Genomic DNA, 71,798 nt, shown 5'->3' with positions numbered 1-71,798 from the left:
CATTATCAGGGTTTTTTGTATATATATTTGAAACGGCCAACATCAAAGAAGCACCTCTTCTAAGAGCTGGTCAAAATACAAAATAAAGCTGTGCTGTCTGGTGACATTAAACTTCCTGCTAGGTGGTGTGTATAATGAAAGAAAAAATGCTCTTTCTTTGAGTTTTCTTTAACGAACACAGACTCTGCTAGGTTGATAGTGGCCCAAGGGCTATAAGTTAGTTAACTGATACAAGAGCTAGAGACTCACATCATTCAAAAAAATAGAGCCTAAAAGTTAATTTAACAGTTATAAATGAACATGGTAATTTTTTAAATCATGAGAACTTTTGCATTAAATATAATCTTCAATGCTCATTAAAAGAGTACAATAAAGTAATTAAAGCCATTCCAATTCAATTTAAAACAATGACACAACAACTGGTGGTGCATTCAAATGTTTTGGAAATGAGATCACTCTGTGTAGAAGGAGTCAATTTAGGTAGTAAACAATTATCTAATAAATTCATTAGAAATGTTTTTAACACACAGTACTATCCTTACCAGCTAAAAAGAAAATATGTTCTGTGTGATTACAATGACATTGAGGCAAGAAAAATAAGGAAGAGATATTTATCTTATCCAATCCCTCACAAAGCGAAAGAGGTGACATTTAAAATATTAAATGATATCTATCCATCTAACCAATTCCTACATGTAAGATTTAATTGGGACAAACAATTTATGTGGATTTTGTGAGAGTGACATTGAAACAGTAAAGCATTTTTTCTTTGAATGTGATCATGTTGGAGAATTTTAGTCTTCATTTCAAAACTGGTTGTTAACCAAACAAATAACAGTGCATCCTTTGAACTGGATGTCTATTAAGGTTGGAGTACAGTTAAAGGAGATGAACTTGGACTTCTTGGTGAACAATCTAATTTCACTTGGGAAACATTTTATTCACAGATGTAAATACCTCAAGATGAAACCCCACATCAATGGTTGGGAGACTGAACTCAAGTTATACAAGAAATCCTTGTACTTCATGACAAACAAAAAAGCTCAGAGACTATTTTCTTTAATGAACTTATTTGCCCTTCTAGAATGAGACCCTCACATTGTTATTTCTTGTTTCTTTTCTTCTTTTGTTTTATTGTATTGGCTTCTCTTCATATCTTACAAGCTGATTCAACATCTTCAATTATTGTATCACAGAATGTTCCTTAAATGTTTGTAATGTTATAATACTGGAATAAAAATAAATAAATACAAAAAGTTGTAGATGATGATTTTGTGCCCTCTGCTGGATAGAGATGAACTACATAATGTGTGTCATGCACAGCATGCTGTATGTACTGTTGTCACTTTCTTGCTACAGTTATTTGGAAATGTCCCAGACTTTTATTATCAGGAAGAAACTCCATCTGCTCTGAATTTACCCACCAGTTTACGGATCCTGTCCAGCACCAGGTCAATGATCTCTTTGCCGATGGTGTAGTGTCCACGGGCGTAGTTGTTAGCAGCGTCCTCCTTGCCAGTGATCAGCTGCTCAGGATGAAACAGCTGGCGGTAGGTCCCAGTTCTCACCTCATCTGAAGAGGCAGGTTCGATCATAAATTATTCAAGGGTCTGACAAAACAAAATCAAGCAGTAACAATGAAGTTTATATTTAATTAAGAGTTTACCAATGACAGTGGGCTCCAGGTCCACAAAAACAGCTCTGGGGACGTGCTTTCCAGCTCCAGTCTCACTGAAGAAGGTGCTGAAGGAATCGTCTCCTCCTCCAATGGTCTTGTCACTGGGCATCTGTCCATCAGGCTGGATCCCATGCTCCAAGCAGTAAAGCTCCCAGCAGGCATTGCCAATCTGGACACCAGCCTGACCCACGTGCACTGAGATACACTCACGCTGGAGGAAAAACAGGAAGTTTGTAAGTTCTGGCCAGTTCATACTAATCAGAAACTAATCAGAAACTTTTGACCACATATGAAAAACAGCTAAAGAGCTACTGTAAGGTGAGATCCAGAGGTGGGGAAACAAACATTTGTAAAGAACATGATGATCAAATAGCCTGATAAATACAGCACATTCATTAATTTACACTCAAAGTTAACAGAGGGAGACTTACACAACATGTCAGGTCACACTTAAGGACCTCAAGACAGTGCAGTGTCTTGAGCCCCCCCCCCCCCCCCCCCCCCCCATGTTAAAAAATAAATAAATAAATAGGGGAGACAGTCAATTTGTATGGCCCAATATCAAATGTTCCTCAGGGGGTTTCTATAATCAGTACAGCAACTCAGCATCCTTTATCCTTAGACCCTAGCTTTGAATAATGAAAAACTTCCTAAACCTCAAGCAGAAGAACAGAGGAGCCATCAGACATGCAATATATGTGTGTACAGAACAAACCAAGAGAGCAAAATTACAGAAATACAGCTTAGACAAACAGGATGACAAATAATAGGTGGATTGATAACATCCATCTGTGAATGTTTCTAGAAATATTAAAGTTTTAATTTACAAATTATCATCACTGATATGAACTTTGAAACAATAGTGTGTATTAACAGTTAACCCATCTTACATTAGTTAACTCAGCTAAATTAACACTAAAGTTTTCAGTAGGGTAATGTTTTTAGTGAAACTCAGATTTTAAACCGTCTTTCTGTGTGAATGCTTTGGGGTCTGTTCAAGACATTTGCTAAATACACTGTAATGTACCTCAAACTGAAGAAGTGACAACAGAGCAGGCGCTAACTCCCGCCAGTGGATCTCCAACCGTTATTTGAGTACCGCCATTTTGTGTAAGTTCACAGACAATATATCAACTGACAGAGACAATGAAAAAAACATAACTAATCTATACTTCATTTATAAATTCACCAAATATGATCATGAAACTGCTAACGTTATTTGTCAGGCCCTAATATTTGACTTTTCTTTCAGCTAACCCAATGTAGCATTAAGATAACCTAGCTTTGAACACACATTTTTCAGCAAATAAAATCATACCAGTTCAGTAAATTAATGATTAATTAATTCATAATAATGTGGGCCACCAACAATCTTTAAATCTGGATAAATCAATAACTTTTACATGACTACTACTCACCATGTTTCTCGAGGCTTTGTGAAGATGAAGGAGGCGTTGCTTGTTGGTGAATTGATGTAATGGCGGCTGGCTACCTCCTTGGCTTTAATAACGTTTATGCCAGGCTGAGGTTTTTATACTATGGAGATTTTTATATACTCGCGCTGCGTCTGGAAAGATGAATCTGATTGGTTGGCAGCCACGATAGAACTTTTCCTATTGGTTAAATTTAAAACAGTCTCTTTCCACTATAACCGCTGTCTGTTGCTATGGCAACCCTTCTTCTTGCAAAGTTTCAAATTCGGTTGTGAAAAGTCAGGATGGGACACACACACACACACACACACACACACACACACACACACACTAGATAATAGTTTTAGAAAGTTGCCTCCTCAACTTTCTAAAACTGGCATTGAAAAATAAAGGGGATGCGAGGGATTGAACATAAAAAGGAAGAGTGACCCCATTCGGAAATCGAGAAAAGAGGAGACGTAATATTATATAGATCATGGGATGACAGCTATGACAAATAGACGAGGTTTTCAAAGACCCACATTGCAGTCAGAGTGTTGGAGCGAAAACTATGTCTGCGGTGTCTGGATAAATTATTACATTCCAGCAGATGGCGACAAAGCAGTATTGATGGATTCTAAGGTTACCCGTAAAAAATAGAAGAAGAAGAAACGCAAACCTAGCGTTCTTTTGTGGTCGGAACCTTTGTTCGCGGGACGGTTTACGCTGGTGCACACACGGTGAACCTTCACTCCTCAAACAGGTTTATTGTTTTGATTTAGTAAATTGCTTTTTTCACGTGAATTTTAGTGATTGGTTCGACGGAAAAACATTTTTTGAAAAACAGCAGCACTCTTGAGGATTTACTCAAACCCGTGCAGACAATGGAAATAATGACCGTGTCGGCGAAAAAACGGCGCTGTTGACAAAGATGCTTTCTCCGAGATAAGCTAATGTTAGCTGTGTGGCTAACGCAGCTACGTATCTTTGGTAACAACATGACGGTGATGAGGAGCTGCGGTGTGTAGGAGCGACTGACCACACACCGGATCGCGCCGATTTCCTTTACATTGTCAATCACTGATTCAAAGGATTGCTTCGCCTGAGTCCCCGGATAGACGTAAAACTGTTTTCCCAATCAAACGAACCACAGGGGGTACCTTCAACCAGCTGGTTGTCTTTGAAGAGGTAAGTGAGTGTGTTAGAAAATCAGCTAGCTTACGTCACCGAGAGTGATACTTTTTCCAGATGCAGTTGATTGTGTGTTTGTGATGTCTTCATAGTTTGCTTCTATAGCTTTTTTTTTAAATTAGACCTCATCTATTCATCTGTCATTACAGCGTTGGATATCTACACTGCTTGCTTTTCAATGGGTGAGGAAAAACCGGACACGCTGGACTTTGTGAAGGATTTCCAGGAGTATCTGAGCCAGCAGACTCAACATGTCAACATGATATCAGGCTCAGTCAGCGGCGTCAAAGAGGCGGACGAGCTGCCAGCCGGTAACATTTCCATGTTTACAGCTCCTCTGTGTGAATTCAGCAGTTTAGTACCATTTGATCACGTTAATATTTCAGGCATGACAGATGCATTTCCTAGGATGACCTTACGTCTGACATCAGATAATTAACATTTGACGACTGTTGTAGTGATCCATAATTGCTGTAGTTATCTGTGGGGCTGAAAGGATTAGTCGGTAAATTGGCTAGAAAATGAATCTTCAACTATTTTAACCTATTCATTGGTTTAAGTCATTTCAACCATAATTCTCTCTCTCTAGTTCCTAAAATGTCTGGGGGATAGGGAAGTAACAATTGGTATTACCAATAACAGAAACAGGCAAAACCAAGCATTTATTTAACAAAGCAGAATCACAATAAAACAAAAACTCTTCAATAAACAACAAAGTATGGACCTAACTAAAAAATAAGCAAGTCAATAAGATAACTTTAACTGACAAAACCACTACTAGTCACTAATGCAAGATACCAACAACTGCACTGTGGACCACTAGCCCAGAGAAAGGGAAAGCTAGAGCCTTTATACTGGGACTGATTACAAACAGAGCTCAGCTGTGGTGATCAGCTGAGGGAGGAGGGCAGTACCTGTCAAGCGAAACAAAACACAAAGCAAACACTATGGCACGTAACAGTTAGTATTAGTTATGAGTTTTATTTAAATGTAAACATCTTCAGCATCAATGTCCTGCTAGTGTTGCATTGTGACACTTTATTAGCAGTAAGTGGTGTAAACAATTGAATTCATCATTGATTCTATAGTGAAGTAAAGTCCGATTTTGTATGGAATGTCATGTTTTGTTTTCTTAGCATAAATAAATTACCTCTGTAAATGTCCCTGTATGCAGACTGCAGTCAGAATGGGCTGGATCACCCTGCAGTGGATATGTCACTGGAGGACAGCTCAGGGATCCTGGTGGATGGCTTTGAGAGGACCTATGATGGCAAGCTCAAGTGCCGCTACTGCAACTATGCCACCAGAGGCACAGCCCGACTCATTGAGCATATCCGAATTCACACAGGTAAGTGTTAATAGTTGGCTTTCAGGTTATTTTTCCACTGGGTTTTATAATTAAACCTTTTTTTCTGCAATCAAACAGGAGAGAAACCTCACCGCTGCCACCTCTGCCCATTTGCTTCCGCCTATGAACGCCACCTCGAGGCCCACATGAGATCACACACAGGCGAGAAGCCTTACAAGTGCGAGCTGTGCTCCTTCCGCTGCAGTGACCGTAGCAACCTGTCACACCATCGCCGCCGACGCCACAAACTTCTGCCGATGAAAGGTGCTCGCTCACTTTCCCATAAGAAGATGCTGAGTGTCTTGCAGAAGAAGGCCAGCTCACTGGGCTATGGCCGCAGAGTCCTCATCAACTTCAGCCCCCCTTCTATGGTGGTACACAAGGCTGACAATGTGAATGACTACTCCCATGAGCTACCCCATTTACGTCAGGAGACCTATGATAATCCGAGTCAGGCAGGCGAGGACGGGATCTCAACAAATCCAAATCACCATCACCATGATTTGATCATGGATAACCCCCTGAACCAGCTGTCCACTCTGGCAGGCCAGTTGGCCAGCCTCCCTTCAGAGTCCCAGGCTCAGACTCAACCTCCCATGTCTCCTGGAGCAGAGTCTATTGTTGATGAGAAGCCTTTTCTCATCCAGCAACCCCACCTCGCCACAGCTCCTGTGGCAGTCACAGCCAGCATGGCCCATGCCTCCTCCTCTTCCCCAGTCACCCCAGAGCCCCGAGCTCCTCCACACAGCAACTGCAGCCCTGGAAGGGGACCTTGCAGCGAGCACAGCGGGCGTACCAGTACCCCTAGTATCTCCAACAGCCAACCCAGTACACCAGCCCCAGGCCTGTCTGCCCCAATCCAGGACCCCCACATGCTGCATCACTGCCAGCACTGTGACATCTACTTCCCTGACAACATCCTCTACACCATCCACATGGGCTGCCATGGTTACGAGAACCCATTCCAGTGCAACATCTGCGGCCACAAGTGCAAGAGCAAGTACGACTTTGCCTGCCACTTTGCCCGCGGGCAGCACAAGTAAGGCAGATGAATGAGGAAAAGAACTTTGAACGGACAGCTTTGTTTTATTAATTCCATAGTAATTTTATTTATTGGTCTTTTACTTGGCCTTGATGTAGCCTAGCCTTTTGAAAGTTGTACTTATACAGGAAAATGTCAACATTCAGATGGTTTCATTTTGTATAATTAATGGTGCCCATTCAAGTGTATTATAAAGGGATGATCAGTGTTTTCCACAGGTTGAGAATTTACTTTTGGTGGTGGAGGGAGTCACTTTCATTTGCTAACAGAAAAACACCTCCCAAACATGGAAATTAGCAGGACTAATATTTGTAGACTCAGTTAATGTAGTACTCAGTCTGCTTTATCCTTTAGTTTTTACAAATCCATTCCTTCAGGAATGCAATGCTGTGCAAAGTTGGAGCGTCTCACAAGCACGTGAGCTCAACTGATAAGCAGACTGTTCAAATCTGTCTGCTTTTTTCAAATGCAATACCATGCAGCACTGACATAACTCTGACAATAATAAACCCAAGCAAGATGTTTATTTCAAACTAGTGGCTGCTGAAAAGCTCTCATGTGGCTTAGGAGGTAGGGCACATTGTCCACTAATAGCAGGTTTCCTACTCCTGTCCATATGATGAAGTGAATTTGAGCACTTTTCCTTTCAGTGACTTTTGATGCACAGAACACAGGTGTAATACTTTTTGGATGAAGTTGATAAGAGTCAAACTAAGGACACACTACAGCTTTTGAGAAAATCATACACATCCATTTGCTAAATGTAATAATTTTATTGACACCCTTGAACATCACCTGATGGAGGACCGTAGCTCACCTGTACCTGCCAAAGAAGTTAAGGGGTGAGGAACCGCTCCCACAGCAAAATGGCGTTCACACTCAATAGCATTAAAAAATACAAAATGCAAAATCAAAGAAACACATCTATATGAGTGGGCCACCCAAATAGATTCTCAACACTCCTGTAGCTATATCTAAAGATTGCTCTGATGATACTAACACAGGAGTGACACTGTTGGCCTAGAGTGATCTTACTTGAGCCTTGTTGAAATTATTTCAGTGCTTTGGTGCATTAGAACTATTTCTTTGCAGTGCCTGACATATTCACTTTCTTGTGTGTCCAAGATCAAGAGGACTGTTACTTTGAAGATTAACAGATATTATTACAATATCCTATTCTTCTTCTTTGCCCAGAACCATGGGAAGAAGGTTTGGCCAATGTAGTTTTCTATGGTAGCCATGGTTTTTGCCAAAATTCTGCTCCATGAATGCTGCTATGTAACTTTGGAATCAATGCCGGCTGTGGCATCCACAGTAAAACCTGGCCAAACTTTGTATCAGTGGTTTTAGGTCAGCCAGCTAACAGGTTAACTAGATTTTGTTGAAGTCGTATTATTTTTGTAGTTCCTCCACGCAGTGCCCTTCCGTTACCAGTCATGGCAACTTCGCTCATTTTGTTAAATTATGTTGTAATATCACATTCTGATATTTTGATATTGTATGAAGTCACTTTGATATCCAGTATCTTCATGTTTAGGACAGAATCACAATGTCTCGTGACATGTGAAAACTTTTTCAGAAATTGCCACGTAGCACAGGGGATGACAGCCTTTGTGATAACACACACTGAGATTCCCCATTGATCATATGGATCCCAGTGCTTTTCTGAATATTTACTGTGTATTGTATTCTGAGTGGTTGAATAGATGTTCAGTGTAAAAGAAAAAAAAAGAAACAAAACCATGTTGCAGAAGACTGCTACTTTGGCAAGATTGTTCTATGTCTTGGGTACTGTTGTCTGTTGCTTAGCAACATGTGTGAAGAACATAGTTACTGTTTTTAGGACCACCTCTTTGTCACCATGCTTACCAGTAATAGGGGCATCCAGTAATGACTGCCTTATGTTCTCTCAGTGTGTCGTAGGTTCATAGGTAATGGTGAATGTTGAAGCCTTATTTCTGGCGATCACTCTCTCCCTCTGGGACGGCAAATCATTTTATTGTGAGATGGATTAATCTAACTAATTTATAAGTAAAGTGTTTTCTAACAGAGCTGTGCTGTCTTTTGTTTTCATTTTCTCAATCTGCTTTGCATTCATAACAAATATTTATCATGGGATATTAATACTTGGAGTTCATTTACAAGTATGATATAATTAAATACACAAACACAGATTGTCTTTTGATTATGCTTTTAATCAGGTAATCAGATAAAGAAAAAATAGGTGGTGAGTATAACTCTGTCAGAGTGAAGAGAGCAAGAGCTGTAATGATTAGTTAAAATGATTGAAGCAGCTCATTGTAGTATGAAGTTAAACTTTGTCCTCCTTATTAAGTCCTTCCTTTTTCTCAGGACCTAGACATGACAAGAAATAATAATATGATGATTATCATTATACAATAAACACACATTAATCCACTATTGGTATCAAAACTACCAGTAGGGTGCAAATGTGAACAGACCTTTCATTTTGATGGGACCCAGGACCAGAGTCTCGCTGTCGTGTTCTGACCATGGTTCTGACCCCACGTCTCTGGCCTTTCGTCTGTTACAGCGGTGGCGGCAGATAGAATTGTAGTCAGAAGCTGGGCATATCAGGACCTTGCACTGGATGTACACATTCTCTGTGGCTCGGAGGAACCTGAAGGCCTTAAATCTGAAACGGGCGTATGCACGGGTGCCAGTGCTGTAGGTGTAGTAGGTACTGTCCACAGGACATCTGAAGGTGCAATAGAAACAGTGTGACTGCAGAATACATATCCTATGAATATGTAAACAACACAGATCACAGAATCAACAGATAACACTCAGCATATTTCAGTTTACCCGTTACGGACTAGGTCGTAGGATCTGGTCTGGAAATCATGAGGCGATGGTGAGGCCACACAGGTGTCAAGGTAGACAACCAGGGTGTTGTCGCCCCTCCTCAGGTCCACTTGGACATACATGTACTGGTTTAGACTCACTATGTATGGGACTTGAGTCACCTGATAGAAAAGAATGCAAACTCAAACTTTCAGTATGTCTACAGTAACTGTAATGCGCATGTACATATACTACAAAGTAGTATCAATATTAATTAATTTATTAATAGGAATCATTTTACCACCTGAAGAAAAAAGTTTTCACACCTTGTAGTAGAAGTTGCTGGATGTGTAGAAGCTCATGCTGGTGTTGAACCTGCCTGTGCCTGTAATGCTGGTGTTATCAATGTGATGGACAACATACAAAATCTGCGATATCGAGTCTTGCTCCATTCGACAGGTAACATTCAGCCTAAAGTGAGATTGGCGTGTGATCTCTCCGGAATTGGAGGTGTCGGCACGGAGACTGTTGGTGTACATAACTCTGCCATTCTCAAACTGTTCAAAGTAGAAGATATTGAAATAAATGTCAAGATTTCTATAACATCTGCATCCAAATCACTACTTTTAAAGTAATTTATGTGAGAATTCTTAGAAAGTTTTCAGAAGGTGGTGAGTCGTCTACCTTTCTAACGGTGCCACAAGTGTTGATGGGGAAACTGAAGACCACCTGGTATGAGGAAACCTGGGGTCTGCAGTATGGGTCATTCAGGTACAGACTGTGGCCATCATAGCCAAGGGAGTTCAGGTAGGACCTCTGAATCACAATGTTCATGTTGTCTGAGGAACAGTCCACTTTACCTGGTAAAGCACCGTGTTCACAACATATTTACAACAAATCCTATTGATATTCCTTTCACACCACCAAGAGGTTTAAATTTGTAGTTTTAAGAGAAAAGCTTTAAAACTATTGGATGGATTACAATGAAATGCGGTACAGATTTTGCATCCAGTGCCACCATGTAATACTGTGATTAATGACTAAATACTGAAAATACATGAAAAGCCAACATTCCCATTAGTCTCAGCTGTACTTTGTGTTTAGTGGTAATTAGAAAATGTTGGCATGCTATCAAACTAAACTAGGATGGCGACAATGGTAAACATCTTTTGCTACACATTAATATGGTAATTTATAGTATTTTGGTTGATTTACGGATATACTGCTATGATGGTGTTTAAAATGATACTGCAGTGATTGTTTTGCACTTCTAAAGTGGAAGGAATCACAACAGACAGATTAAAAATATCCTAACTTTTAGTCCCTAGTATATGACTAATACTGTTTTAGTACATTACGCCAAAACTGTTACATCCTACATTTCCCACAATGCAACCAGTAGCATCTTTTTGTTAGATAATCCCCATCCCCACCTGGTAAATTCACAAGTCACAGTAGCAACAACATTTTAACACACATATAACCACAACAATATCAAAACTAGACGTCTTAAATCCGCCACAGTTTTACCTGAGCTTGGTTTCAGAGAGCTCATGAACTGAGCATTGAATCCTCGGCCAACCACACCTCTGTCAGACCGGAAGACCACAGTCATGTAGTTTGAGGAGGAGTAGAAAGAGCTCATACTGTTGTTGCACACTTTTCCCAGTAAATTTGAATGGACAGAAGGCCCGTCATGGACTGAAATGTAGTCGCAGTTGCAGCAGTTTTCTAATCTGTTTTTTAAAGAGATGATAAAAGCCATAAATCACTGACCTATTGAAGTAAAACTTAAAAAAACAACTTTAGAGGCTAATTCTGTAATTGGTAGATATTTTCCCATTCTTCAGATATAGTACACGATAATGCTGCTTATTTATAATAATAATCTCCAACAATAGTCTATTCTTCACTCACTGCAAAAATGTGAATGCCAGGTAGATTCTTTGGTCAACTGAACCACTGAGCTGCCAGACACAGTAGGCATTGTCGTGATAGTAACTGGGATAGTTGGGGCTAGAGAAGGTACCAGAGCCAAACAGGGAGCCTCCACATGGCATTTCTGAAGGTGCACAAAATTACATGAGAATCACTGCAATTAACTATATTTGCTGAAGGCTCATTTTGTACATTTAGGATCCACAGGAGGATTCAAAAACATTTCAGTAATTTGTAATATGGTGTATTCTTTTATATTTAAGTTGTAGAGAAGGCTTCCATACCTGTTCTGAATGGGTCACGTGTGGTTTGAATATGTCCAGTAGGGTGGTAGCAGTAAGCTAGATGACAGGGTGAGGAGAATAAGTTGATCACTATCTCTTTGTACTGTGTAAAAGATTTTTTCTTATATACCTACAGTTTATTCTGCAAGTGTGATTAACAAATATTATCACGTGTCCATGTAAGAACTGATGAATTTGACAGACATCAGCAAGAGAGGGATGCAGAACCTGTAAATGCTGTTGATTTGTTAGGATTCGACACTTACAGTAGTAGTCATGGCAACAGTTTCCATTGTATTCACAAGAATATGAGCAGGAGCAGCTTCCCATGTGACTGCCGCAGCTGTATCGACATGAGGGTTGTCCTGAGAGACACCGGAGGATATGAAAACATTTCAGTAATTTGTGATATGGTTTATTCTTTTATATTTAGGTTGTTGAAAGGGTTTCCATACCTGTTGTGAGTGCTGGGGATTCACTAGTGTGGTAGCAGTAAGCTAGATGACAGGGAGAGGAGAATAAATTGATCACTATCTCTTTGTACTGTGTAAAAGATTTTTTCTGATATGCCTACTGTTTATTCCACAGGTGTGATTAACAAATATTATCACGTGTCCATGTAAGAACTGATGAATTTGACAGACATCAACAAGAGAGGGATGCAGAACCTGTAAATGCTGTTGATTTGTTAGGATTCGACACTTACAGTAGTAGTCATGGCAACAGTTTCCATTGTATCGACAAGAATATGAGCAGGAGCAGCTTCCCATGTGACTGCCGCAGCTGTGTCGACATGAGGGTTGTTCTGAGAGACACAAAGGGATCAAGTCTTATCAAACTATTTACAATTACTACAATCATTCTCACATCCTTGCCGATACAGTTATTTAAATACCTGTGTTGGAAACTGAAGTTGTGGATGAACAGTAATCTGAAAAAAAAGATAATAGAACAGAAATCAATTTCACTCCTTTTCCTTAAAACATGACAGTCAACGGTGATGACATTATAATGAAGATGTTAAAGCTTGAGGATTGCTGGATACTTACAGTTGAAGTCATGACAACAGTTGCCATAGTACTGACAAGAATATGAGCAGGAGCAGCTTCCCATATTGTAGCCGCAGCTGTGTCGACATGAGGGTTGCTCTGGGAGACACATGGGGATTAAGTCTTACCAAACTATTTACAATTATTACAATCATTCTCACATCCTTGTTGATACAAATATTTGAATACCTGTGGTGTATTCTGTTGTGGGGTCTGGATACCAAGCTGTGGATGAGCAGTAATCTAAAAGAAAAATAAGAGTAACAGAGGTGAATTTAACTCCTTTTTCATAAAACATGATGGTTTACCAGTGAAGACATTATACTGAAGCTGTTGAAGCTTTCACACCTTTAAATATAATGCATTCCAGTACATTATCACCCACAATGACCTCAATAATAAACAGGCTCTGTGAAAGTAGACTTTATGGCAGAGCTGTTGTTACATTAGATTGAATCAGTGTTCCTAACAAAGTGCTCAGTGGTCATCAACCGTTTTACCGCTACAGCCTGGTTTTACCTTCAAAATCTGGACAACAGTTTCCTCTCATTTGGCAGAGTGAAGTACATGAGCAGTCTCGGACATTGTTGCCACAGTTGTGTCTGCAGGAACCTTCAGTTACAGAATGAAAGATATAAAACAATTCCCATCACTAAAAACACAGAGTTTAGGTTGATCTCATCTGGGTTCTCTTGGTTTTCATTGCAATTCAAATTCTAGTAATATTTAAAATGGTGACACTGCATATTGTGTAAAATAACATCTTGGTCATAATCACAGAGACTTACCCACAAGACTGTAGTTGGCAATAAATCCTGGGCTGCTAATAATGCTATCACTCCTAAAGCTCACAGTCAAATAGGTACCAGAGGAGTGGAAGGTGGTTCCGTTACCATCACACACCTTCCCAAGGAGCCTGCTACTCGTACTGGAGCCATCATAGACGTAAACAGCATCATAAATGCATGATGCGTCATCCTCCAGGCTGTGATAAAAGCAAAAGAAGAACAGAGGTTTGAACATAAAGCCACAGGCAATGTAGAAGTAGTCAACAAACCACATACATTATTCTTGGTAGACTTACTCTAGAACAGGGAAATCCAGCTGCACAATTTGACTACCTGAACTGCTTGGTCTGATGTACCATGTGCAGTCGGCACCGTTTGGGTACGTGGCTGGATAGTTGGGGCTGGAAAAACTACCTCTCTGGCTATACAGGTAGCCACCACAGTTTGTATAAGCTAAAGAAACATGGGATCATGAGATTTAGATGAAATTACTCATAAAGAATGGAAACATAATAAATGATCAGACTATACAGATGACAAGATACATTCATGAAAAATACAATCATACAAGTGTTAATAAATAAATAAACAAATCAGCCTATTAAACATTAGCTGATACAGAGTTAAACCAAGCAGAGGCTAATTGCATTTGTTGATTTTAATTATATTTTTAAATTGTTAGTTTCAATCTATAAATTACTTTTATACAGTATGCGAAAATAAACTTGAAGTATAGTCAACAAAATACTCACAAGTCTGGAAAGGCAGCATTGCAAATCATAGCATTTGATATACTGTTAATGCACCTTTATTGATAATTTGACACTTTACATATGTATATATATATATTTGACGCATTTTATAGTTTGCAGTCCTGTGCAAAAATGTCAGCTATGTTGGATATGGGGTATTATTACTATTATTGTGTTTTTGGTCTTTTAGAAAATTTGTCAATGAAGCGTAGATAATTCATCTTGGGTACTGGAGCACAACACAGATTATTTATTGCTATTACTGAGCTATACCTGCAAGTTATCCAGACCTGTGCTTTTTATACACCCAGAAACACAATCTGACTGATTATGCCTTTTGTTTTTACCTGTGCTGCCCCAGATACCATCGGTCGTCCAGAAATATCTTGCGTCTTTTTCTGGAAAAGTGAAAAAGAAGAAACTCCAGGAGTACATTTGGCACTTAAATGCAAGCAAAAACACATTCTCACTCAAACTTACTATCATTTAAAAATAAGTTACAAGACATTTGAGGTGTCCTAATAACCAGAAATCCTTCTACCTTGGATACAATCAGTAAATTACACTTATTTTGCTGCAACTGTTGGTTAAAACTAACTGAAAGCAACATTACATCAAGCCATTAAGATTTCACATTTAAGATGTATGTTGGATATTTATTTATTTATTTATGTATTCTATTTACCTGGAGATTCTGATGGTTCTGCTTTAATCTCCTTAGCTGCTGGGGGCCGAGCAGCACCTGATGGGTTATGACAGAAGCAAATGAAAAATAGTACATTTTTAGATGTACATATTTCATATATATGCAGTACATAGTTCATAGTACATAAGCCACTTAAAGACCAATGACAGCACAAGTAAAAACATCTTAAAAGTACCATCATATTGATTAAATATGCTTAAACTGATATTTAAACTGCCCTAAAAATACAAATACATAAGACAATCCAATAACAAAATAAAAGACAATACCTTGCACTCCATGTGAGATGATCACACTGCAAAGAATCAAGAGAGTCCACATGGTGAATTCTTTCATCTTCCAACCTGCTTCAGATGTTGAACATGACAGCTTATATAGCCAGTAGCCAGCTTAGCACCCATAAAGTTTCTGATGTCACTGAATGTGATAAATTACTCAGTAATCATTGTGCATGAGAAACACACAGTTGGTTAGCTATCATAAAGAGTATGTGGTACGTGTTCACCTTCAGCTTCAGGATGTGTTTTAAGGTATTTGTTATACTGTAAAACTTCATGAGGGGTTTGGGAACTTGCAATTGAGCAGCTAATAACATATTCACTATAATGATCTTGCATGTGTAACAGACATCTGCTACACTAATCGTAACCAAATATTGTCATTACATCCACCCTACTGCAAGTTGCACCATTATACAGTAAAATTGTGTGCTAAAAAGAACAACATTTCACTGAAGTGAACCATTTTATGTTAGAACTAATAGAAAAACTATAATACAGATGCAGTTTAATGTAGGTTAAAGCCTGAGAAACTTCAAATAAAATTTCACCATACAGTAACAGCCGTGCAAACGCGTACAAGTACTTGATTCTTTAATTATTATTTTTTTTAAAGCATAATTTTTGTGTTGAAGATTCACATATTCTGAAAAAAATGGTTTCCTGTGTTCATATTTCAGGGCAAATTATGTCATAGTTCTAACAATGGCAATAAAGGTCAGTCACTCTGTCACTCACCACTTTGGCCTTGACTGAAAGAATGAATCCCTGTTACTTGATGTTGACCTTTGTATTTGGATGAATTCCTGTAAATGTTGGTATAAACATCTTGTCCCACTCAGGATGTATTAATACTTGTCAGGTCCAAACCAAACACTTGAAAAATTACCAACAGTCAGCCTCAGCTGTACTTTGTGTTCCAGTACTAATAAGCAAACGTTAGCATGGCAACATACTGACTTAATAAGGGTAACCATTGTACCAGCTTATCATCAGCATGTAAGCTTTGTCAGTATGAGCATAGCATGCATTTAGCACTGCTACAGCCTAAATAAGCCTCACAGAGCCACTAGCATGGCTGTAGACTTGTAGTCTTGCTATTTTAATTCAGTAGTGTTTAGTAGTATTAACTGAAAGTCAGTATTTTTACAGTAGGGTATGTTGGCATATACACTCACTGTGCACTTTATTAGGAACATCTGTGCAATCTAATGCAATCCAATACAACAGTTCTGCAGTAAATTCTAATTTTATGAAGTTTATACATTTTTTATATAGTTTGTCAGTAAAGATATAAAATACTTGAAGTAAGTATATGAAATATGGTGTATACAAACACTCCATATACATAAAAGCATGGTGCGTTTGAAACACTCCAAACACACATTATTATACTAAGTCTTACCGAGACTCTTTACTTTCCTGTTCTGAATTTATTAACATAACAGTGTTTAGAAAAGATAAAACCAGGGCTGTAAAACAATCGACACAATACATAATTTCTCTGTCTAATCAGAAAATCTTGCCCTGCCTTGTTGAATCAGGTGTGTGTGAAGGATCTTCCCTTTTACATTCAGGATGTCCTTCTTTAATAGCAAGTTTGAACTGCACTGCATAATAACACCTATAAAGAACATTTGAAAGTTGTTTGCTCTTTTCCCAGGACATCCATCCTTTGAACAGTTTGAGTTTGACAGTGACACAAGAGAAAGTTGAAGTGAGGCTATAAGAGACCCTGTTTTTTGGAGGGTTTTTTATACATGCATTTGCATTCATTAGACATTTCATTCTTTCTCAATTTAGAAACATGGTTTAATGATTATTACTGTAAATCTATAGTCTTTAGTAAAAGCTGACTTATGACATGGAGTGAATAACGTGACTAATACAAAAAAACCTAAAATCTATGTGAGATAAAGTACCAGTTAAAAGTTTTGACACACTTTATCATTAGGTGAATGGAAAACTGTGTCCAAATATCAGAAAGTGAAACACAAGAGAAAGCTAACAGAGATGAGACAGGATAACTAAGTAACATGAGAACAATATTTAAAAGAATATGTAAATCTGATTATTGATTAAGTTATTCACTTGTTTTAACTACTGTAGTTTTGTTTTTCTTTATTCAAATTGAGGATCTGAGGATAGAGGATGTTGTATTGCTGTACAGATTGTAAAATCTCTAGAGGGAAATTTGTGATTAGTGATATTTGGCTAAATGACTAAACTTGACTTTTAGCCTCCCTTCTCATAAGAATTTATGTCATTCAGGTTTGCTGCAAGTTTGAGAATTGTTTACTTGATACTCTCTTGACCCCTTTGATTGCAAAAAAATTACAAAGACCATGCGTAATTCCCCCCATCACAAAGAAAGATCTCATCAATATGGTGAAATTTCTGTGAGTCACTCTCAAAAGACGGAAAACAAAAACAAGCCTGGCTGTCCCACTGCTTCGCACTCCTGATTTGGGGAAGTTGAGCTCTCCTTTCACCCCCTTGGAGATGAGCTTGCATCATTCTCCTAAAGTCAACATGTAGAGGGACATTGGGTGGTCTCTCTCTTCTCCCTATTTATCTATAGTGGGAGCTCGTCAGTACAAAGCAGGTTGTGACTCATGGCCCTGAGTCAATGCTGTTTTGGTTAATCAGTAACTAGAGTGGGAGCACTGTGGCTGGCTGTCGGGATTAAAGTAAGGCAGCAGAGTAGCTGCGACCTCACTCAGCACCTCACTCAGTAGCAGTAGATACACACAAGGTAAGAGCAAACTTTATCTCAGTAATTGTCTTATTGTGCAGTACTAATTTGTCAGGGAAAAAAGGAAAAATGGAAAAATAGGACTGATCCATTATATTCTTCATAACTATAAAATATTTAAAATGTCTAAAACCTGTTGTGCAGCAAACTCTTGAACACTTTATCAATTCTCTTGAACGTTCTCGTAGAAAATCGGAAGCTTTTTTGTTTAATTCAAGGGTTCTCAAGAGTGGATCATGTCAAAAGTTTTGTCTAAATTCTGGAGCTTGACAGAAAACATCTGTGATCATGACTCAACCACGTCTTCTGACCTCTGTTATCAAGTCATTGGGTACATAACTAACCCACTTGATTGTGGATCCGAGCATTTGAGTGCGCAGGTTGCATTGATCAGGGACCAAGGCCATGTCCTGGGTGCATGTCCAAACAGAGGAAAATCCAGTGTTTGCTCATCTCCTCCAAGAGAAGGTGAGCAAACATGTTTCTGCATGTTCAACTCAAAGTCCCATTTTTGCATAAGAGTAGTCACCCAAATTATAATTTTTCAGGTTATTGTATCAAAAAAGCTCAAAGGGGAGAGAAACTTGTCATTGCAACTTAGAAGGAAAATTGCATTTTTTAAAATCAGTTTACTCTGCATTAGTCAGGAGCTCCTGTAAAAAAGCTATGAACTTGTCAACATGCACGGGTAAATGATTTTTTTTTTTTTTTTTCATTTCAATTATATACAATTTGTGTACAGTTTATATTTTGAAATGTATATGTATTTATTCCATATGTGTATTTATTTTGACATGTCAAAAGTGGCAAAATGAGTATAATATTTTGTAGCTACAGTGTGCACCAAGAACTGTCTTGAAGTATGTTGAAATGTTCAGCATGTGAAATTGTTTGTTGACTGTCTGAGCATGCTTAGATTGAGTCCAAAATCTGAGGATCCAAATAAACAATCAGCAATATCCAAATACGACATTAATCTTCTGTTAGCGAGGAAACACAAACAAACATGCACAGATGCACGAAAATCCTCTTCATTATTTATACGACCTCTGTCACAGAGGGTAATGCCTGCTCTCATTCACTGGCCAGCAGGAGAGAGGACACACAAAGAGCTATCAATCTATCACTGACATGTTGCTCTATGTCCAATGTTCCTGCCAGCCAATCCTGTCAGAGACAGAAAAACCAGATTCAGCCAGATTCCTGGCAAAAGCCACACTGATAGTTATATAGCATTCACACACTCCTCAATAGTAAGTACTCTCATGCTCACCAAGACTCAAGAAGTGATTCATCTTAAACTACAAATATCTGTCTCCTCCCACAGAAGGAATCGTTTTAAGGTGACTACCAACAAAAGGTAAAATGCAGCGCTTACGGTCGCCTCTTCTACTCCTCCTACTCTGCTGCTACCTCTCAGGAAACGAAGCCAACCGTGTCTACGTTCACCCTTTCTATCTCTTTGCCGCTGAGAACGTCAGCTGTGAGACCCTGCAGACTCAGACTCCCAAGCCTCTGCTAACAGATTCTGTGGCACCCCTTGATATTGAAGTCCTGACACCGGACAGCAGGGATCCATTGAGTCAGGATGGGCAGAGGCAAAACATCACACAGAGAACAGCGGTTCTGGCAGGGCTGCTGAACTCTCTGGGCCTGAGGATGTACCAGGCTTTCAGCAACAAACAGCACAGAAACATCCTCCTCTCTCCTGTCAACACCTTTGGATCCCTTGTCACCTTTTACCTGGGGGCCTCCAAGAAGACGGCAGGCGAGTTCCAGGTCTTTACTTTTGATTTGTTCTTACTGAATGAAGAGATGATTAATTCAGTCCTAACCCATCTATTTGATTATCAGGTCTTGAATTTTTGTTCAAAGACATAAACTTTTCCCAACCCACTTCTATCTTTCCAGGAGCTTCTTGGCCTGAGCAGTGGCACCGACCAAAAGGACTGTGTGTCCTTAGTGGATGGACACAAGGTTCTGAAGACCCTGCAGAACATAAACTCTCTGGTGGACGATGGACCTAAAGATGAAATCACCACCCAGGTGTGGGCCTTCACTCGCCAGGATGCTCAACTATCCAAAGACTTTATTCAGGGTACGCAGGACTTCTCAGATGCATCATTCATCCGCAGTGTGGACTTCTCCAAACCCCAGGAGGCCGAGCAGCTGGTGAACAGCTTTGTGGAGAAGACGTCAGACGGGAAAGTGAGGAGCATCTTCAGTGACATAAACCCCAGCTCTGACCTTCTGTTCCTTACTTCCTTCCACTTCCAAGGTCTGTCTCTTCTGTCTCTGTCTTTTCTCTAAACCCTTATTAAGTTGTTTTTTTTACAGCATAAACATTATAAAGACTTGCACCATCAGACCTTTACCACACTGCCAGGATGATAATGCTTAGTGAACTATTCACTCTCACTTTAAATACAGCTGATACATATTGTATGTGTGGCAGCAAAAACATTTGATTTGCACTTCAGCCAGGGAGGGGTGAAACATGGCACCACTTATTATGATCACAATCAGATCAGATTACTTTTACTATACAGAATAAAGTACTGTCCAACATACAAGGATGTGGCTTTGTTCTAATAGACTGAAATCGAACAACAATGCCACTACCTAACTTGATGTTCTGGTTGTGTCTGTTCAGGCAATTGGACGAAAGCCTTCCAGCCAGAGAAAACCTCCTTGCAGGAGTTCCATGTGGATGAAAGAACCACAACAATGGTTCCAATGATGACCCACACGGGTCAGTACCACTACCTGAATGATAAGGTAAATCTGAGTTCAGGAGATCTGTCTTAATGTTGATTTGTTGGAGCTATTTGGTGTATTTCTACTTTCCACATATGTCCACCTATATGAAGTGAAATATTGTTGGAATTTGCTTGTATCTTAATGACTGCACACATCTGTAATAATTATTTTTGTTTGGTGCCATGAAGGTGCGGCGATGCACGGTTGTGAAGCTGCCTCTGAGCAATAGGTCCTACATGTTGCTGGTCCTGCCTCATGAAGGGACCAGTGTCCTCGACTTAGAGTCTAAGCTGCGCACTGATGTCATGTCTGACTGGCACCAGAGCCTCCAAGAAGGGTGAGAATAGGACTTTTCCCAACTTTAACACTAAATTCGTATTGAGGTATCACCTACAAATCATGATGTACTTTTGCAAAAAATAGCAATCTGATTAAGTGTTAATCAGAAGCATATCTTGTCTTGCATCCATTTTTTTTAATATTTTTATCAAAATAATGTGACATTTACTGGAGTTAAAGCAACATTTTAATGGACCATAATTGTATAATTTCTCTTACATGTCACTTTTTCTTGTTGAAGAGCTGATTCTAAAACACTGGGCCTATTGCAACTTATTGCACATTTCTGTTCAAATACTTTTTCATATCAAACTTTAAATGGGGTTTCCCTCTCATCCCTTCAGTCTGTTGGAGCTGTCACTGCCAAACTTCTCCATGTCCTCTGACACCAATCTGCGTACCCTGTTGGCCAACATGGCTCCAGAAGTAGAGGCTAAACTGTTGGGCTCCCAAGCTGAGTTCAGCCAACTCAGCAACACTAAACCCTTCACTATAGATAAGGTGAGCAAGCTGCATGGTCAAGCCATCAAATCATAAGAATCATTCACTGTGTATGAGTGCGTCGTTGAATTAACCTGCCGTCTCTGTCTCAGGTGGTCAGCAAGGTGTTGTTTGAGATGTCAGCAGAAGGAGTGGGGCCTCATGAAGGGGCAGAGCTTCAGGACAAGGTCCAGGAGGAGGGTATCCCCCTGAAGCTATCCATCAACCGGCCGTTCTTATTCTCTGTGATAGAAGGAAATTCTAACGCCATCCTCATACTGGGCAAAATCACCACATTATAATAGTAGCATTGTACTTCAAACCAACAAAAACCTCTGACATGAAAAATATCTGACCCACCAGGTCTATTCCTTTCCTATGTATTTCATCCCCTGCAGCTTAAGTTCCTGTAGTGGCTGATATCAATCATTCCTTTTGATCCTATCCTTGTTTTTTAACTGAATTAAAGGTCACATACAGTAGCTATATGAGGAATGAAGCACAACCTCGTTCAAGAAGGATACACTACAGTGTTATTGTCTTTTACCACTTAGCTTATCTCAAAAACTGTTGGGAGTCATCGGGGAATCCTTTTTCAGTATTTATAAACCTGTTACTTTAAGCTGAGTGATTTTCAAACAGCCAATTAAAATACTAATTTCTTTTTTTTTGTACAAATATTGTACAGTATTTTTCATTAGGGTAGGTACAGTAACTATGATTCTCTATGCTGAATGATTAATACATTGTATTTTGTAACTAAGAGTTTATTTTTGTTTTGTTGCAATTTGTGATTCCTGAAATAATAATAATAAAAAAAAGATTCCTCAATGTGGTTAAAAAGTCAGTTTATTTCATTGTTTGGGAACAGTCATTAACCTTTCAAAGCCTTTTAGTGAGTCTTGCATTAAAATCCATCATCTGGACTGCAGGGAAATGTTGAACTAGATGTCATTCAACTTTGTAATTACATTTGTAGCTGATAGTGTTACAACTAAGATATGAAGAAATCACTTTAAAACTATCCTTCTGACAATTATTCACTCTGGTAAAGATAATATTTCAATTACCCAGATGTTAAAATATAAAGACAAAACAATAAGCGGATTGATTTCCTTCATTCCTGCTTCTTTATATTGTGCCAATTGGTCAGCATTAAAAGAAAAAAATTAGCATTAAATACTAGAGAAACAACATCCTGGAGAATGGCCATCCTTCTATCTCAATCAATTTAACTTAACTTTTTTAGGGTTTTATGATATTTTTAAATAAAAATGTGATCACTGCTTTCCAAATACTTAATCTCACCATTACACGCCCCTTTCACACTTTATCTTTGTCATTGTATCCCTCCTTAATGCTGAGCACTAGAAAAAACGTACAAACCAACAACAGTTGTAATGGTTGTGTTACTATGACAACCAGCAACCATAAATTGTCATTAGCTGAGGTGTAACATTTTTATTACAGCGGTTTTAATAAGTGTTTTTTGATTATTTATTTATTATTTAGATAATTTTAATATATTTGAAAACATAAGTAATGTATGAATAAATATAAAAAACATATCAATATGACTGAAAAAAGGCAGAAACAACCCAGGGCAAAGTTTGGCATTGAGTTCTTGTTTTCTGCTTATCATTTGTTGCTAAAATAGTCCTTGAGCTTTCATGGCGGTGGTCTACAGGGAAATGATGCGTGTTGTGTAAACAGATGTCGAAAGTACCGCTGCTAGTAGTGAATGACCTTTGCTTTACAACACACAAATCAAACATTCAAAGTTCCTTATTTTATGCCAAACATATTATATTATACAAATTTGATTTCAACATAAAATGTACATGTCACACACTGACAGACTTCTTTATATATGATTAATCCTTCACCACGTAGCAGAAAACAAACAAATATTGTTTGACTGACATCGTCTCCTCACAACTTAGACTTGAAACTATTGTAATGCAGCATTCTGGCCCAACACAAGATCAGTACATTAGTTTGCATAGAGCAGTGCATATCACCAGCAGCCAGCATTGATTATTATGTGGACATTTCATGAACATGATACCACGAAAAAATCCCTTTTATTAACATTCCCCACAGTACATCCAATGATAATCCAGTCTCAAAGACAGACAACCCTTTCTCTGCTGTGTTTCCAACAATTTAACATTGATCAGACAGATTTCAGTAGTGTCCAAACTTGACCTTCTTTCATTGTGGTCAAATCAGCATAACTCTAACGCTGACTTCAGTCTGTTTTTTCCTCCTTCACACATCTTGGAGAAATGCAGGGATGAACGCAGCATGTTAATGGGTTTCAGTTACTATGGAGTCAGCCAGAGTCTACTGGTTCTGTTCAGCGAGCTCTCGGGCCTCTTTCACCAGGTCCATTAGAGTGGCGAACATAGAGATGTCAGTTGGCTGAAGACCCATCTTCTGGATCTGAGACACACAACAATACAGAACAGAGTGAGCGGGAATAACCAAAACCGTGTAACACAATTTTGTACATGTTTATGCCAGAGAAATCTGCATTTGATTGCTACATTTTGTGATGGCCCTTGTCTGTTGTATGTGCAGTCAGTTATTGCATCTGCCTTACCTTACATTATCCATATACATCCACATGAACACTACTGACATCATATCCATATCTGACACCTCATATCCGAGGTTACTCCACAGTTTATTTTCTTCACTACAATAATTTGGTACATTTTGGACATTTGGTATTTTTTCCCCTGGTATTGTCATGGCCTGTGTGCTGGGTTACAACGATATCTGTCTCCACACACGTCTGCATGTGTTTGTGTACCTGTCAAGCACCACCTACCTGTTCCCCGAGGTACTCCACATCGAGTGCCAGCTGGAGGCGGATCTTGCTGTCGTCTGTGGGTCCTCCGTTCGCTCCTGCTGTGGTAGTCGTGCTCGCGCCCTTCCTGGCTTGCTTCAGTCGCTTCAAACTCTCCTCCATCTTCCTCACTGAGCTCAGCACCTCAGAGATGGTCTCATAGTACCTGAACACAAAGCATGGACACATTAAGAAAGAGGCACAACTTTGTTGGAAATAAATCATGATCAAATGAAAAAAAAAAAGATACTACCACTACACCAACTGAAATAAGACCAAAAATATTGAATTGTAACTCCACCTTGGTGCATCTACTGAAATAGTTCGACATTCGACAGGACATCTTTAAATGAAGCTGATATGCTTGCATTTACATTTTATGGTAAACATCACAGTGAAGGCCTTGGTCAATACTTTTTAATTCTTCTAATTCTAGCATTATATTTAAGTGTATTTGTGTGTGTGTGTGTGTGTGTGTGTGTGTGTGTGTGTAAGTTCACCTCTGTGTGCAGTCAGAAAGTGCAACTCGCAGCCACTCCTGTGCTGTGGAGGGAGTCACCAGCCCCGTCGAGTCAGTCAACACCTGATGTAACGGACGTAAGGCGTTGTCCATGTACGCTGACGCACGTACTGGCAGATCCTGTCCAGAAAGAAAGTAGACTGTTGTATGCAGGACAATCTATACACTAAAGATTAATGGTGAAAATAAAACTTGATATTTGATTTGGTTCATTTTGAAGATGAGGAGAGGCTACTGAAAACCCCTGAATCTTCCTTCCTCTCTATTTAACTCTTAAAATGTTCTGCAGTTGTTAGTCATATTGAGAATTGCTTTACCAGATATAATGTGCCTTGTGCAGCTCAATTGTGTAAGAATGTACTGCATATATAAACACAGAATCAGTCTCAGTATCAGCAGGTACTTAGATGTAAAGGACTTGGATCACATTCAAGGGCAATAAAGTTACATCAGGATTAGTTTTTTCTTTATATTCTCTCTGCAATAGTGACTCCCAACAGTGCTACAGAAAATGCTGATTAATAAGAAAACGTAATATCATAGATGCAGCTATATATAGTTCAGCAGAAAAGCAGTGATGCAAGTGGCCATTAGGGTTCAGGCAGGCTAACCGTGAGTGGATGAAGGAGTGAATTAAAGGATACAATGGATGTATACGCTTGACCAAAAAAAATTGTTGGCACAAGTTCAACTGAAGTCCAGTGAGTGGACCTTGATTTTTTTTGTCAAACTGCCAAGTTTGCAACTTCATGGTCAATAATGAACCTCAAAGTTCAATTAAAACTTTCTTGAACTGATATGCTTCACACAAAGTAAATCTCTTAATAGTATGCCCATCATGACCCTGAAACATCACTTAGTTTATTAATAAGCTCAATGTTAGAGCCAATAATAATAAAGTACTCCACTGGCATTTGTTCGAATGCCAGTGGAGTACTTTATAGTTATTGGCTCATCCCTCCAAGTTTCATTAAAATCTGACCGGTCAATCCATTTCAAATGTAAAATTCTGACTTTTAAATTATAGCCTTTCCAATAAAAAAAAAGTTACATTACAACAAAGTTTCAAGTGAATCAGCCCTCAAGGTTTTGTCAAAAGCAGATGAGCATCATGTGTTGCCAATGTTTGCTCCATGAAATGTTATAGGATGGGAGAATGTTATATGATGTAACGCAGGAGAAACATACACGTTGCAGCTTCACTGACCTTATTCGTCCTGCGGTAGAGTCGTGGAACCTCAGAGGCGCTCTTCAGGAAGCGACAGCAGCGTTCAGTCAGATGCTGGGTCATCCTACTGTTGAGAGTGGGAATGCTACTTGACAGGCAAGACTTGGAGTCCTCCAGAGCATCTGACATAGGAGAGAACACTAGTAAATACACAAGTATAGTACACAAACAGTCTGATTTATCACTGTGTTAAAGCCAGAGATGGCAGGGGAAATACAAAGACTCGAGGAACGGCAACATTTTCTGACTGCAATCTTTGTTGATGAAGATGTCATGCTAGCCCTCTAGGGTATTGAATGGCTACATTTTTTTTAACTTCAGTGAACACTGGCATTTATGACTGCATCCCCACGTGTCCCCTGTAGCATGCATTATATAAAGTTAAGCCTACAGCAGATATAGTGCAGACAAGTAATTCAAACATAGTCAAAGACAAAAAAAAAGATTTGAATGTTTCTTCACGTTTCTTCCTCAGTTGACAAAACATGTAGAGTGAGCTCAAGCAAACATAGCAAGTGAAGTTAAAAGATAAAATGATTTCCACGTGCACTGTGTGGTTCACTTACCTTCCACAACGCCAACGTTTTTGAATCCGACGGCTTCTAACCGCTGTCTGACCATCTCTGACAACTCTGGTATCTAAGAAACAGACAAACCAACGTCATGGAATCACTGCAGAATTCTCCAAAAGTGACGATTTGTCACTTATACAATATTTAAGTTAAGTTCAATCAGCTTGTCTAAACATGTGAAACAGCTGTGCTCTACATGTTAAGTCAATTGAAAAAATAAATTATTTCTGTGGGGGCACCTGTTCCTGTAGTTTTTGGATGTCTGCTGCAATGTAGACCAGCTGTTTGGTGGACAGGGAGGTGGGACTCCCGCTCTCGCTGCCGGCCTCATCCATTGACGTTCGGCTAGAGGTGGATGAGGCTGAGCTCGGTAGAGGCCTGCTGGGCTCTTTGGTCACCTCAGTGGCTGGAGTTTTAGTTAACACCTGTCAAGACACCACTCAACATGAGGAACAAGAACAAACAGCACCAACATGTCTATTAAGTTTGATACCTCTTTCTCTTAATAATGATTTTTAAATCATTAAAATCCTCTGTCTGTTTTATTGATGTTTACCTCGTCAAGAAACTTGGCATATCGTGAGTAGAGCTGCAGTGTGAGCTTCCAGAAGCGATGAGCCAGAGGTGATAGGTAGACTTTATCTGACCAACACTTCACTAGGCAGGACCACAACACCACAGACACCTGCAGGTGATAGGCACTGCCAGCTGGTCATAAGAACAAACAGACAAAGTGTTACTGTGGGAGAAGTAGAGGTGCACATTGGTGTTGATGAGAGAGAGAAGTAATTACTACCTGGTGCTGCCTCCAATCCGTCACTTATGGCGTTCTCCAGACTTCCAGCTATTTCCTTGTACCTGAAAAACAATTAGAGACATTCAGAGAAAGGAGGGAAAACAATCAATGTGTAATCAGCTTATTTCTTGCATCAGCTCTGATATCCACATGCTCCTTACATGAAACAACACTGTGTCCGGGAAATTATGGACTTTGCAGGTTTGTACTGGGAAATGAGGACACAGGCTCTAATCTTTGTCTTGACGTGAAACGGTGAATCTGTCCATTGTGTACTTTACAGTGTGTGTGTGTGTGTGTGTGTGTGTGTGTGTTTTTGAGGGCAGTGGGAGGTTGACAAACAGTAGATGACACTGTGTCCAACTTCGCAACGGTTTCACACAGATCAATGGTTATTCCGTCAAGGTCCAATGTCATGTTTATGGGCTATGTTTAGTAATACGCTGAAACGTTTTCAATTTACATTTTGCTTCTTTTCATCGTTCAGCATTAAACTCACACCAATAAGCAGTTTTCAAGATTCCTGTAAAAATGGGCTTTATTCAACTTCTGAACATCTGCCAACTTGTCCTTTTTCACTAATAAATGCCAACAGGCTGGGTGCATTTTTAATTAAAACTCGTCTCTTGAGTCCTTAAAGGTAGACCTATCAGTTATTCAAAATACCAGCTGCGCAGAAAATTCCACTTTCACCGCTGTCAGACCATATTCATTTAAGCTGAGGGATCCAAATTCAAATGAGTAAAAGATGTATCCATTGAATGGATAAAAAAATAATGATTGAAATGAGAACTTTTTCTATTTGTTAAAAACTAAGTTGGGTTTTCCAGGATTAAGGAGGTAAGTACATTATCTAACTTTTAAGGCCAGATAACATGATTATTGGTGACCTGCAGTTAATGATATATATCCACTTTGCTCTGGAAAGTGATGGTGTGTGTATATGATGTGACATAGAGGTTGTAGATTGTATTGAGGAAATATGTACCGTAGTTGAAAGTAGACAGGCAGGTTCCATTTGTTGTGGAAGCTGGTGTATGAAGGATGCACTCTCAGCCTCTTCACACTGGCCTGCGAGCTGCACTGCCGCTCAAACCTTCGCACAAAATCCATACTCAAGCTGTAACGCTGGAAAAGAAGACGCCCAGGTGAGACCACAAAATCTAACATGAGTTACTTGACAGCACATGACATGCAAAACCTGTAAATAGTTTCAACACTCACTGTGTTACTGTGGACGTACCTCATAGAATATGTCGGGGTTTCCGGGGTTGAAGAGGTAAGGCAACCTCTCCTCTATTCCTTTGATTATCTCCGGCCACACAGAATTCACCAGGAAATCATAGCCCGGCACTATGTCAGCTTTGTCACTGAGGAGAGAGGAACAGCAGCACACTTTAGACATGTTATGACACTGTCTGCTGTACATTGGGTGCTACTTCAGTCAGCGATTCTTAAGACTGAGAACATGATCAAAGAGGACAAGTTAAGAGGCCAGTAGACAGAAACTGCCTCGAAGTTGGCTCTCTTTATGAAAGGAAAAAAATTAAAATCTGTCTGCAAATGATGCAAGATAATTATATTAATATATAATGCATAAAACTAAATAAATTAATATGAACGTGTGTTAAAAAGAGATCACACAGCTTGGTCAATGCGCAATGGCTCAAGAGATGAAAGCAGACAATTTGCAGCAGAAGGACTTCAAAACACAAACTCATTGATTTATGAATTAGGGATGACTGATACTGGATTTTCCTTTACCGATATACGACATGCCAATGTTTTCCAACTCATTTTGGATGATTGTTGATGCCAATATATGCACATGGCTGAGGAGTCCTATTACACATGCAATCATAGACTGTATTTAAGTATGATCAAGAAAGACAAAATATGAAGGAAGCACTAAAAGCATTAAAACTCTGATGAACCTGCAGAGTAAGTTGAGCAGAGTTTTCTTTAGACAGACAAGATTTAATCTTTGGTCCACACTCTGAAGCAGAATATGGTAGTAATGCACCTAATATGATGGTTGCCAACTGCTGTTATAAACCAAAAAGAAACAAATAGGCCTGTCATATTGGTAAAAATGGTAATTTTATGTCAATATTTCATTTTAAAGCCTTTAATGTTTGATTCCAATGTGCCAATATTAACATGCATCCCTACTGTGAATGCTTTGAATAAATTTGCGTCTGTGATCATATCAATACCTGGATATCGCTCCTCCAGTCACCTCTCTGAGGAGTCTACAGTGATGAGGAACAAACTCCAACAGTCGAGAATACATCAGCTGGAGACCGTTTGGATTGGACTTCACCACCTCTTCCACTAACACCTAAGAGGATCAGAGGAGATTCTCATGATGCATACAGCACATCAAAGCTATCACTTTCCAACATTTAGTTGAGGAAGCTTCACATTCAGGTAGTAAGTTCTCTTGTTGTCAGCCTAATTTTTACCTGGTCCATGTATGGCTTGACCAGCACCTGTCCTACCAGGGCCTCAGCATCTCGAGTTTTGTCAATGGTGGCGTACGTCCTAAGGCAGTGACGCACCATGACCACGTTGGATGTCTGCAGCCCCTCGATCAGGAGACCCTCCAGAGACTGCTGCAGCATGGAGGTTATACCTGCGATACGCTGGCAGAGTAGAAAACCTCATCACATATATAGTTACATAAGAGACTACATTCCAGTAAAAAACACAGCGACTGAATGATGAATCAAAATGAAAGATGGGATAAATTATTTCAGAGATCATTCCCATTGAAAATAAAAAAACACTAATATATTTTCTGCGTATTTAGTGACTTTAGCACTTAACAGAAGGACTGTACAGAAGCTGATCATCCTAGTCAGATAATTATGGGACTTATGGATTAGCAGAAGAGCAGGCAGATGTACTGACTGACTAACTGAGAGGCTATTGATTTATATGTTGTCTGACTGATCAACCCATTAACACTTACAGGTCTGACTTTGTCCAGAAGGGGCATGCCTTTGCTCTGTACAGCATGGAACTGCAGCTGGTTGAATTCAGTAGCTATCCTCTCCAGGATCTGACCTGCTAACAAGGGGCTGTACACAAACAGGCAGACAGGCAAGAAGTTAGAAAAAAAAACAGTTCTCAAGTACTTTTATCCCTGTACAGCTCTTCATATCATCAGTTTAGACATTTACCAGAGAATGGTATGAAGTTCACAACATTACAAAACAGACATATACCTTTGGACACTGCGGCTTGAAAAAAATAGAAATGCATAATTACATCTAAGACATGTACCATCTAATTACATTTTCTATCAATGGGCATTGTGCATGTAATGGCTGGCAGAGTAAAATATTACAATGCATCCATCTGCCTACATTCAGCTGCAACTGTTATCTACCAAGTGATGCCAGCAGGTTTACTGGCCTGTTTCCCACCTGCTGATTTCCAGAGAGTTGGATTCCTTGGAGTTCTGTGAGTGGAGGATTTTCTCAATCTTCTCCACTGAACGCACCACTTGGATCAGCCTCAATACACATACCTGACAGACGGGATGATGAAAAGATGATGAGAATTTATGAGATCATTCAACAGAGTAGAAAACTAGTCCTACATAGCTATTTCTACTATTGCAACAATATTACTGCATATTGTCAGCTACATTAAAAATGGGAAAACCACAGTTGCTATAAAATCATTTAAACAGGTTCATCTTCTGTGTGGAACCAAATATAAACAAGGAGCCAAACCTTTTTTTTCTGCAGATCCTCCTGTTTGGACAACTGGTTGTCTATGGACTGAATGACCTCACTCACGCAGGACCGCAGGCTCTGCAAAAGATAACATGAACACTTAGTGGCAGGAATTAATACAGTAGCATTAAACCAGTACATTTAATCAGAAAACATACCATAACCTCCTCTCGTAACTGTCCCAGTGGCACAGAGAGCTGATTGAGGGCTTTGTCCATCCCCACCTGAGAAAAGAGAAGAGGTCTGAGATGTCTCACACTTGACACTGATATACTTAAAAAAAGTAACACTGTATGGTTTGCTCCCTTTAATAGGACAAACATGAAAGCATTTAAGAGCCCAACCAAGACTGGATTTTTGAGGCTGTTGTCGATATTGATATTTGAAAATAAAACCAATTTAAAGGTTGACTGATATTCTTATTCTTCCATAAACACACAACTTAAGCACAGATATAGTTTACAGGTGAACAATACAGCATATAAGATTATTGTCCATTTAGAAGAACTTAAATCATGGACATTTAAGTTATTTGAATGAACAATAAATCAAAACACAAATTGTTTAAATTAAATTAAGACAAATTCAATCATATAAGCATTAACAAACACTGCTAGTAAAACATTTATTGAGCTTGAGCTTCATCAAGCCAGTTTATAATCAAGCTTTTCTTTTGTAATGATAATTATAATTATAATGAGATTATACAGTGTATCTGCCCTCGCCTGTATCCTGTGCAATACTATCCGTATCCATATCCACTCCTGCTACAGGCAACAACAAAGGGTAGGTCCTATAAGCAAATGCTTCATCCTACACCTTTTTGGTCAAACAGCTTTCTTTCTTTCTTTATACTTCTGTTTTCATCCCTTTTGGCTTGTTAATAGATATGGTGGAGATGAAGGACACAGAACAGGGAAATATGATTGTTTGCTTTGTTTGTTTGTTTGTTTGTTTGTACATGTGTGTTTTGAGTTCATGTGACTGAAAAACCAAAACAATAACAACGACTGACCAGGTTGGTGGAGAGGTTAACGAAGTCTGCATAGTCCTTGTTGATGAGCTCCACCATGGCTGTTTTCAACAGCTTGTAGTAGAGCTCCAGGTCCTCTCTCATCTCCTCCAGCTGGACCTGTTTCCGACACTCCGCCACAAACTGGTCAACGTCAAAGTCATCCTGCAGACAGACAGACAGAGGAGAGAGAGGGAGAAAGAGAGACAGAGACAGAGACAGAAACATTAGACAGATAGAGAGTTTAATGACCTCTCAAAATAAAAAAATAAAAAAACTCCTTGAAGAACGAGAGAGGGCATATAAACTGAGGGACAGTGAATGACCTACACACACACACACACACACACACACACACACACACACACACACACACACACACAGGACTGTATATGAGTGTGTATACACACACACGGATACATAGACATACTATCTAAAATTAATATATGAGAGAGAGAGAGCAAAACAGCGAGGCAGACAGGTGAGAGAGAGAGAGAGAGAGAGAGAGAGAGATAGACACAGAGGGAGAAGCAGATAGAAACAGAGAAAGTAAGTGAGAGAGAGAGAGAGAGAGAGCGCGCAAGAGAGCGACGGAGAGGCAGACAGAGCGAGAAAGAGAGAGACAGACAGAAACAGACAGAAACATAGAAAGAGAAACAGACAGGTCGACAGACAGACAGAAGCAGCAGGATACATAATCGTCACATCTTCGCACAAAATAATAAGCTTGTTACCCACTAACATAACCTACGTTTGATTTTTAAGCTAAACATGTTCATAGTACGATTGTAGCTTAGACACATGCCAAACAGATCAAGTCTTTTTATTGCCTGACAAAGAAGAAATGTCTAAGAAACAGGATGAATAATCCCTACACGTCAACTAGCTAATGCTAACCACTTTAGCAGTTTAGTAACTGCTTTACGTCGACAAACGTTCCTTTTATCGGTCTCTCACCTTCATAAAAACATCTTTGTCGAAGCACAGAGAGTCTGGTCCCTTTGGTAAATTCATGTTGATTTTTTTAGACGTGGCTACAACATCCACAGCGATAAATGACACAAGCCACCTCCAGCTAGCTGGGTGGTAGTGACCGAGCTTCCGCAAACATGGCAAGAAGCCGGACACGAAGGAGTAAACCACAGCGACTCCTACAGGCCACCAGAGGTAACTGCACTGTGACTGTGTTTACTGCCTTTTACACTATGCTTTTACATCGATTTGTTATTTTATTTTATTTTTTAAATTTAAATGTATTTTATTTTATTTTTTAAATTTAAATGTATTTTATTTTTTGTATTCATTCATTTATTTTATTTCATTTTGGACAGAAAATGATTTCATGAAACAGCAAACTATTTGGAGGGTTGACAGGAGGGTTGAAAGGAGTTACTCTGAGTGTCCATGAGTAACTTACTCATCACACTTATTATGAGTAATCAGGATACCCTACAGTTCTTTCTTGAATCATAAAAAACGTGTTTCATCCTAATATTAACCTTCTACTGCTGTTAATTAATTGTGCTTTTTTTGGATGATTAAAAAGCATCTCATTGGATGGCAAGGTAGGGCTGTGGTGTTATTAGGGAGGTCATTCACATTCCAGACAAGACATTTGAGTACATTAATAATTTTTACATAAATACATAATTGACTCAAATATTTGCCTGTCTAAATAAAAACTTTCATGTTATTTTAGGTAGCTAATTGAACATTTTAACAATCACACATGAAACCCATGAAACCCATGAAAATATGCTGCTTATATCGCAGTCTCTGCAGTAGTCCACTGGAGATGACAATGTCCATTAAAGCAGTTCAGGTCTCCGTGTGACGATAGGTATCCTATACTTAACCCATTTTGACCACATTCCCCTAAATTTGTTGTTGTTGCATTATTATAGAACATGTTAGGCTAATCTTTCCATTGTATATTTCATAAATCATTTTTAGATTTGGTCTTTTAAAATGTCAAATTAATAGCCCCAGCAACACTGTGAGGAGCGTACTTCATGTAAAATGCTGATTCAGAGGTTTTTCCATTCTCTGAAAAAACAATGAATAGGCCTACATATTGTGGTAATAATAACAGGGCCAGGAGACTTCATAATGCCCACCAGTTTATCCTAGATCGCCACATTTGTGGTTTCTGTTGATCATCTGCTCTGTTTTATTTTATTTTATTTTGGACAGGAAAGGTATTGTTGGCAGTCTTACTCTTCATACCTATTATGAGTAATCAGGATATCCTACATTTCATTTTCATCAGTTTTCTTTTATCATAAAAATTGTGTGTTTCATCCTAATATTAACCTTCTATTGCTATTAACTTTGATTTTTTTTACACTTATTTCACCGATCAGCCGTTCCTCTGATTTTGGATGATTAAAAGCATCTCATTGGATGGCAGGGCAGGGCTGTGGTGTCAGGTGATGCAGCAGCAGCCACTACTCTCTCCGTGCTCCCAGTGTGGCGAAATCTCTGGTCTCAACCCGGATGCTGTGCCATAACTATTGATCCTTTTTTCGCCCAGTGCGCAGCGCTGTAGGCAGAGCAGGGGGCGGATATATTTCAGTACCCTTGAAGCGGACAGCTCTCCCCGGATCCACACGCTGCTCACCGCCGGGCTCCGCATCCCGAGCCTGGAGGGCAGGAGGAGATTATAATTCATCTATCTAACATAGGGGGGAAGGTGTAGCCGCTACGTTAAAGGCAAACACCTCCTCCTTCCTCTAAGATCGTGACCACTTGCACGCCGCTGAAGCCGTAGCGGAAGGGTGAGAAAGAGGGAGGAAAAAAGAAGGTAGTTGCAGCATCATCACCGCCACCACAGAGAGAGATGGCGGAGTGCGGGCGGAAGGCGCTGTCTCTCCTGGAAGCGGCCCGCTCCCGGTACGAGAGCTTGCAGATATCCGACGACGTGTTCGGGGAGTCCGGGGATGACAGCAGCGACAATCCCTTCTACAGCACCTCCGGAGACTCCGACTCAGACAACTGCATAGCCGAGGTAGGCGAGGAGGAGCACCACCATCATCACCACCTCCACCACCACCACCAACATCACCAACAAAAGCGGGGCGATAAGGAGAGTGGGCACAGCGGGGGAGCTGGAGGTGGCAGCACCGGAGCCGGTCCTCCGGGCTCTCTGTCCCGTAGCCAGGCGGAGGAGGAGGGCTGGACGGAGACCCTGCAGGATGTCACGGTGCCGCCGTACAAAGAGACATACGGTGAGACGTGATGCGTGACAGGATGAATAAGGTCATTTTTGTGTGATGAGGTGATTGGATGCAAACAGACAGGAAATAGTGCAGTTCATGTTCATGGTTTTCAGGTCAGGCAGGCCATCACTGTGGCTCTCCATCCGGAGCCACACCAGAACACAAAAGGCTATTGCTGTGGTACAACTGGATGTTTGTTTGACTGTGCATGCGTTTCCCTGTGTGTGTGTGTGTGTGTGTGTGTGTGTGTGTGTGTGTGTGTGTGTGTGTGTGTGTGTGTGTGTGTGTGTGTGTGTGTGTGTGTGTGCTCATGTTTCAGGGTAATGCAGAGACATGCTGTTTAATTTACAGAAACAGCATGATGTCTCCTATACACACACACACACACACACACACACACACACACACACACACTACACAATACATATAGCCTAGTGAATGCATGTAGAATACATGCACTCGTACTCGTAGCCTTTTGTACTCCTGCACCAAGTTAATTAACTGAACTGTATTGGCATGAGACATAAAGTCAAAATCATGATTTTAGTCTCATACTTTATGTTAAAATATATGTGTGTGTGAATTGCGACAGTTAAACATCACCCACACTGCTCTTTCTCTTTCAGTCTTTCTTTCTCTCACATGATAAATGCCCAAAGCCGTCATCCCACAAATTGTTCTCTCAGTGTTTAAACCACCCTGCTTGCCAACTTGTACTAAGCTGGCACTGTCTTCCAAGCAAATTTTATCCATTTATCTACCAGTAAGTACAGTATGCACCAGGGAGCTGGTGAGGAGGAGGAGGAGGGGGGGGGGTGGTTTGGTAGTGCTGCTCCTCTCTCCTTCTGTCAGGCTTCATTTGGATCTGTTCTCCTCTCTTGTCTCTTCAGCTGAAGCCAAGGCAATTTTTGGGAAAGCCTTCCCGTATCGCTGCGTCTGCTGTGGCATGTTGCACTGTTGCACCCTTGGAGGTGAACCAGCATATGGCTGTAGCAGATATGGACCAAGCCCCAGTCTGCTCACACACACAGGAGCCTTCTATACATGTTTGAATAAAAGCACAAACCCAAGAAAACTGTGTTGACTATATACTGTTCTTATACCGCTAGCTAAATGTACTGCTTAAGAACTTAAAAGAAGATCATGAGATGTGAGTTTTTAATGATTTTTTTGAACTACTGTAGAGGCTGTATGGTGCCTAAATTAAGATCTGTGGCAGCAGAGTCCTGTCTCACAGTGAAGGATTACTGAGTAAACAGGACACCAAACAAAAACTGGAACAACTCTGTTTACTTCTGTTCTTGCTCCAGATTTGAATGTTTTCCAGGTTTTACTCAGTCCACTTATCCAGCTAACTTTGTGTAATCCTGCTTTGTGAGACAGAGACAAAATATGGAGCGGTACCTCTTTCACTTATTCAAAATAAGCTTAACCAATCTGAGCTGATTTAGGGTAGGGAGGGGAGAGAAAAAAGGTTACAGGATGTTCTGCGCTTCCACATCTCGCTTTGTCCTGCTCTGTTTGACTGTGTTGACTCTGTTTACTTTAACTAAGGAAGCAGCAGGTGTGTGTCTAGTCTGGCACACCGGTTGGCGTGTTCGTTACAATACAGCTAGTGTGTGTTTGCACAAGCGCAGCCAGCGTGGGTGTGGCCCAGCCATCCTGCATCAGAGTTAGGATGATTAGGAGATGGTTGGAAGGATACAGGACTGCCAGAGAACATAATCACACTTCAGACCTCAAGTGGCCAAGACCGTACTCTGATTTTATCGGCCTGAACATTAAAGACTGACTTTATCCTGAGTCTTATATACATGTTTCTCCACAGATTCAGTGGTAGCTTAAGATAGATGAGGTTTCCACTAAGTCTGCATGTGGTGGACTCAGTGGAAATATAGTCAGTGATATTTTGATCAGTATTCAGGTGTCTGGATCTGTCTGTCTGTCTGTCCATCTGCCTGGTTGTCTCTTTGTCACCTGCCTGTCTCCCAGCACATTTCACTGTCTGTGTGTCTGACTGTCTGGCTGTGACAGTGCTGACACAGACAAAGCGTTGATATGACAGCTTCACTCCTCAGAGACTCTGCACCCTCTACATAAATAATCAACCACCGTCAGAAAGCATTGAGTCAACATGTCATGCAAACTCTCAAAGATTTCTACCAGTTTGTGTTTTGGGCTTGTTGACAGTTACTGTACTCCCTCTTGGTTTTTGAACCAGAAGTTGTGAAACCACGCTGGGTTTTTGGCTTGCATAAAAAGGTGGTTTATTCAAGGTCGGCTTTATAGGTGATATGTCATCTTCATGTCAGCGTGAGATTGTTTCTCATGTAAGGCAAGGGGGGTTGGCAAAGGGCCACGCCGAGGATTATGAAGCATATAGCCACATCTCAGATTATATAACCACCTTATCGCGACGTTGAAAGGAATTAAAGAGCTATTTATTAATTTATTTTGCATAGTGCCTCTGACGGATTACTGCTACTCTCCATATGTCAGTTTATCTGCATATCTGACCCTGTATCTCTGACTGTCAATGTCGTCTCTTTCTCTAACTCTCAAATATATCACATTCTACCACCACAGAGCTCTTTGGAAAAACACACAGAAACACACAAAGTGAACCATATATGAATCATAACCTACTCATCCTCAAAATGTACTGATAGAAATGAGCGAGAACAGAGCATATATTTTTTAAGTTTTTATTTGGTTTGTTTGGCTTACAAGACACCACAAAATCATAGAAGGCATATCCAGAATGTAGCATTTACAATTTCAAACAATATTACAAAAGTAACAAAAGACCATCCATGTCTACAACTAAATGTATACAGTAAATCACTGCTAATTTAGCTACTGTTAACAATCCATCCTGCTTTCTTTTTCAGGCTTTTGGGACCAAGTTAGCAAAAAAACCCATTAAAGATTATGATCATCTTTACAACAGAATATTAAATATTAAATCAGCCCAGTACTGTAAAGAAAATGGACTGATATTAAACATTAAACATTAATGACATTAGTGACATTAAAAACAAACAATATGAGTCATTTCATGTTTTTATTCTACATAAGATTTCATATGCATTCTTAATATATTTATATACTGACATCAGAAAATCATTCATAATCATATTGCGATTGTAATTTCAGCCATAGATCCTTAGAGTTTATCCACTCCAAATACACAGTAATCTCTCATTCTTACAGTAAATCCACGGCTATAAAAACAGGCAGATGTTTGTCCCTCGACAATAGAAATACAACAACAGCTGATAATCATGGAGGATTATATGTCTGTCTGTATGTGCAACACAGGTGGATCTTGGTAATGAGTGATGTGGGAAATAATTTTTTTTAAAGCCTCCCTTACATGTAGACGAATATCAGATTATATTAACAGCCTGCGGTTATGTAAATGGTTGATTTAGTTCTAGCAGAATGATATAGGCTAGGCTGGACTGAAAATCAGCTGGCAGGGATGTATTTTTAAAAAATGGATGAGCGGCATATTTGCTCAGCAGTAGATGAAACCGTGTCATTATCTGGATAAATGCGTGTGTCCTTTCTCAGGTTGTATTTTTTGGCATACTCCTGAGGTGAGCTGAGGTGGGTCATTTTGGACCTTCCATCTGGACGTCTGATGTTTTTATGAAGGAGTGGCTCTATCCAAGGAAGTCACGCAAGGAATCGCAAGGAATGCAAATGAGTGGATTTTGAGGCAAACGCTGGCCACTTCTTGCTGCCTTGGCCACAAGCATCAGCTGTGTGGGCGCGTTAATGCTGCGCAGTCTTTTTTTCCTTCCTGTCATGTCCCTGCCCACATGTTGCTTTGACAGATCACCAACTAAGTTCCAGTGTTGTGCATGTTATCTTTGATTTAACATCAAAAGACTGAGCCTAAAGTCCTTCATTATTTTAGTTGCAGCCAGCAACTCAGGAGCAGAGACGGAATATATAGAGAGAGAGAGTGAAAACCTTGCTCACAGATAATGAGATTGTGCTGTTCAATTGAGCCTCAAGTTGTTCCGCTAGACATTCACATTCCTGCTCACGTTTCCCAACAACCACAGAGAAAATCTCTAATTTACAAGAGCGATCACATCAGTCCAGTCACTGCATTGTGTACTGACTGTGTGGCATCAATGCTACCTACCTATTTAGAGAGGGAGAGCCTTTAAATGGGAGGTAAATGCCAGTTAACTACTGTACAGGACAAAGTGAAGAAGAAGAAGACTAACAGATCTTCAAATCCACAAGTTCATCTATTATTTGGCTAAAAAATAAAAGTTTCCCATTTAAACATTTTTATATCAGCTGATGCTTTCCTAACTATGGCTTTCATTCACGGCTGACGTCTGACTCCACTCCATCAGAACACGATTTTTGGCTAATTGCCTGCCATAACGCTAAAGCAACAAGACACTGAACTTTCCGCAAGCATGGAAATGCCTCGCTGTGACAAGCATCACAGTGTGGTGGCTGTCATGTTGTGTAAACTTTGTAACTGCTGCCCTGGGCTTTTGACATTCACACCAAAAGCTGCTGTGTCCGATTCATGAAGAAGTGCAGAGATTAAATGTGAAAGTAGTATGTTCTTAAAGTTGTGACGTTCTCTCTGTTACTGGTTCCTCTCATCAACAATGTCTTACGTAAAGCAACAGATGTACGCTTCCCACACAGACAGTGACAGCTCCACTAATTCAGCGTTCATCCTGTCTTACAGTGTCAAAACACAAACCTTTTATTCAGTCGTCACTCAAAATGAAGGCCTGGTGCCAAAGTGAAAAAAAAAATGGTATTAAGTGACAGTTGTGTCTGTGAGTAAGGCCATATGGGACTCACTTTCTGTCAATCTGTCTATTTCCCTCCATCATAATGTTTAGCTTTTTTCCTCCCCATCTTCATCCAGGCCCTGCTCAGAAGATGCCGGCCACCGCCACAGCTCTAGACTTCTTCCAGCTCTTTGTCCCGGACAACTGCATCCAAAACATGGTCACCCAGACTAACATGTATGCCAAGAAGTTCCAGGAGCGCTTCGGCTTGGACGAGGGCTGGCGCCCCGTCACGGCCCAGGAGATGAAGGCATTCCTGGGCTTCGTCACCTCCACCAGTGTGCACCGCTGTGAGTCAGTGCTCAGCATTTGGAGCTCAGGATTCTTCAGCAACCGGAGCATCGCTTTGAAGATGAGCCAGGCACGCTTCGAGAAGATCCTTAAATACTTCCACATCGTGGCTTTCCGGCCGTCACAAGGAAGCAACCAGGGCCTGTACAAGATCCAGCCCTTCCTGGACTCACTGCAGCAGTCATTTAGCTGCACCTTCAGACCTTCACAGACACAGGTGTGTGCAAGATTTCTCTTATAATGCGTGCAGACTGTTATGGGTGCTGTCTTATTCATTTATTCATCGCTATTCACTGGTTTGACAAAACTGATACAACAGCTGCAGCATCAGTTTTAAACAAGCTGACACCACAGCAAACTCTCAGCACAATTGACATGAATGTAATGCATGCATTGTATCAATTTTATATCTTTAATTGGACATACAGTTCAGTTTTAACATATCAAGAAAAATATTAAGCATGAAATAGCTGATGCATATAATTAATAGAACAGTGCAGAACTCAGAGAAATCATAACATGTCATTCCAATTACCAGGTCAAGTTGACATAGAATTGAGTCTTAAATGTACCAGGAAAAGTAAAGTATGAAACAACTCCTAGGTGGTCTATGAACAAACTGACACAATTATTAAAAATCTTTAAGACCACATATTTAACACAATATTGGATGTGTTTGTGGTAATGTATTCTTAGCTGTCTGGTTAGCAGTGTAACTGCTGTTTGAGGAAGTTCAAAAGCATTTGACTTCTGTATATTCATTTTATAGACACACAGTTTCAACATAGTAACTAATAAATTAACTTTGTAAAATAAAAATGTAAAGCATTTTTTCTCTTAGGTATAGGGCAAACAACTGATTCCCACATAGAGGAGTCCCAGTCTGAAAAGAGTCTGCACAGCAATCACTTGGGCAAAGCATTCAGTTTTAATAGACCTACCCTACAGAAGACTTTCTCACTGCAACTTGTTTTCAGTTGCTCTGTATGCATTAGATCTACATTAATGCAACTGGGGCAGTGGAGCGACAGCCTTGCTACTCTATTTTGGGTGGGCTGGAGTTTATTCAACAATTTTTTCTCTGTAGATGAATAGCTGAGCAGCAGATTTGAAAGAAGCAGTGAATAAACAACTGATTGAAGTCTATTTAAATCAAATCAGTGTGATGCTCCTATTCAATTTGATGACTGTATTATCTGTAAGTGATGGCAAAAAAACCTACTAAACAATACAAAGACATTTGGTCTTCTTGAGCAAAGAGAGACAGTAGCAATCACTATTTACTGTTTATTCAACCTGATGAAAATAGAATAGAAGATTGTTGCAATATGCAGACCTCAAATAAAGCCATATCCATATGCTCATAACTGTCAGTTCAACTTGTTTTCACTCCAGGGTTATAAAAGAGCAATGACACAGGGAAATTGTTTACATAAAAGTCAAACAAAATAATACAATTTGAGATTTGAACTGTTTTAATTAGTTCAACTTCATTAAGGCTGTCATGTTCATATTCTGCAGCTGTGATTTAACTCTCAAAAATGAATGGTTCATTTATGGGAAGTAGTTGATTAAAATGCTTTTGGTGTTTCTACAGTACATGTGCCATAACTGCATCTTTGGTCCATTGTGAAATGTAATGTCGGTGCTCTGATGTATTTGGGAATGCAGGCTTGTAACAGCAACAACTTCAGATTTATATCACATCACTTAATTTTATAGTAGTATAATATGTAAATGTCGACAAACTTGTTTCCTCGTGCTTTGCTGAACTAGAGTTTCACACTAAAGCTCTTTATCTACTTAAATCTAAAAATGACTAAAGTGAAACAACGAGGGCAAATCGTGTGTGTGTGTGTGTGTGTGTGTGTGTGTGTGTGTGTGTGTGTGTGTGTGTGTGTGTGTGTGTGTGTGTGTGTGTGTGTGTGTGTGTGTGTGTGTGTGTGTGTGTGTGTGTGTGTGTGTGGTGATGGGGTACATGTGTATCTAGGCCACTTTGTTTTATCTGTTAGATTTCTGTGCCAGGGGCAGAGAGTGGACCCAGATAGTGCGAGTGGCACAGACTGAGACTGTTGCTCCACAGACAGCACAAAAGTAATACCCATTCAATAACAACTGACTAAAAGGGAAAGAAGGCAGGAAGGAAGCTGATGTACCAGTCTGAGTTAGGCCTACAACTAATCAATTCATCTTTTGATTAGTTTCTCAATCAGTTATTCAAATATTTAATTTTGGTGCAGAAAATCTTTTAAAATAGTGCAATCACAAAACCAAAAACCTCCAGTGACATATTCATATTGCTTGTTTTGTGCAGCCAGTAGTCTTAAACCCAATAATATTTAGTCTGAAAACAAAGAAAACTAGCAAATTATATTATATATATATTATATATGTTATCATTTCTGAGAGGCTGTAATGATAAATGGCAAGTTCAATTATCAAAATAGTCAACTTTAATTTGTTTATCAGCGAATTAATTAATTGGAAAATACTTGAATATCTATTTGAATGAGATGAACAAAAGGAGGGAAAGTAACCCAAAACATTGAAATATGAGTCTCTGTGTGTGACCTGGATTTGTCTGCCACCGAGAATCAGTCAACATGATACTGTGTGAATATCAGCGCTAATGTGCGAATAATATCAGGGCTGAATATAAGCAGGTTAAATTCAGCTTCTACTGACAGTGATGCATCACATTTTCAATGTCAGTCTGGCAGTTTTGCAGTCGCTGAGACGATCTGTTGACACTGCTTTGTATTTATTTGCAAGTGTAAAATCTTTTGAGAGCATTTTGTTGCAGTCTTTATAGAGTGTCCACAGCAAGGCAGGAAGTGGATAGATGGATTTTCTTTTTTTTAAATTTGCGTTCACATACAAATAATGTAACCACGTATTTTTCAGCTTTTAAAATGGAAAAGATATCTGGTCAATTATCCTGCACAACATGCAAAGAAGCATGCTGCAGTAGCTTTCACTCTGTCAATGTGTGGCAGCTACAGGATGAGATATTTCTTAAAAGGCCATTGTGGTTTTGGGTGATGTCATCCAACCAAAGGCTAGATAGCCTCATTAATTTTTGCGCTTGTATGATCCATAACTCCATAATTTGACTGGGAAATAGCTTGTTGCTCTTGGTCCTAGAGCAAGAGAGAGCTGTTGGTCAGCGCTCATATCTGCTTCAGTCAATTCATGATGGAGGTGGAGGAGGTGGAGGAGGGAGAGGAGGAGGAGGAGGCAGGGGAGACACCAGAGGAAAGAAGAACTGAGAGAAATTTGAAATGCAAATATTTGTTATGTGGTTGAAAGCATCTCTTGAAAACCTCAGGTTTGAGGTTTATCATGCCAGTGTAATTGTCTAAGAGTTTGAAAGTATTTGCTTTGTGTGTTTCTCTTAATGCTTCTTTTTTGTGTGTTTGTATTTGTGAACGTGAGGCTTTTAAAAAAAATTATTTCATTATTACTTCATTGAACTAAGCTGGGAAATTCATGCTCTTCATCTCATCTGATGGGTGAGCAGACATCACGCAGCATGCAGGAAATGATAAATATACAGGAGGGAAATGGCACCACTTTAAGTGCACCTCTTGCATCAGTTTGATAGTAACGCTGTCGACATGCAGCCCTTTGTGATGATATCCTCACCACAACTGCAGGCAGCCACTTCGATTTACATAGTAATGTTTATTTGTTTGAGGTGACATCTTCTCGAGTGCTTATATTCAAGGTAGAGAATCATAAAAGCATGTAGATAACTTGAAACCGTGAGTCTGTGTTATGTGCATATATCTTTTTTTTTTACCATTTTAAGTCTTAATCCATTTCTGGGGTTTGCAGCCAGAAGAGCCTGCGACGTTTGCGATAACCTCTTTGCCACAAATGCCTGTAGACTCTTTTTACCCCAAAGGCCCACCTGGCTTCACTGTATCAGGCAAAAGTCACACTGATGTTGAAAAAATGAAAGAAGCATTTATTTTTTCCAATTTCATACCATCTATGTTTCTTATATATATATATTTTAATTCTGTCTATATTTTGTGTAGGGGTTTGGTCTTCAGTTAGAATAGTCAAGAACAGAACATGAAATTACAGTATGCACTTCGTTCATTTGGTTTTTCTAGCTTAGTTTTTGGAAAAGAGAGAAAGAACAAATACATCTGTAGGAGATATAATAGAAATGCATCCATGAAGGACAAAACATCTACTGAGATAATGGGGAGGGTGTGAGGCTGACATAAGAGAATGCATTTTTCTGAAAGGTACAGAGTGTTTCTGCTTATAAGTGTATTTCTCTCTCTATGATATCACACACAAACACATACACAGCTTGTGAGGATGTTCGATTGGCTGCCTTCTCTCTGTAACCCATATCTGTAATGTTACATCATACCTAACCTTCCTCTTATTCCTCGCTTTTTCAGGTCAGCTTTATTTCCAGTAACACATTTTGTACTTGTTATTATATAAAAATCAGCTCTGACAAACTCACATGTACAGTAACCTCGCCTGTATATTGCAGGTTCTTCATGAACCCTTGATAGACGAAGACCCAATCTTCATCACCACCTGTACGGAAAGAGAACTGAGGAAGAGGAAGAAACGGAAGTTCAGTCTCTGGGTCCGACAGTGCACCTCCACAGGATTCATCTGTCAGGTAGCAGCAACACTCAGCTAAGTAGGAGCTTGTGAACAGAAAGAAAGATAAAAGAAAGCAGCAAGAGTGAATAGATGAAAGAAAGATGGGAGCTTAACTTTGCTTGTGAGGTTATTTTCATGTGCTGCTTTCAAATTTTATAGCAGTAGTTTAATATTTTGCTTCAGAAATGCAAGAAAATCTCATGAGACTTTGATCTTCACCCTATTTCGAATCTTATTCTCAGGTTGTTAATGTTGCATCATTTTGTATTCAGCCAATTATGTGTCGACACAGCAGAGAAGAAAATCACTTTTCATAAATTAATTGCGAATATTTCATGCAGAAAAGTTAGATTTTAAGAAACAATCAAACTGAAACACCTTCTGGGCAGAAATATTGCATGTCAGGATCTCCCTTTGATGCTGTTTCAGAGAGGAGCAGCTTCTGAGTCAGGATGGGATCTGTGCTGTCACATCTGAGGCAGACAGAGCTGCTCTGTTCACTAACAACCTTGCCCTTAACATAACCTTCCACTCCTACGCCACTTACTTATATAACACCACTGTTTGACTCAGGCCCAACACTGCAGGACTGTCAGACCTGGCTAACCCTCACCATTATCGAGGTCATTACAGAGAAAAAAAAACAACTCCAAAACTGTAAGAGGCTGCAGTATGTATTTTGTATTCTTAAATTGGTGCCTGAGAAAACCTCTAAACTTGACAGAATTTTTGCTACAGGATGGCAAAACTGTAAGCGATGGCATGAAATTTGCTCCAGCATGCAGGTTGTTAACATGTTTTTTTAATCAGAAAATAGATATTGTGCTGGTCTTCCATCCAGCCACCCACACACATGTGGGCACACACAAAAATGTGCACAATGGTATATTTAAAAAGACATAATACACTTACCTTCAGTGGTATCTGGACTGGTTGTGGCTCAGAGGGAGAGCGGGTCGTCCATTAATTGGTAGATCTGTGGTTCGATCTCCAGCTCCTCTAGTCCATATTGTAGTAACCAGCATCAGAATTGCATCAGAAGAGTCCTTAGGCAAGATACTGAACCCCAAATTACTCCCATAGGCTGGTTCATCAGTGTGTGAATGTGAATGGGTGAATGTTTGCATGTAGTTTAAAGCACTGTGTGGTTGGAAATCTAGAAAGGTGCTATATGAATGCAGTCAATTTACCATTTCAGTTTAATTTGTCCAGGTTTTCAAATATCTTTCTCTGAGATTTGTATGTGAAGGGAACATCATTTCATTTGAGTTTCTCACTAAACATAACTGCATAAAAATTTCAACACTAGCATGTCTTCCAAAAACAATGTCCCTGTTACTCCTGACACATCACTGTTTTCATATGGACTATTCCTTTGATGGAAAATGGTTAAAGCACAAAGTGAACATGTGTTTATTACGACCCGTCAGTCATTACAATGACATGTCTAAGCCCTTGTCTTCCCCCAAACTTAACTTAAACCCTATTTTAACCATAACCCTAAAATAAAGTTTTAGCCTTCAAACAGCCCTTTGAAGAAGTGAAGAAAGCCTAAAATGCCTTCATGTGTTAAAAAATGTCCACTTTCTTTTACTTAAATTGGTCTCCACACAATCAGAGGTACAAGAGCACGAAGATATTGTGTATTGTAGTGTTGCCAGGTTTTGTTGACAATGTATTGGTTGCATGGGCTGCTGTGGGCTGTAACCAACGTTAAAGCAATATAATCAATTGCTGTTAGCTCTGATTGAGCCTCCCTGCTGAGACTCAGCAAACCCATTTCCTCTCTGGTGCGATACACTACCTGTATCTCACACATATCACTGTCACAGGTAGCTGAACAACTGACAGGCTTCACAGAATCTAACTGACCACAGGTTTAAAGACTCACCACAGTTACTCTTATGCCACCCAGCTGGTAACAGTGTATATAACTGGCACGAAACCAGAAACAAACTAAAGAAAGGAGGTCAGTAAAGCATTTTAGCAATTTCTCAGCTTTTGTCACTGTGCAGCCCAAGGACAAACAGGCTTCTGGAGAAATACAGTACAGCGATGCAACAATACAACAACACTGTAAAGAACATTGTAAAGGGCTTTTCACTGGACAGAGTTCATAAATAGATAGATCTTAAGCACAGGACTGCAGGAGGAGCGTTTCCATCTTTAGCCTGGATGTAGTCCAGAATTACATTAGTGAGAAGAGGAGCCATCAGAATTGTAATCAGAATTTGCCTGTTTTCCTTCTAGTAGTTCTAAGTCTTTCATATCAAATAGAAAAACAGACTAGTATAATAATTTATCAGTTAGTTAAATTATAAACTAGTTAGGATGCTTTGCTTTTAATCCAAAACCTCCTTTGTAAAACAAGAAATATCACAGACTCTATCATTGAAAGCCATATTCCATTAACTCATTCAAACAAATAAGCATTAACATTCACACTGACAGTGGCTATTTGTCACTCAGTCTTTACCAGTCCATCGTGCGCTGATGTGTGTCTGCACTGAGATCTTCTCTCTCTCAATGAGTTGTGTCAAGAGGAAGAAAAAAAATCTAAGAAATAAAACGAGTTAATGGAGTGAATCAATGCGAATCCATTAGCCAAGGCAACACACACACGGATACACAGACGCATGGACTAACCACTTAGTGTAATAGCCACAGGCCTGACGTAGTTGTGGGTTAATCAAGCTAATGCTGCTCAGTTCGTGAACAACAACAGAAAGGTTAGTGCAAGAGGGATACTGGACTTTAATAAATTGTGCATGTTTGTGTGTATTTGGTAATGGATTTCTTTGCCAACCGAGCTCTTCTTTATATTTATTTGGAATATTTGAGTGTGTTGAGCTGAGAGAAGAACCAGGTCAGCCTGTCTTTATCCAGAGCCGCATATCTCAACAGCAACTGATCAGAAAAAAAGTTCATCTTTCATCATCATTTTACATCAGACCAAAATGTTGTCTTTACGCAGCAGATGTTTTACCATGTAATTGGCATATTGACATTTATGCCATCTCATACAGTAGAGCTGCAACAATAAGTGGATTTAGCAATTAGTCAAACGACAGAGGATTAATCAGCAGCTATATTGATATATTATTAATTGGTCCAGTCCTTAAGCAAATATACAAGAAAATCTCTGGTTCCAGCTTCTCAAATGTGAGAATTTGCTGGGTTTTTTTCAACACGTATAAAAGTCAATCAAATATGTTAAGATTACTGACAAGCAAATTGAAGGCATCATTGCAAGCTCTAAGAAATGGTAAATGGCACTTTTTCACATTTATTTACCATTTTATATATCTCTAATGATTAGTCAAAGAAATATTCAGCAGATTAATCCATCATGAAAACCCAGCAGCCAACCCACTCCGGTTCTTCTTTTACCTCCTCTGGACAAACTATTTTCTGCATAATGAACTTTGTATTCTCTACGGCTTTTAGGATTTTCTAAATTGGAGGTCATGTAAAAAGCATATAACTTTTCATATAAATTGAAGCAAAAATTGCCTGTTTTCCATTCATTTTATCTACATGTCCTGTCTCTTTCCCCCTCAACTCTGCAGATCTCAGTCCATTTGAAGGACGGCCAGGGTACTGACGGTCTGGCCACCCTGAAGAACAAGCCACAGCTACACAGCCTTGTGGCCAAGCAGCTCTGCCAGAACATCTCTGGCAGGAACACCATCATCTTCACCGGGCCGTCCATCACCAGCCTCAGCCTCTTCACCGAGTTCAGCAAACAAGGTACACAAGCAAGCTGCGGCAGCACATATTGTATATTTGTATCCAAGAAAAACACCTTTTCTTCCTCTTGTTTGTGTTTCATCATGTCTCTCCTGCTTCTCCCTCCTTCCTCTTCTCTCTGCTTTTGTGTTACTGCTTGTAATCTCTCTCCTCATCTCACCCCTCCCACCACTCTTGTCAATTTTTGTTTGTTTATTTATTTCAATTATGGTGTGATGATACCATCCACAGGCTAAATAGCACAGATGAAGACTGTGATCTGTTGCATTTCACTTTTAAATGAGACTCCACAGCACTTCATTGTGCGGCACTTCATCTGTCCATACAAATGAAGTGAAATATAACTGCATGTAAATACACTAAAGCACAAGCATGCCTCTGCAATAAACTTTACTTATTGTATATGCAGGTAGACTTTGCTAATATATGTGTGTTTATGTAGTAACTTCTACCTTTCTCCGTTTTAAAGTTGGATTTTTTCAAATTAAATATAAAATCTTAAAGAAATAGAACATTAAGCAGTCATTTAGTCTTTTAGTAAAACACATTTGCTACTAGTGTGCCATCTCATCCCAGTATACATCAATGTGTTTCAAGGAAGCTGAAGGATAAAGTGTAACAAAGTTTACACTAACACAAACCATGCGTCATTCTGTGTCCAAATATTTCTTTAAAAAAGGAGAAACTGGACTGGAAAGAAGAATAATGACACCCCCTTTTTTTCTTGTGTAAGAAAACACATTTTAGAACTGACTCTCAGACTAAATGGATGTGTTTTTTGCTTACCAACCAACATCGACCATAACAGCCCCGGGATGCACTACAATAGACTGTTTATTGTTACAATAAATCATGAGAGATCCTGTAGGGAGTGTTTAGCCAGGTCACGGCTCAAAAAAATCAATGAGTGTCAAGTGGGCATTTGCTCAGAAACACCATTTAACATCCAGCCACTAGGAATGAATAACTTAGAACTATAGCTCTTTCTGCATATCTGATATTTTTGAGGAAATCATGATATTCATATATACTCTTTGATTTTCATGCTCGTTATGCCAAAGCAATCTTCTAGTTATGAAAGCATTGTCCTATTGTGATAGGGTGGGTCACATTTGAATTCTCCTCAGTGACCTCTTTCCTTTTTTTGTAATAACGGCAGATGTGGGACAATGTTACCATATCAAACAAGATATCGTTAGAGAACGAGTGAATCAGTGAAAGCAGAGAAGAAATAGTCAGTTTAACAGATTGGGCTCCTTTGATGATACCATCAGCACAACTTGGAAAAAAAAGTTTCTACATTCCTCTTATCACAAGCGCTCGTTCACTAAACAATAACAGAAGGGCAATTTTAAACTGAGTCGGGCAGAGCTGCAGAACGGCAAGAAAAGAAAAACAAGGCCGGAGATAGAATCAATATTTTGTCATCCTAATTGGGTAAAGCTACCATGAGGCATTCAGCCAAGAAAAACTCTGTGCTCGTGAAGGCATTGTCCGACATTTTTCTTTCAAATTTATCATGCCGGATTAATTAGCTGAGTTAATTACCCTGCACTGCACACACACACACACAGACACACACACACACATGCTCTACACACAGAGAAATCCTTCTCAAAATTGAGAACATTAATAAATCAGCAGCCAGTCAGCCAGCCAAAAGTTTCACTTCTGCTCATCCATTTAAGAAATAAAGAAATGAAAAGGGTGGAAAGATATGAATAAGAAGAAAAGACATAAAAGTCTCCATTAGTTTGTTCTGTAAGTTTTAGTTCAAACCAGAATGAATGAAAAGCAAAATATACGTCTTTGTCCTTTGTCCCTTTGCAGATATCTTCTGCTGTGGTCTGCTGAGCACCAGGAAGAGCGACTGTACAGGATTACCCCAGAACATGCTGGTCTGCGGCTCCACACCGGCGCAGCGTGGTCAATCACGAGTGATGATGAAGGGCAGCATGTCACTGATCAGCTGGTACAACAAGGGACACTTCAGGTTCCTGACCAATGCTTACCCCCCAACAAAACAAGGTACACGATGCTCTGATGCAACCTGAATTTACGTAATAGAAACATTTTGACTGAAACCAGAATTGCATAACTGTCTGAAATTTGAAATCTCAGAAATCAGTGATTTTTAGTGAAAAAAAGATTAGCCACAGTCTGGATAGTAGTTACCATCAGGTTGTTAAGCATTCATGTCAGGGAAAAATCAGTGAGAGCTTCTAATCCACGATAATCCATTTCCTCTTACAGCATAATCCATTCTCAGTTTAACAGTTTTGTTTCAGGTTTAAACCCAGTTGAAGGTCTGTAGTGTTTGTTTGTTTCTATTTATTTAATTTAACCTTTATTTATCCAAGTAGTCCCTAGAGATTTTCTGAAGGAGACCTGGCCAAGACAGCAAAGTTAGAGTAGGAATAAAAAAGACTGACTTTTAACATGGCTTTAAATTTTTGCCAAAGGGACTAGATTATTAAAATGTTGAATACTAATATAGATTATTATAAGTACAGGGAGCAAAGTAGGAGAAAGCTTTTTCCTCATGCATGGCCTCATACACAAAAATATACAAATGAAGTTGCCTGCTTAGAGTGATGATCAGTCTACTAATTCAGCCAGTGAGTTTGTCTTGTAGGTCTGTAAGACTGTAGGTAAACCCTTCTGGAAATATTGACTGTTGTCCCCACAGGCTAAATCCTCATCAGACAATAGATGAGATTAATTAGGTATAATTATTAAGATGTAAAGGATCTCCACCCTTTAAAAACAGAATCACACATGCTGCCTTCCATAGTTTTGGGATTGAATTTGTCTGTAGACTGCAGTTAAGGATGTACACTATATGCATAGCAGCAATATCAGCTGCAGCCTTTAATAGGAAGGGGTTTAGGTTGTATGGCCCATGGATATTTTTGGATCAGTAGCTTTAAGAACAGATTTCTTGTTTTGAAATGGGTCTAAAAGCAAAAGAAGCTTCTCGTGAACTAGCTAGAGGTGTCACATTGCTGAAGTTAAAGCAATTACCTGATTTTCACTCCAGCCAGCTAATACAAAAGGTTTATTAAAGAGACCAACTATATCATTTTTGTCCTTAATTTCAATCAAGTTTGTGAAAATATGTTCAGGGAGACCTGAAGAAGAGCTGGAACAGGACGGTGATTTCATTTGCTTCTAAAATACAGTTAACCTGACGTGCCAGCTGGTTTGTTACCCAGAACCATCTGAGAAGTTGTCTTTGTAAACTGTTTGGAAAAGGGCAGGCACTGCCTGGCCTCGTGAGGCAGCTGGATTTGCAAGTTCACGTGTGAATCCTCACAGGATGCTGACTGGTCTGAACCACAAACTTATAACTTGAAGCCTGACTAGATGGATTCTCGTGTGATTCTCTTGCAAATCCAGCTGCCTCATAAACATTTAGAGGGATTATTGAGATTTTCTGACACAGTTTTCAGATAGTAATCTGATTTAGATTTTCTGGTCATGCTTGTGCATTTCTTAAAGTTCTGAAAGCAGCAGAATTTATATTGAGCTTTGACCCACAAAACATTTCTTTCTCAACATCATTGGATTGTAAGAGCCAACTGTGGATTATTCCTACCACTAATCCTAAATGTCTTTAAAGGAGCATGCTTTTTACAAACTGCTGTGGAAGCATTGTGAAAGTATTCATAAACATCTATATATCTAAACATTTAACACATCTTTTAAAAACCATGAAGTTTTGTGTTTGGGTAGTTTTGAGTCTCTTATACAAACGATAGCAGAGTGATCACTGACATCATTACAAAATACAGCAGTTGATGTGTATTTACGTGGCATGTTTCCAAGAAGAATGTCCAACAGTGTAGATTTGCTCTGATCTCTCTGATTCTAGCAGGAGTGCCAGTATGTTGTGTTAGGTTTAGAGAATCAAATAGGTCTTTAATATCAGAAGCAGGAGACAGTCACTCACAGTTAAGATCGCCCAGGAGAATCAATTCAGAGTCATTAAAGGCCGTGTAAAGTGAATTCAGACATTTTCTTCTAAACACATTAAATAGGTCATAAATGTATTTCTAAAAATGTGTAAAAAGCATTTCAACCATTTAGATTTGAATTGTGGAGCTAGGCTTCACAAACTGTGTTTCAAGATTTCTGTGTTCAGGATTTAGTGGGCGGGTGAAAATCACGCAGTGGTGATTAGCATAAACCTGCCCCTGCAGCTGTAGAGGTATAAATACATTCAGCACACACTACTACTACTACAGTCTACAGTTAGCCAGTTAGCTGAGTTAGCCGCCGGGCTAGCCGCTGAGTTAGCAGCAGAAAGCTCTCAAACGTAGCGTCCATGTTTCGGGTAGAGGTGGTGACTTTGATTGACAGGTGACACTAAGGTAGGGCAGAGTTTTACACAACTTTGAAGCCTAATTTCATATATTTGACGATTTTTTTTTAATCATTTAAATTTGGCAGGGTGGTTAACAACACACTTTTCTGTGGTATGTCAAACTTAGAACACATATTTATTCTTACTTTACACGGACTTTAAGGTTGACTAAGACATCAGAGGGAGAGGAAATAGTTTCTTTTATGGCAGATGGTTGGTTCACTTTCACAGATCATAGTTTAAATTCTTGGCTTTACTTATTGGCAATGTCATTGAGCTCCAAAATTTAGATTTAACCCATAACTCTATCTCTCTTTTCTGAATGTTGATCAAATGATCTGATATAGTTGATTTTAACCAAGTTTCTGATAAGACCATAATGTCCATATCTGTTGTATCAATCCATAATCTTAGCATGTCCATTTTAGGGAGGAGACTTCTAACATACACAACTCCTAGTCTCTTCAGGGGGGAAGGTGTATTTTGTAATGTGTCTGGCCCTGGATTCAGCTGTACGTTCCCAGTAGCAGCAACAGTAGTAAAACAATAGACTTGAAATTCCCTGTGGCCTTTAATTACAAACACTGCCTGAAATGCATGAGGAGACTCTATATTGCACCTTAAAGTGGTCATTTAAAGCTTTCAGAGTTTGCAGGTATATAAAAGGCCCTCACTTGTGGATTAGCTGATGAATGCATGCAGCCTTGGTTGGAGAGATGTTAGAAATTCACTCATCTAGTTATGTCCATTATTGTACATTGTATTCTGCACTTCCTCAATGGTAATGTAGAAATATACTATACTATACTATACTATACTATACTATACTATACTGTAAACAACATGGTAGTATACCAGCAGCTACTGTGCCATGGCAATGTTTTTATTTAATTTGTATCCCTTACATAATTGCATGATTAGAAATAGAGCTGTGCTCAGCCTTGATTACATCTCACAAGTTTATATTTAACCATAAGACTCAAGAATCAATTGAGCCTGGTTACACACAGGCCAATCAGTAAGCGTGTTTACATCACAGCACAAGTCTTAATCACATCCACAACTACTTAAAGTAGGTGTTGCAAATGCAAAATAAAGCCTGATTCTGAAACTGCTTGGAGTATTTCTCATCCAAAATGTATTCAGAAGCTGATTTTAGTAGATAGTTATGGAGACATTTGAAGTGCTGTGTAATTCCAGATTGGAAATCTGAGGCAAAGACCATTGACAATCCAAAAATTGAGCATTAAACTAATCAGGAAATGTTATTAGTTGCACTGTCTTGTAACTAATAACATTAATAACAGCATTATTCCATTTATGTGTGCCATTTACAGGGTCCTGGTATAGTGGATGCTGGCATACTATCATGGCTCACTGGGATTTAAATGGAACAGAGCCATCATTAAAATTATTAGTTACACCTGTGTGTTTCCTTACTGTGACAAATCAAAATGTGTGTCATCATGAAAAAGGTCCATTAAACATAGCAGCCCTCCAGCGACAAAACCACAAAGAGAGCAGCTAAAGACACAAGTAATAATGTGGTACTTCTTCTCTGCCATGGCCAGGTGACCACTGAGAATAGAGAAAATGAGTCTCTTCAGTGGAAACTACACTCACAGTGTGTGGTTTGTGTTTGTTTTGGCAGGTATGATCATTAAGAGAAAAAGTGGAGAGATTCCATGTCCTCTGGCTGTCGAGGCGTTTGCGGCTCACCTCAGCTACATCTGCAAATATGACGACAAGTACAGCAAGTATGTACAAAAACACACTCAAGGGATTAAGACATAATGTTTAATTAGCTGTCTTGATTTGGGTTCATGGTGAATCCTGAATCAGTCACATGTCAGATTTGAAATACAAAATATGACATTTATTCTCTTACTAGTGAAAAGTTGAATTTCTGAGGAACAAAATGCGTTTAAATTAATTATTATGTCACCTAATACTAGGAAACTTCAGATTTAATGTTAGTTAATGTTGAAAGTTACAACACATAAGTAAAGTTATATTTGATTTTATCCTAGTTTTAGTTCCTTTGGTCTGAACCTAGTGGTGAATATTTAGTCCAAGTTATTAAAGACTGAAAAAGACAGAAGAAACTTTATATACATTTTATGTACAGTATAGCAGCAAATTTCAGTATATTTTAGCAAACTTTACATTTATTTGAGCAAATAAATTAAACATTCCTGTTTAACAGAAATGTGTCAATTTGATGACTTAATGAACTCTCTGTTTGAGCTACGTTCACTACTTAAAGTTACTCATGCTGTACCTGACTAGATGTGCTCCAGTTTTATTCACCCTTAGTCAGGTCACCAGAGTCTTGGGAAATAAAGGCAACAGTGCTGCTCATAAAACTTTTATTTTTTATTTTCTGTTTTATTTATTGACTCACCAAAGTTGAAATAGCTAAAATAGAAAACTTGGAGTGAAAGTCTATTTTTCTCCTACAGGTACTTTATCTTCCATAAGCCCAATAAGACCTGGCAGCAGGTGTTCTGGTTGAGCATCAGCATCGCCATCAACAACGCATACATCCTCTACAAGATGTCTGACGCCTACACAGTCAAACGCTACAGCCGGGCGCAGTTTGGAGAGAGACTGGTTAGAGAGCTGCTGGATTTAGACGACTGTTCCCCCACACAGTGAGGAAGAGGAGGGGAAGGATGAGGAGGAGGACAGCAGGAGTGCACAACACATACACACAAACACACATGCAATCACACACACACACAAACACAATCGTCACACACACATACACACACATTTTCTCACTCTTCATTACGGTTGTGCAGACTCTGCAGTCTGTGTCTATGTGATAATACTGAAGCAGTGCCAAGCCTATGTCTTTCTCCCTCTAGTTGTTTTTTGTGGTACTGTAAATATTCATTAACACATGACTGCACTACAAAATAGAGAATTATGAGCCATGGGACAGTTTACATGACTCAACTGCAACTTTTAACACAGATTTACTAAGGATTTGTCAGCAGGAGCCATTTCAAATGCAGAGATGAAGGCAGCAACAATGAAACAATGAATATGTCACTCCTAAATGATGTCAGCTTCAAGTTTGAACTCTTATCAAAGAGTTAAATCATTGATATGAGCCTGAATCTCATATTTGAGTGTTCAATCGTGTACTCATCAGACAAAAAAGCTACTTGTAGCTCAATATTTACACTCTGCAAAAACACTTGTGACCCTGTAACAAAAGCTTAGTAAACCAGGACTATGGTGTGTTCACACGCTGCATGCATAAAGAATCTGGATTGTGATGTTCTCTTGTAAAGATGAATTCTGCTCCAGGTGGGTTTTGAAAATTTCCGTTTGTGTGTATGTATTTAGCAAGTGGAACTGCTTTTCTGCGCAACTTTGAGGCTGAGGATGTAAATGTAAGGCTATTGTGACCCAGATGTGTTGTTGTGTTGCTGCATACTGTACTTGCTAGAGGAAGACTGTCAGGTGATCTAAAGCCACAAGCAGCAGCGTGCCACCAACTCAAAAAAAGAACAAAAAAGGACTTGGTGACAGATTTGTTAATAGACAATAACAAAAAATGCCATTAAATCTGCAGCCAACTTTTGCACCAACAACTCTTTTATAAGCAGATAAACTCCTAATATTCATCTCTTTCATCACTTGTGCAGTTGACTATACTTTGGCTTTGCAGGGAAAACGTTCAAAAACCTTGATTGAATGTATAGTAAGACAGTGTTGCTAGGCAACAAGTACAATCTTGGCCAATGGACAGAAGTTTAGATAATATTGCTTAGCAAGATTTGGATCCAGGAAGTAAAAACTAAGCCATTGGTGGCTTATAAAATGTCCCAGAAAACCAAATGATGCAACAAATCTTAATGTGGTTACAAGACATTGGAGCTGTCAGATGTGCAATGACCTTCATTCTCACACTTTGCTCTCAAACTGGTGCCCACATCTCATCAGGAACTCCAGAAGTCTGACATGAAACAACTGTGAAATTTAGGGCTGCAACTAATTAATATTTTCTTTATTAATTGACCTGTTCTGGAATTAATCAACTTGGTCAGTCTATAAAATGTCAGAAAATAATGAAAAACCCAAGATGACGTCTTGAAATGTCCTAATAAACAGTACGCAATACAAAAATATTTACTATCTATTTAAATGTTTACTATCACTGTAGACCAAACAAACAAGGAAATTGAAATAAGGAAATTTGGACGTTTTTGTCTTTTTAAAAAACCTAAAGACATTTCACCCTATTTTACAAAAATGACATTAAATTAACTAACTGGAGTGTTAATATTCAGACTTAGTATTCATATTCAGAATCAACAATTAGTCAACTAACATCTTCTTCCTCAGAGATGGAAGCACAGATACATTTTGGGCTATTAATAGCAGCATTTTTCTTGCGGAGTAACAGACCTGCTGTCTCTCAGCCGGGCCAGTGGACGTGTGAGTGAAGAGGCGAACGTTTATCTGCAAAAAAAAAAAAAAGTCTTACCATTTCCATTTGTATACCACACTGCTGTCTGTAGCTTTAATCAAACCAGTTTGCTTTGCTTAAGATGCAGTCAACATGTTACTGTCATGCTGGAATAATGTTATGAAGATATTTCAAGTGAAAGGTGTTGATGTGTGCTTGCTCCATCAGCATGGTTTGATGTGTGAATACACGTTACTGTAAGATACAGATTGAGTTGAGTGGTTCGCTGGCAGGACTCTTGCACTTTGTTTATTAGATAATCCTTTTAGTTTTGGTTTGAACCCAATGGTAGAATCCACTGCTCTCAGAAAAATACTGAAAAATATGAATAGATAAGTTATGTAAATATAAATAGATAAATGAAAATGGATTATATGAAAATATGCCAATCAAATATGATAGAAAATGAATGACTATAACCAAAACAGAAAAAGGTTTCCACAGTAGATTTAGATTATAAGGTACAATATGTATGTGTATATTTTGTTTACAAATTACTGAGTGTATATCCATGTTCACTCTGTCACTGAGACTCAAGATTGTGATTTTTTTAACTTTTTCACTAATCCAAAGCATCGTTGTTGTTGTCGCTGTTCGTGTGTGTGTGTGAACCACTGAGTGTCGTCGCCTGTCTAACCCCTGTTCATCTCTAAGTAACCATGTTAACCTTTATGAAGCACTTCTGTCATATCATGTCATGTAGTTTTGCACCTCTTGTTTTTAATACAATATTTCATATCAACTAATGACGCAAACATTTATCAGCTCATCTGATCTGAAGTGAAGTACAGCTGTAGCCGTGTTAGAGACCCATCCTGCACCTCAGTCTGCACACTGTGTGTCCTGTGTTGGTAATTACAGGAAAAAATAACACTAATTAAAAACTCTTACCACATGTTTAAAACTGCTCTTGATAATGTACCTTGCACTCTGGTAACACTTTATTTTTCAGGCAAAACTAATATGCATTAATGTGTTAATATATCATTTTTAACTGCAAAAATAAGTACTTACTGTCTATTTTCGGAGTTCACTTTTGAAAATTAACAACTATGAACCCAACTATACTGAGTGGATACTCAACTAAATCAATTTAAGGAAAATGCTATTTTTCTTATTCCCATAAATAATGGGTTATTCCCAGGGCAGTTTCAGTTGCAATTGATAATGAAACATGTTGAAAACATCAATAATTAACCAGTATTTTCTTTAAAAAGTTTTTTCCTTTTATAGAAAAAGCAAAAGCCTCCATTCCCTTCCAACGACATTCAACAATCATCCAAGGAGAAATCCTCCATATAAAATGCAGAGAGACCATATTATCTCCTCAGACTGACTTCAGAAGGCCTTAACACACAGCAGCCTCCAGGCATGTTGCAGTCTGAGCGGGGGGCATGGATGCAATCATCACTATGTGAAGCAAAAATAGACGAGGCAGCTTGTGGGAGAGTGACCAGAGCAGAAAAACCAAAACCCAGCTCTTCAAAGCAAAATAGCCCCCAGACTGCATCACAAATTGATGAAGCAGGTATAACTGTGTCAAGAGAATCCTGGTGTGAATTTTTCCTTCAATTCCTTTAAAGTGTGTAAAGCATGTGGAAAATTGAAGGCTGCATTTGTAAATGGGCGTCTAATCTGCAGCTGAGGCAGGTGTGACACACACACATACACACACACACACACACACACACACACACCTTACGATGCCAATGATGTGTGTGACATCCGCAGAGTTTTTCTGTAGTGCTTACATTGCTAGGCTCAGACCACAAATTAGAAGAAATTATGGACCAGGGAATCTGCAAGGCCACCACGGTTACTTGGCAACAAATTATATACACGTGTGTGAGCGAGAGAAAGAAAGAAAAGAGGAGCAGATAAAGAGCTACGCAGCTTCACGTCATCTCCTTTTGTCATGTGTCAGAAGAGAAAGGCTGAGCATCCTCCCCTTTGATGCTTTTGTTTATTTAATTCAGAGGAGGGTTGTATTGCAGCCCCTACAGATCAAAAGCATAATTTTAAATTCTCAGGTTGATCTCTGAAATAAAAATGAAAAAAAAAAATCTGTACAGCCCTCTCTATTGATCAGCCAAGAATCCAATATTTCTATAGTGCCTTTTTCCTCTCATTTTCTACCACAGGCCCAAACACTGACTATGGTAACATCCTGTCCTGCATGGTGTGAGTAATATAGAGTAGAGAAATAAATCTGTCACCTCTGCACCACAGTTTTTAGATGCTGAAAATATTTTATGCAGCCAGGTGCCCTTGTCCCACTGCTGTAATGACCTGCTTCAAGTGATATTTCACCCAAGTGGTGCCACTGGGAGTCATCTCAACATCTTTTCCACTAATATGGCTTCTTAACACACCTCAAAAACATTAGTAGGTCTGGATATGTGATGGCAGAACCCAGTGATGCTTGTTTTTTTTTTTCGTTTACGTGGGTAAACTACTATGTAGGAACCTTATTTGGATGTTGAAGGAAAAAGAGGTGGACGGTTGCAACTGAAGTCAGAAAGCTTAACATCCCATCACCAACTACAGCCTTAAAACAAAATACAATCACCAATATGAAAACTTTGATGGGTCTCATGACAACAGCGTGGATATTTTTCTCCATATTTTTCTACCACTTGTCCTCTCACAGATTGCAAAGATGTCTGAATGCTCCAAGCTTTTACTAATTCATTGGGGGGGGGGGGGGGGGGGGGGGGACAGGAGCAGATGAGAGGGAGGAAAAAAACTGTGCAATCACTAAGAAAGATCAGAAATAGTTGTCTTTCATCCCCATCCCCCGCAACATTAACTGCTTGTCAAAAAACCTTGAATTATTACAAAAATGAATCATTCTCACATTCGGTCATTTTATGGTACTGAAATACAGTAGTGTATAAGGTGACGTCCATGTATGTGGTGTGCTGTGTGTTCCAGTGTGTCATCTCTGTACAGTGCGTCACTGATGTCCATGTGTGTGTATATCCAGTGAGTGAGACAGTTATCAGAAGAACGAGTAAAGATAATTACAAGTGATTAGCTTTAGATGTGATAAAGATGTTAAAATGGCTGACCTCAGGGCTTCATAACTAATTGCTGTACAATATATTAACTTATCAAAAGTAATATACCTAAATGGACTTCTATAACCTTTTCAGGTGCTACAAAACACTGTACAAGTAATAGTAGAAATAGACTTATTGTTATTGTTGCGAGCTCAGCAACTGAATAGTGAGCACCAGGGTCATATAATGTAAGAGTTGTACCACTAAACTCAGTCTTTCCTGATTAAATGTATAACATATAGATGTATCAGGCACCAAAAGTAACATTTAACTGTCTTAGTGGTAAAACCTTTTCACTTCATATGATTCTGGTTTGTAAAGGATGTTGAATATCTGCGGACTGACATGTTATGTAGTTTCACAGATGGGCCAGAAGGGTGTGTGTATGTATGTATGTGCATGTAATGTTAACACTGGGCTGAGTAATATGTGTACAATAACTGGTGTATGCTGGACCAAATAACTTTCTAAAAAAAAAAAAAATGTGTGTGGTGATGAGTTGTACAAGGTTGTTGTGTAAATGTGTCTTTCATTAAAACTTGCCACTTGTGGGTGCTCCATTGAAGATTTGGAGAAGCTTATTACTCCCTGTAGCAAATGATTGGACATCATGTGGAGGGTGAAACCTGAGTGTCAAATGGTACTTTTCATGATTGAAGTGCAGAGCCTGTCTTTACTGAGCCTCTATGATAGAAAGAGAAGTTTGCTGAATGTTCTTTTACAACAGATAATCTTTCCACATGATGCTGCTTTTATGAAACATTTAAGTTTATTATTAAAACATCTCATGATAGAGTGGTGACCTGGAATCAGACCCACTTCTCCTGTTCATATTGATTGGGCAAGATTATCCAATTGACCCGTGATTGGAGACCATAAATTGTGTGTTCGCTTCTTGAAAGCTGGCTTTAAAAGATCTTGTACGCACACAGTATGGAAAACTAATGTGTGGCCATTCAAAACAAAAAAGAACACAATTTAAATGTTTCAAATGTGGGTTTATCTGTATTCTTACTGATGTTTTCCAAGCCTCTCACTGTGCTGACATGTTACCTACAACACTCAATCATATCTGTAAGTTGTAAGGCTTGAGTGATTGTTTGTGAGGCTATGACGGGGCCGGTCTCCATGCCATTTCTCACTTTGTCCGACCTCTGAACTGAACTGTATTATAAAGGAACTCCCTCTGTCACTCGTGCTCCAGCTCCTACTCGTCCTGAACAAGGACTGATGTTGTGACGTGTGTGTGTGCTCACCCTCTACTTCCCTGACACCTTTTCACAAGATAATGCTCAATGGCTCTGTCACGTCTATCACCCACCTCTAGTTAAAGCTCTGTAGATATTCGCCACCATTTTGCACATACAGTATCTAATAAATGTTCCTGGTTTGGTACACCTGCCCTGTATGGAGACGTATTGTGTTTATGGAAGTTCTTTCATGTGTTTGTGGATTTGCATACATGGGAAAATCTATTGCTGCAAACTGGGTCACATGAGCAAGTTCATATACGAAGCCCCACAAGTAATCCAAATGGCTTTATTTCTGCCTTTATTTTAAATTTTTATGGTAATAACACAAGTCTCACTGAAAGCATGACAAGTAAAAAAGAAGAGTGGAGGAAAAGCTGTGCGGATGAGATAACACAAAATAAAGGCAGACTGTGATAATCCAGGCCAGTCTTGGTGCCCATTCATGTAAGAAATTACAATAATAGTGCAGAACAAAACAATAAGATTTAAACACAGCAAACAGTCAATTTTACAAAAATTAAATGTATTATCTGCACTCCAGCTCCCAGGAATATTCTTTTCACCCAAAGAAGGTTACAAAACCTGACATAGATTTATGCATAACGTGCTCAGGGGAAGTTAAAGAGCACACACACATACACACACACAGCAACATGTCAAGTTGTAAAGTATTGATTGGACCTGACAGGACAAAGTGAAGAGGCAGGTTGTAGAGGATGACAGACCAGTCCAGGGCCAGCTCTGCTCACTAGCCTCAGGCCATTAGCAGCCTCTTAAGAATGCTAAGAGGAAGAAAAAGAAACAAGCTATCACAGTGCAGTTAATAATAATGATTTAAAGCATCATCATAATAATAACTTAATATATAGCATTATTAAAAAAACATGTCGCAAAGTACTTCATGAATTGAAAATGAAGGAATGTATAGCGTGATAAAATAAGATAAGACTAAAGTGTAATTTGATAGATGATAAAAGCAATGCAGTGATCCAGTTTTCCTCTAGTTTGTAGTCCTGACACAGAGACCTACAAGGATACCAGACCAGACTGAGGATTATAAGTGTAAGCAGGTCAGAAATATCAGCAGCAGCCAACCACGTGCATGCCTTACTGTCACAAAGCTTTTAAAAGCACAGTCACAAGCATTTTGGTTATAATATTCAATATAATGTTAAAATAACAACAACAACAATTATTATTATTATTATAATTATAGTATATACAAGAAAAAAGAAGTTACATGCACCCAGGGCTTAATAGGAAAAGGACAGTTAAAATAACATAAAGGGGCAATAATTGATATAAACATGTTTTATTTCTATTACTCGTAAAGGAGTTTCAGCTGCATGAACACATGTGTGACTTAAAAACAAATATCAGAGTTGCTTTAACAGAACAGAAAGAGTTCATCACATTACTGTTATATGATAATATAACAGGCTACATCACTGCTTTCTCTTCTGTTTTTGACTAGAAGGAATTATTACACACTTTTAGTGGGTATATTTTATTTTTGGTTCAAGTACACTTAAGTATTCTTGAAGTATTTTATTTTTAATGCTTTGATTAATTTTTCAAACTTTTCTGAGCAGAAACAAAAATGTCAGTGGAAAGTCATAAAAATCCTTTGGGTAGATTTTACCATCTCTCTATATATTAAAGGGCCAAATAATGACTGTTGGAGTATCAAATATCAACAGTTAGATGAATCATTACTGTGACAAGTTAAAATCAATAGGAAAGGCAACAATATTGGACCTGAGAGCTATGAGCTGTAAATGTAGTGAGGGATTTACAGTAAATTTGCTTTGTCATAGATTAGCAATAAATTGAAATAGATGTAATACAAGATACAACCAATAGAGGGCAGCAAATCACAATTCTCCTAAAGTCCCTCTGGCCATCAGCTCAATGATCAGCCTCTGAGGGTAAGTGGATTGAAACTGGCCCGAGCACCAAAGGGAGACTGTGTAATTGAATTATTTTGCACCGTATTGATGACATGCTCAATAACAGACTGACTGGCTAACCTCCTAAAACTGAAGGTAACTCAAACAGCAACCTCCAGGAAGAGGCGCTTTGACATAAACTAGCGACATGATATCCAATCTGCTTCAAGAAGCTTCCCAAAATATTAATTTTGTGTGTGTGTGTGTGTGTGTGTGTGTGTGTGTGTGTGTGTGTGTGTGTTGTGAAAGAAAGAGATGTAGAAATGAAGCAGGCTTGACCAACTGAAATCTGTGTTCTCTCCCATGCCTGAAGGTAAAACTCTTAATAATTTCCACAGAAGAAAGACCCGTGGAGAAGTTACACAATAGAAAAGAGATCAGCAGTGCTGCAGCTCATCTTTGGGGCTCACACAACCACCAAAAGCTCCCCATGGATGAGGAGACACAGGAGATCAGTGGAGAGACAGATACAGACATCATTCAAATGAAAGCCCCGCATTAGAAAAAAAATGGGTGAGTCTGTAGTGAATTTAATCGACTTTACCACGTCCTCCCTGTGTACTCTCTGTTTTGCCAATGAAGCAGCTGCTAAACCGCGTGAAGACACATATAAACACACATATATGACACAGTATAAAGAGATAAACTGCCCAATATATACACTTATAATAAAGTAATTCAGTATATAAAAATAGGAGGAGGAGAAGAATGAGACCCATTTTTTATTCTCTACCCAGAACCTGTAAAAATGTTTCAATGTGTGTTTGTGTGTCTACTGATATAAGCACATACACAAAAGCTAATCAGATGAGATTATGTCACCTGTTTCTGGTAAATCAACAGATTTAAATGATGAATGTGTCTATAAATATGTTGTGGTTTCATAACAGTGCCGCAATCTGTTCATCCAATCTTGTTTCAAGGTACTGACATCTCATTTCTTAGAAAAATCTTGAAACTTAAACTCAACTTCCACTCAGAAATGTGTTTGTCTTCTTGCTCCTACAGTTGAATGTTTGAGCTTCACTGTTCAGAAAGATGTTTGTGCAGAGTTTGACACCTGAAGGCTGTTTTCTCTTTTATTTGCTGGCAGTGTTCATTAAAAATCTGATTTTAAGGGGTGAACTATGAACTAGATTTGCGAAATCACAACTAGTGTGCAAGCGTATCCTGGTCCAATATCCAGCTTAGATCAAATGTGATGTGGAAATGTGAAACCTGCACAATGTAACACTGAAGATGGACTTTACAGTGAAGTAGAGAGATGGCTTGTGTCCAGCAGTTAAACTTTTAAAATGAAATACATTTGCATATTCATAGACTGGATTTTTTAAGGGAGTAAATGTCATGGATGAACCATATCAGTATGTTTAGGCTCAATGCATGTGTGGAGGCAATCTTTAAAGTTTCCTTAAAAGAAACTGAAGCAGGAAAAAGTGGAAATATTTCTTTAAGAGTCTTTAAGAAAACTGTGTTCCAACGGATGTATTGCTGTATAAAAAAGACAGGTTCATCATTTTTATTGGATTATGAAGACAGGGTAATACTGGAATTGCTGTATGGTGCTCTCAGTTTATTAAACCACAGAACTAAAATATTAAAAAAACAGAAAATCTTATCTCAGGGCTTAAAAGTATTAAAGTCTGTTTAAAAATGTATTTTAAAGTCACTGTTGACCTGCAATACTCCTCGTCACTTACGCATACTGTATATCATCCATAAATTGTCTCCACCATGTTAACAACACAATTAACATTGTTTTATTGTCATTAATGACGTATGGTTTTCAGAATGAGAACATTACTCATTCGTAAAATAAAACATATAAAAGACTCACAATGGTTTGTCGTGAGAAAGGTCTTTCTCAAGTTTATAACCTCTGTCTCCACAGTGTCTGGAGTCTCCACCCATCCTATGTGTGCAAGGTTATGACACCGTCAGCCCACACACTTTCAATGAAGCTCTTAACCCTGCACACTCACGCACCTCCACTGTATGTAATTATGTTGTAATCAGTGGGTCTAAGCAACACCAAAGTCATGATTATATTTACGGTTTTCTTTTGATATCTTGCCTTGAAAGGTCAGTGTCCTGTCACAGCGTGTCACCTCGATGAGGATGCGCCATTGTTCATGTACGTCCATTCATGGAAAGAGTGAAGTCATCTAATAACTTGACATTGTTTTTGTTTGGGCGGTTAAACTGTGGGTTTGTTTGTCAAAGAAATACGTCCATTGTTGATGTACAATTATTAACCAAACTCTATATGTTTCTTTTTACACTCTGGCTGCAGCCCTGTTGCAACACATCGACACGTGCCCCAAGAGGCATTGTTTGGAAAATGTCAGCCCTTTTTGACATGAAATATGATTTCACACACACACACACACACACAGCCCCTGTGCTTGAGGAAAACCTTCTAGATAAGACTGCTGGTGGACTTTTGACACACACATGGATACCACTAATTAGTCTTTTATAATAATGGGCTCTTCTTTACACAAAGGTGTCGAAAAACTCTCTGCAGGGTGCATGTAGTCTTTTTCCAGTCAGGTGTCAGTGTGTACGTGTGTGTGTGTGTGTGTGTGTGTGTGTGTGTGTGTGTGTGTGTGTGTGTGTGTGTGTGTGTGTGTGTGTGTGTGTAAAGGGATCTAACACCCCTCTGTCATATTTCCTGGCGGCTGCTCACCCGTGACTCACCGTCTTCTCGCTGCATGACTCAGTTTAGCTTAGCTTAGCATAGCATAGATAACTAGATAGATAGATAGATAGATAAATTAGCCTAAAGTAGTGATATAACAATGTCAAAATACTACTTTACTACTTTACTATTGAAAATCATGGACTCAATAATTAAAATCTTACAGTATGAGCACATGTACAAATATAACTTGCACTCAAAAGGCTTAATTCAACATTTTAGGAAATAGGCCAAAAAGTAACATATTAAAGGCATGTAACTTCTCATTTAAATCTCAGCCAGACAGCATATTTGCATTGAGCAGCCTCTGTCAGTGTTAGATATCAGTGTGAAGATATCTTAAACAAGAGTGAAGAGTTCATCTGTAACAATGCTTCATCACTTATGATTTGAATGTCCTTTTACATGTAAACCCTTCATCTGTTATTACATGTAAGTAACAAGTAGCTATGACTGTAAGATAAATGTAGATAAATAAATATAGATAGATGAATACATATGACATCGACAAAAAGTCATACTGACCGTTGCTTTCTCATGGAGACAATGGCTCCCAGCTGTAGTGTGTCTGAGTGTGTGTGTGTGTATGTGTGTGTGTGTGTGTGTGTGTTACATGTGCTTTCTCCCACTCAGGTCAGGTCTAAACAACGGGACAGGGTCAAGACCGTACAGATTAAACTGTTAGCATTATGATGTTAGTAGGACTCGGGGGTGGAATCAGAACCAGCAGTTATGAATACCAGGTTTCATAGAAAATAGTTAAAATGACGCGCAGCTGCCAGAGAAGAAAGGAGAGTGAGGAGAGGAGGAGGAGGCTGAGAGGTAGGGGATGTGTGCTTCTTAGCCTCTTTACATATGTGTGTGTGTGCCTGAGACATGTGTTCAGCGACTGTGTGTAGGTGTTAGGGGATATTTGGGCTTCAGCAGGGGGATTCAGGCATGACAGAGGCCTTCATCATATAATAGGATAATGTTTTATCTCATCGGAAGAAAGAAGGAGGAAGGGGGGGGGGGGTAATGAGAAGGGGAAGAGAGAGGCTGATTATTTTCATACAGCGGATCTGGCATGGTTGTCCACCCACAAAACTTTATAGCTGCTTGACGTGTGTCATACACACACAGACACACACAGACACACACATTTTCACGTTTATATTGTATACACAGGCTAGTATCTGGTCAGACAGGTTAGGACAAGCAATAGGAACTTCTTTTCATTATGTAACATCTATTCATGAGGAGAATTATGTGCTTATCCTGTACCTACAAGAGACTGCATGTCTGTATGTGTGTGTGTGTGTGTGTGTGTGTGTGTGTGTGTGAGTGAGTGTTTATAAGCACATGCTGCCAGTTTGACATTTCTTTTTCAAAAACCTCTATGCCATAATTTTCCCACGCTTTCTTAATATGAATAAGTATAGTGTAACAAACAGCACTGAACAGCAGTTTGTCCCACTTGAGTATCTTACTGGACAGCATGGCATGTCTGCATTAGTATACTGGCCAGGTGCTGGCTGCAATCATGTGAATAAGTGCACCTCTCCCTCCCACTGCAAATACTCCTCCAGGCCAGAGCTGAAAATAACAGTGTGCTCTTAGACAACTCACCGGGCCAAGTAATGATTTTAAAAAGTTTAATGTGATGAGAAAGGTATTAATTTAAAACCACCATTGTACCTTACTTCAATCACAGGATCATCTTGATGTTCTTTTTCCATTTTATGTCTGCCTTGATAGTGTTGCTTTAATTCAGTTGAGCCAACCGTTTGGGGCTGTGACCCTTTAAAATGAAGCTATGTCTACTTATGACCCGTCTAAAAGGTTGTCTGTGACCATTTCATCCAAAGGGTGATTATTACCAGATTATTCTCAGATTGTTGTATTAAATACTTTTTGGAGGCCTAAAGAGGTAAAATGATCAATTTATTCTGATGGAGAAAAAAAAATATTAAAAGAGAGTCTGAAAAAAATACATTTGATTTTGTGTAACAGAAGGTTTTTTTTCTTTGCCTATTAATTAACTGTCTCATGACCCCTAAGACTTGTCTTGTGACCCCTTGGGCAGGTGCCAACCTCTAGGTAGAGAACCATTGCCTCCATTATGGATATTGCTTCTACTACTTCCTGAAATTTTACTGTCATGACTTGAGATGTCACAGTAAAGGCAGGTAGAGTTTCAGTGAATTTTTTAGAGTTCTTTTAAATTCAATTTTATGCCCTTATTAGCATTTAAAAGTAGAGAGATGACAGAAAACGAGGAGAGGAAAGAGATTCAGAATGGCATGCAAAAAAGGTCCCTAGTAGTACTTGACCTGTTGAGTCTGAAGTTCACGGTTGCTGCCATAACCTACGGAGTCCTAGGAGGGGTGATAGAGAAAAAAATACTTAATTTGTGCTCTTGATTTAATTTTTTGTGCTTTCAATTTAACTTCACTATGAATTGCTTGGATTTAATAAGGGTTTATTTTGATCTTGGAATATCATGGGTTTTGCTCGTATGAACACTGTGTTATCTTTGAGATCTCTTTAACATATTCTTCAGACTTTTTTTTACCATTTCACCGCTAATTAAGTTATCCGTGTGCATGGATGAATTAATCAAGAGCATGAATTATTAAACTGAGCGCACAAATTAGTTTTTTTTTCTCTGTGGACTCTCTCAGGCTCTATAATAACTCCTGAATTTTTGTTACATTTTAATATTTAGATAGTATAAAGTAGTGAGCAGACAGCAGAAAGAGTAGAGAAAGACAGGAGGAAGAAAAGTCAACGACCAGACTCAAACCAGGTAAGTTGCTGTTACACAGTCAGCATCTTAAATCTCAAGGCTACCAAGACACTCCAGGCTACAGATGACTCTTTAAGGACAGCCTTTTTTTTCATTCTTGCACTCCCAGCATGCATTGGGCATTAAACAAAGCACTCACATGATTGCTTGAATTGATCACCAATACAAAAAACCCTCTCATCAGACACAGAAAAGGATCAACTTGTTACACGTCCAAATTGTCAAAAAAGGTTGAAACCTGAAAAAAAGTCAATGCTTCAGATGTACAACGCAAACATCATCAGCACATTATATCACATTTTTCACACTGGATATGAAATAAAATGATCCTTTTTTGCCTCTGAAGAGTCTCTTCAAGTTTTCTTCATCTAAAACCTTTTTTTTTCTTTTTTTTTACCTTGGCTGACACTACTTCCTGAGAAGCCTGGATTCAAGACAGCCAACATTTTCACACTGTTGATCACAGCACTAATACGCACAAACACACTCTTTCCTACGGGCAAATAACAATCTCTATAATCTGCATGCTTTGAACTGTGAGCACACTGGAGGGAATCCTCATAGAAACCGGGGGAACGTGCCAAAAACCTGACATGACTCCTGTGTCTTGACATAAAGTCAGATTGTCACTGGTTCGTCAGTGATCTGTGCATTAAATAACTGGCTGCAAACCAAATTTCTGTCAGAATTATAATGACGATAAAAATGATAAATGTTTCATATACTTAGTGTTGAAATCAAAGCCCAACCAGAGTGACCTGTTTTTAGTTAGTTATGACACGTTAATGTCTTTACATTGTACTTCACAGAAAAAATTGATCATCACTGCTGAGAATTAAAACCTCCCAGAAACAAAACCATTTATTTTACTTTTTTTTTGTCTTAGTCTTGACTGACTTTCCACCTCTCCCATAACATAAACTGCGCCAGTTTCCCCAGTGATATCTCATTGGTGCAGAGTTGTAAATGAAAAATGATTAATGTCCTGCTTGAGAATTATGTTTCAACAGAAATATATCAAATGAATGTCAGATACTCTCAACAGTGCTGTCTCACTGGGATTTTAAATGTTGGAATCCAGTTTGTCTTTCAAAGAATAAATGATCAGTATGAAAAAAAAACTTAACATGGAGCCTTTTTTTTAATCTGTATCTGTTCTGTGGGCTTTTATTACAAGCAGAAAGCTCCTCATTGAAGCAGAACAAACTGATTCTTCAAATACAACATGGTACTTAAGCTCCAGGTTTAAGTTATCAGTATTCATGTTGAGTGAATGATCAAATTTAGGAATAAGTTTGGATTGGGGTGATCAAGGCTTCACAGACTACAACTCACCTGAACCTGTGAGCCTCCACTTAAAGGAAAGTATACAGTATGACTAACTGAATAGCGAAAACATGCGCTTCATCCTTTCTAATCTACAAAACCATAAAACATGTGAGAAGACGAGAGGAAACCATTAAGTGTTTGGTCAGGGAGGCGTCGCTACAGTCCAACAGTCTAGAAGTCAAGAGTGAGCAAACATCTTTGATTAAATGTATGGACGGTACATGTACGATAAACTGTATAGCCTGCAGACTATTTTCTCTCTTCACAAATTAATAAATGATAAGAACTCCATTTCCACACCTCAAGTGTGAAAGCAAAAGGGTTTTGTTGTATCCTCTGAAGGCTCACTGAGGGACTCGCCCTGAGTGTTTTACAGGTGCAAAGATATTTGCCTGATATGGAGACAAGCCTAATGGCTTTGTCCTTTGAGCTCATTTTCCTTGCAGAGGAACCCACCCAGTGGGGAGTATTGTATCGTAAGGTGGTTTGAGGCTATTGGCCAGTAATAGATTTCTGCAAGACAAAATAGTTCAATTATTACCAGAAAGGTTCCTTTAAATGGTCCTTTATCTGGTGCTGTGTTGATACAAGACTGTTATGTCAGTTTATGGCTTGTAGCATTTGTCATCATTTTCTTCTTAGTCATTGTAGAGTGATGTTAAACTCCCCGACAACTTATAAGTCACGTTTCTCATGGCAAGGGAGAGTCAAAGACTTTGAACTCAAAAAACTGAAGTTGTACCAACGTATCAACTTTTGATAGTGAATGAAACAACAAGAATTCACTGATCAGAGCTGC

At 39.0% G+C, this 71,798-nt stretch overlaps 5 protein-coding genes across 8 annotated transcripts in view; 3 read left to right on the top strand and 2 right to left on the bottom strand.

Moving 5' to 3' along the window:
- LOC128372682 (tubulin alpha-1B chain-like) overlaps positions 1-1,866 on the bottom strand; it is a 3,066-nt gene extending 1,200 nt beyond the window's left edge. The window contains exons 1-2 of the mRNA XM_053332807.1: positions 1,667-1,866; positions 1,425-1,573 (exon numbers count right to left, since the gene is read on the bottom strand). Coding sequence (XP_053188782.1) covers positions 1,425-1,573; positions 1,667-1,787 — 270 coding nt within the window. The 5' untranslated portion in view covers positions 1,788-1,866. The remainder of the gene's footprint in view (positions 1-1,424; positions 1,574-1,666) is intronic.
- A 1,976-nt stretch (positions 1,867-3,842) lies between these two features.
- ikzf5 (IKAROS family zinc finger 5) lies at positions 3,843-7,061 on the top strand. Its single transcript, XM_053332806.1, has 4 exons — positions 3,843-4,278; positions 4,431-4,592; positions 5,456-5,629; positions 5,708-7,061. The coding sequence occupies exons 2-4, from the start codon at positions 4,460-4,462 to the stop codon at positions 6,670-6,672; spliced, it is 1,272 nt and encodes a 423-aa protein (XP_053188781.1). The 5' UTR covers positions 3,843-4,278; positions 4,431-4,459; the 3' UTR covers positions 6,673-7,061.
- A 10,816-nt stretch (positions 7,062-17,877) lies between these two features.
- Positions 17,878-22,175, top strand: agt (angiotensinogen). Of its 4 annotated transcripts, none has more exons than XM_053332690.1 (7): positions 17,878-18,026; positions 19,354-19,805; positions 19,938-20,304; positions 20,680-20,804; positions 20,975-21,123; positions 21,470-21,626; positions 21,719-22,175. In XM_053332690.1, the coding sequence occupies exons 2-7, from the start codon at positions 19,392-19,394 to the stop codon at positions 21,905-21,907; spliced, it is 1,401 nt and encodes a 466-aa protein (XP_053188665.1). In that variant the 5' UTR covers positions 17,878-18,026; positions 19,354-19,391; the 3' UTR covers positions 21,908-22,175. The 4 variants fall into 4 exon arrangements, with proteins under 4 accessions (XP_053188665.1, XP_053188667.1, XP_053188668.1 ...); XM_053332692.1 differs by lacking the exon at positions 17,878-18,026 and adding an exon at positions 18,328-18,494; XM_053332693.1 differs by lacking the exon at positions 17,878-18,026 and adding an exon at positions 18,691-18,714.
- A 1,204-nt stretch (positions 22,176-23,379) lies between these two features.
- Positions 23,380-33,415, bottom strand: cog2 (component of oligomeric golgi complex 2). Its single transcript, XM_053333164.1, has 18 exons — positions 33,291-33,415; positions 32,337-32,498; positions 31,480-31,545; positions 31,319-31,399; positions 31,007-31,110; positions 30,550-30,658; positions 30,041-30,220; positions 29,792-29,916; positions 28,819-28,945; positions 28,564-28,703; positions 27,576-27,637; positions 27,336-27,487; positions 27,019-27,204; positions 26,774-26,846; positions 26,187-26,329; positions 24,960-25,099; positions 24,442-24,625; positions 23,380-24,050 (listed from the first exon to the last, which is right to left on the bottom strand). Exons 1-18 carry the CDS (start codon positions 33,345-33,347, stop codon positions 23,952-23,954), a joined length of 2,190 nt encoding a protein of 729 aa, XP_053189139.1. The 5' UTR covers positions 33,348-33,415; the 3' UTR covers positions 23,380-23,951.
- Positions 33,416-34,900: 1,485 nt separating this feature from the next.
- pgbd5 (piggyBac transposable element derived 5) lies at positions 34,901-57,595 on the top strand. The gene is made up of 7 exons (XM_053332911.1): positions 34,901-35,560; positions 40,467-40,897; positions 45,200-45,334; positions 48,888-49,068; positions 50,899-51,096; positions 55,086-55,191; positions 55,897-57,595. The coding sequence occupies exons 1-7, from the start codon at positions 35,173-35,175 to the stop codon at positions 56,090-56,092; spliced, it is 1,635 nt and encodes a 544-aa protein (XP_053188886.1). The 5' UTR covers positions 34,901-35,172; the 3' UTR covers positions 56,093-57,595.
- The last annotated feature ends 14,203 nt before the right edge of the window (positions 57,596-71,798 follow it).

This window comes from Scomber japonicus, chromosome 14, assembly GCF_027409825.1.
Source record: "Scomber japonicus isolate fScoJap1 chromosome 14, fScoJap1.pri, whole genome shotgun sequence".
Lineage (NCBI taxonomy): Eukaryota > Metazoa > Chordata > Actinopteri > Scombriformes > Scombridae > Scomber > Scomber japonicus.
Note: the sequence above shows the minus strand (reverse complement) of the source record. Positions and strands in the feature narration are given on the sequence as shown.

Bases quoted from the DNA above. Each gene is read 5' to 3' on its own strand.
- ikzf5 (XM_053332806.1), top strand. From the start codon at position 4,460: ATGGGTGAGGAAAAACCGGACACGCTGGACTTTGTGAAGGATTTCCAG. The intron at 4,593-5,455 runs GTAACATTTCCA...CCCTGTATGCAG, and splicing joins GGCGGACGAGCTGCCAGCCG to ACTGCAGTCAGAATGGGCTG. The intron at 5,630-5,707 runs GTAAGTGTTAAT...GCAATCAAACAG, and splicing joins GCATATCCGAATTCACACAG to GAGAGAAACCTCACCGCTGC.
- agt (XM_053332690.1), top strand. From the start codon at position 19,392: ATGCAGCGCTTACGGTCGCCTCTTCTACTCCTCCTACTCTGCTGCTAC. The intron at 20,305-20,679 runs GTCTGTCTCTTC...GTGTCTGTTCAG, and splicing joins TACTTCCTTCCACTTCCAAG to GCAATTGGACGAAAGCCTTC. The intron at 21,124-21,469 runs GTGAGAATAGGA...TCATCCCTTCAG, and splicing joins CACCAGAGCCTCCAAGAAGG to TCTGTTGGAGCTGTCACTGC.
- cog2 (XM_053333164.1), bottom strand. From the start codon at position 33,347: ATGAATTTACCAAAGGGACCAGACTCTCTGTGCTTCGACAAAGATGTT. The intron at 31,400-31,479 runs GTATGTTTTCTG...TATCTTTTGCAG, and splicing joins AGTTACGAGAGGAGGTTATG to AGCCTGCGGTCCTGCGTGAG. The intron at 27,488-27,575 runs GTAGTAATTACT...TCTTATGACCAG, and splicing joins CGGATTGGAGGCAGCACCAG to CTGGCAGTGCCTATCACCTG.
- pgbd5 (XM_053332911.1), top strand. From the start codon at position 35,173: ATGGCGGAGTGCGGGCGGAAGGCGCTGTCTCTCCTGGAAGCGGCCCGC. The intron at 49,069-50,898 runs GTACACAAGCAA...GTCCCTTTGCAG, and splicing joins CACCGAGTTCAGCAAACAAG to ATATCTTCTGCTGTGGTCTG. The intron at 51,097-55,085 runs GTACACGATGCT...TTGTTTTGGCAG, and splicing joins TTACCCCCCAACAAAACAAG to GTATGATCATTAAGAGAAAA.